Below are 72,089 nucleotides of genomic sequence, written 5' to 3' on the forward strand. Positions count from 1 at the left end.
CCACTTGCCCTTTTCAGTCATCACTTCTTAATAATCAGCATTTAGGCTTATCCATAGGAGTCATACTTTAAAACTCATAGACAGCAGTTATAATATAGGACTTACTGATTTCATCCATTGGCACCTTTCTTTTTTCTATTTACTATTTTAAAGTAGCTTGCACTAGCAGAGAATCCCTTTGAAAACCAGTTTTAACAATAAAGCATGAGCTCCTGCTTTATGAAAAGTTAAAAGGAGGAGGAGCAAGCTTTGCTAGAATAAATTACAGTCTAGAGGGCCACGATGAGGAACAATGAACAAAAAGTCCTTCAGAGTCAAGGCTAAATTTATAGTGACATTATTATTTTTTGTCAGAAGTGAATTCCTATCTATCCTCACTTACCCACATCTATGCCTAGTTTTTTGTCTTTGTCTCCATTCTTAGAGGGAAAAGAAACTATCTTCTTCCTTTAAGCGCAGATGCTAACTTTAGACAAGTGGAGAAGTCATTATTAGCCAAGATAGTATCCCTAACTTAAGCATAGATGCTACCTTGAATAATTCATTGAGTGCTTCAAAGCAGACTATGGGCAGATAGATTAGCACATGCAACAACAACCAAATTCAACAGTAACACATATTCAATAAACATGTATTAAAATCATAGAATCATAATGGGAGCAGAATTTTGTAACCTGAGGTCTTTAAAATCCTTTTTTAAAACTATATTTTGATAGCTATGTAGAATCCTTTGTTACATTATGTATTTTGTTTTGTGCACTTAAAAACTTTATGCAAATATTTTTCCTTATTAAATGTTTCCCTCTTCATCTTAGCTTTACTAGATTTCTTTATGTAAAAAATATAATTTTACTTAATAAAAATCATATATTGTGATTCTTTTAATTCTTTGCTCATGAGCTTTTCCCCTATCCATAGGTGATAGGTGATTTTTTTCTATATTTCTCTAAATTATTTATAATATGCCTTTTATATTTCGGTCACATACGCATTTGATGCTTATCGTTACATAAGGTGTCAGTCATTGGTCTAAATCTAATTTTTTTCCATATTATTATCCAATTTTCCCAGAAGTTTTTGTCAAATATTGAGTTCTTGCTAGTAATTAGAGCAGATGAGTAGTACAATGTAGATAGGTCGCCAGATATGGAGTCAGGAGAACCTGAATTCAAATCTAGCCTCAGACAATTACTAATTGTGTTACCCTGAGTAAGAAACTTGACTCTTGTTTGTCTCAGTTTTCTCATCTATCAAGTGAACTGGAAAAGAAAAGGGAAACTATTCTAATATTTTTGCAAAGAAAACCCCAAATGGTGTCACAAAGAGTCGAAGTCAACAGGAAAACAGTAACTTTGATCTTTGTGTTTATCAAATATGAAGTATTAGATACAATTACTTCTATATATTATGTATCCAATCTGTTTTACTAATCATTCTATTTCCCACATTGTTTTTTTTTTTTAATAAATGTTTTGTAGTAAAGTTGGAGGTCTGGCACTACAAGACCCATTTCATTCCTAATTCTTTTCATTATTTCTCTTGAGATTCTTGACTTCTTTTCCCCTTCAAATGAATGTTGTTGTTGTTTTATAGAACTAGAAATAAAAAGGCTTATAATCCCCTAATATAAACAAGATCTCTGGAAAATATGGACTCAGATTTAGAGAATATAAGTAGCAAAGGAGTAAGTTCATAGATCCTGGTTACTAGAAATTCTTAACATTTGGTAATTTGATTGGCATGTCATTGAATATGAAAATTAATTTAGACAGAATTGTCATTTTTGTTTTATTGACTTGTCCTACCCATGAACAGTTAATATTTTTCCAATTATTTAATTGTCTTTATTTCTGTAAACAGTTATTTATAGTTAGATTTTTTTTTTTAGTTTTTGGGTGTATCTTGGAAAGTAGAAACACAAGTATATTATAGTAATTTTAAATGGAATTTCTCTGTGTCTTCTAACTAAGTTGAATTGGTATTATGTAGAAATGCTGATGATTCTGTGGATTTATTTTATATTCTGCAAGTTTGCTAAAGTTATTGTTTTAATTAAATTTTACTTGAATTTTTTGGGTTCTTTAGGTATATTATCTTTATTTATAAAAAGTGATCACTTTATTTCCTCTTAACCTAGGCTCATTACCCCCCACCAGCACCCTGATTTTTGTTCTTGTCTTATTACTATAGCCAATATTTCTAGTACTGTCAAGTCAAATGACAATAGACATTTGTTTCACCTCTGAGTTTGTTGCAAAAAATTCTAATTTGTCTCCATTACAAATAATAGAAGTTAATAATAAAAAAGCAAACAATAGTAGTTATTGGTTTTAAATATATAATATTTGCCATATTAAAGTAAGGTTTATTTATTCCTTTATTTTCTAATGTTTATAATAGAAATATGTTCTGTATTTTGTTAAAAGCTTTTTCTACATCTATTGATAATCATGATTGTTTTGTTGATTTTGTCATTAATATCATGTAATGATATTTGTAGTTTTTCTAATATTAAACCTGCCCTAAATATCTGGTATAAATACAGCTTGGAAATAGTATTTAATCCTTGTGACATGTTTTTCTATTTTCTTTGATAATATTTTCTTTTAATTACACTAGTTTTTTTTTTCTTATTTGATTCTTTCTGCTTTATATATGAAGACCATATCTGTGGCATAGAAAGAATTTGGTAGGATTCCTTCTTTTGTTAGTTTTGCAAACAATTTACATAATATTGAAATTGATTGTTCTTTGAATGTTTGCTAGAATTCATTTATTAATCTATATTGTCTTGGAATTTTTGAACTTGGGAGTTCTCTTCTGGTTTCTTCAATTTCCTTCCTATAGATGTGGGCTGTTTATTTGAGAAAGAGTCAATGAGCTTCATCTGCCTGCAAAAGAGGTTCATGACAAAAAAAAAAAAATATAGAACTTCTGCTCTGGAATCAGAGAAGATCTCAAAGGCCATAAAATTTAACTTCCTCATTTTATAGAAAAACAAACTGATGCCAACAAAGTTAAATAATTCACACCAGTAGTAAGAACCAGAGGTAGGATTTGAACTCTGTTCTGGTTGCAAGCCAAGTGCTCTCTCTTCTATATTGCTCTTTGTTCCAGACACTTGTGATGTAAAGACAAGAACAATCCCTTCTTCCAAGAAGAATGCTTTTAATTATTCATAATTTTATATACATGGAGTCTATTTTAACATCTAAATCATGATGAATGTAGTAAATAGTAAATAATTATAAAAATATAAGCTACTTTTTATATTCCACTTATTATACAAGATTGAGAGGTAGGTACATGTAGAATATTCTTATTTGATTTTCCCTGCTTTATATATGAAGACCATATCTGTGGCATAGAAATAATTTTCTTTCAGAAATATAGAATATTTCTATAGAAGTTAGAATATATAGTCAGTTAGGGGTTCTTTCCCTATTTCCTTGCTATTGAACAAATAATTCTGTGGACTACTGTCTATAGAGAATAACATAAAATAGACAATCTTCCTTCCATGTTATGCCTGAAGTACCAGTTCTGAGGCTTTTTCTCTAATTCCCATTAACATTGATTGCCTAGTTGCCAGAGAACAGCTGCAACTCTTACTTTTCAGGCTTGTAGAGTTAATCCTGAGGGTTTGGGAAGGTTTTATAGAGATGCTCATGAGACACCCCCATTTTGCTCCCCATTGATTATCAGCTTGACTTAGCTTTGAGAAGGACAATTTACTAAACAAGGATATAGAAAGGTACGGCAAGGACAGTTGTCATGGAAATATCTTTCCCAAACTGAAAATATACTCTCCCCTTGCCAAAACAGGATCCTCAGGAAAAGTGGGCTTTAATTTAAAGAACATGAGTACCCAGATTCTGACTACTGGAAGTCCTTTTCTCCCTTTTTCAGTAAATCAATAAATAATCATTTACTAAATGATTACTATATGCCAAACCTTATGCTAAATTCTGAATATACAAAGAAAGGCAAAAAAACAATTACTGCCCTAAAGAAGCTCACAATCTAATGGGGGAGAAAACAAGCAAATCATTGAGTACAAACTACATATAGGAGAAATAGGAAATAATTAAAAGAAGGAATGATTGGAATTAAGAGGAGTTGAAAAAGGCTTCCTATAGAAGGTACTATTTTAAATGGGATTTGAAGAAAATATGGAAAACCAAGAGGGGGGAATGGTGGGGGGGGGATATTCTAGGCATATTAGGACAGAGAAAATGTCCAGAGCAAAGAGACTAAGAGTCTCATTCATAAAATAGCCAAAACACCATGCTACTGGATTGAAGAGGATGTAGGAAAAAGGGGACATAAAGTGTAAAAAATTTAGAAAGATTGGAGGTGGGAAAAGAAGGAAACATTTTAAATGTCCTTAAACACAAAACAGAGGATTTTATATTGAATCCTAAAGATGAGAGGGGCTGTGGAGTTTATTAAGTATGGGAGCAATATGGTAGGATCTTTGTGGAATCCTCTTAAAGCTCCCCTTAGATATAGACCCCTACTGGATTCCAAGAGTTAATATCCTTAGGGATATTAACTTAACTTTCTCTATGTCTAACTTGTCCTCAGTATTCATCTCTCATCTCTTGATGGAGACGGCGCTGTCAGGCACTGTCAGGCTGCTCTGGGAAAAAATGCAACCGATGCTAATGGGAATTACAGATCTTCCAACCTTTTGAAAAAATAAAATTATCTTCCCCTTACCCCAAGAGCAAGTCCTTCTTAGGAGTCTTTCACTGCTAAATTCTACTGCTTCAACCAACTAGCTGCTGTAATAGTTGGACCTCAGGATAGCCTGTTGTGTTATCAATAACCTCATAAAGCATGACTAATTGTCTTCAATCAATCATAACAAATAATAATAATTAAAATTTGTATGGGCTTTCTATGTTCTAGGCATTGTGCTAAATGTTTTATAAATAGTATCTCATTTGATCCTTACAATAATCTGGGAAGTAGATCATTACCATTCCCATTTTATAGTGTAGGAAACAGAGCCATGCAGAGGTGACTTGCTTAAGATCATAGAACTAGAAAGTGTCTGAGACTGGATTCAAACTCAGTTTTTTCTGACTCCAGGCCTAGTCCTCTATTCACAGTACCACCTAGTTATCTCATATTTCCTATGCGGCATCATGTTTTCACCCAATGACCCAAAGCCCATATGGTCTTTTCAAATTCATTAAGGACTTATTTATACCTAATTTACTTTTGATTGATTTATTCTGAGATCATATTAATTACATGCTTATGATAGAAATATTGGTTGGAAAATACACTCCAGCAGAATGTTAGCTTCTTGAAGGAAAGGATGATTATATTTTTGTTCTTCTGTTCCTAGCAATTAGCACAGTGCCTTTCATATAGTTGATACTTAATAAATGATTATTGAATTGAATTTGACATACCACCAGCCCAGGCAATATTCATGATTGTGACAAAGAAAAATATGAATGTTACAGGTAGACCAGACAGTCAAATAGGAAAAGAGGGGAAAGCAAGAAGAGATAGTCATTAAAAAGTTAGTGAAAAGTAGAACATTGTGTTCATAAGCACCCAACTGTATCAAGGTTCTCAAAGTCTGGAAGAGAGTTAGAACAGGATGGGAAGGTGGGGGAGTAGTGATGTTTAACGACTAAGGTGTCCTGGTTGTTTGTTTTTAAAAGTAGAAGGTGTGTGTCAGCTGTGTGACTCATGAAACACTAATTAATTTTCTTTTACTCTTTTTATCCCGGTAAAACAAACAAAATACTTTTAGCAATGTCGAGCTTTCTTGGAGACCCAAGAAAATAATTGCCTAAGTCTAATGTTAATTGCTAAAGGAAAAAAAAGTAAATTTTTGCAAGATGTTAGCTGAGTGTTTAGGCCAAATCATCAGGCACTTGTAATCTGGGAAGAAGCAAAGCATAGCCAAGTAAAATAATTCCAGCTATTTTCACAGAGCAGGAAGTTAAAATCTCCATCTCTTTGAAATTGTCTGTATAGCACACTTTGTTTGGAGTTGAAAGAGCTCAAGGTTAGGATTTTACTTCCTGATCTAATCCTTGACTTTCTTAGGGCCTTGGGTTTAGATTATATCTCACTGTTTTTCTTCAGTTCTGACATAATGGTGTTTCCAAATGGATATTGAAAATTTGAAGGACATTACTGGTTTTCCACATCCCTGAACCCTGGATTTCTCCCATCCATCCAGATAAGAGTAGATAACCACACTTCATAGATGTTACAGAGAGCATCCAGTCTTCGTGTATCAGTTATCCAGGAGTTCTTAATATAGGATCTGTGATTTTTTTTAATATCCTGATAACTATTTCATTGTAATTGGTTTTCTTTGTAGTTACATGTATTTTATTTTATAGATTTAAGAACATCATTCTCATAGGCTTCCCCAGACCACCAAATGGGTCCATTACACCAAAAAGGTTAAAAGCCTCTGGCTAGTCTGTGAGAAGCAATTCAGCACAGAGGAATAATGGAGAACGCTTGCCTCTGAAACACACTACCTGTATGTATTCAGGCAAATCACCTCACTTTTCTGGTCTCCATTTCATCATCTACAAAATGAATTGGTTGGATTGAATGGACAATAATGTCCCTTCTAGCTCTTGATTTATGATCCTATAATCATTTTCATATTCTCAAACTCTACATTACAGATAAAATACATCACTGAGAGAAGTTCCTAATAAATTCACTGGAGTTCAAATAAAGTCATTATTTTACTATACTGGCAACCACATTTGGTTTGTGGGCCACTAAACAGTTCCTAAAAATTCTTACATGGTGCATATTGACTTAGAACACTACACATGTATACAGAATATGTTTGATTGTATTTTTATTTATTTTGCTAAATATTTCCTAATTACATTTTAATCTGGTTTTATGGAACTGAGGAGTGTTCTGGAATGGATGTTGGTACCTCTGGGCCAAATGATCTCTAAGTGTGATCTTAGTACTAACATTTCTCTGTGTTCTCCCCTCGTTCTAACATTTTATGGTTCTACAGCCTGGTGCAAGGATTAAAGCCTATTTAGTCTTTTTCCTCCCTAATGGGCCCAGATGTGTCCAGCCTCCCTACATGTTCACTAGGGGGCTTTTGACCCTAGATGAGACAGCATTAGGTTTTTCTGGAAGTGACATCTTGCTCACTTTATTCAAAGGCTTCATTGCTACAATAGCCAAGAAGACTTTTCAGTGGCTGCCAGTCACCAGGGACAAAACCTGATTGCCAGCAATTACACATCATGCTGACCTGAGTGAATAAAGGAAGTCCCCAGACTATAGGTTGCCTGTGCTCCCCAGTCACATAATGAAGGAGCTGACAGCTGGTTTTACCTCCCTTGCCATGAGAGACCAGAGCTTAGGACTCTTCCCAGCATGGTGAGTGTACAAAGATGTGCTTGGTCCTGGTTCATGATTATGAGGACCATGAAATTTCCAATCACCAATGGCAATGTAATAAATAGAAATTTAAATATTGTAGCAGAACTGTGAATCAATGGTGCTTGGAAAGATAGGAAGGGTGGGTAGAATTATAACATGCTCTGGAAGAAGAGGCATTATATTGCAATAGGAAAAATTGGGAATCAGAGGACCCAAATTCAAATATTTGCTCTTCCATTTCTTATCTGTGTGGGCAAGTCTTACTTGATCTCAGTTTTCTCCAATGTAAACTTCAAGGGTTAGGCTAGTTGGACTTTTTGATCTTTTAAAGCTAAAATAGAGATTATCTATTTTTTATAATGAAAAACCTAAAGTAATCATCTCTAGATGAAAAACTCTTGGTGTATATTTCTGAGGTTGAATACAAGGAAAACATTAAATCATTTTCTCCTATATCCTTCTTTTTGTTTTCAGGTAACAGAAAAAGCTGTGAAATTCCTTAGGAGCTTTCAAGATTTATAATTGAGAAGGTCTCTCACAATCACCCTTGTACCTAAAATGCTATTTCTCCACACTCTACATATGAATTCTCACTCTCTGAGCACAGCAAAACTGAAGTGAGAATAAGAAGAGAGACTATTTGTTACTTTAAAATATCCTTTGCATTTGAGAAATGTTACTTGAGTCCAAAATAGGGAATAGTCACAGAAAGAGTCACTGAAATGGGATGGCCATTCTCTAATAAGTAAAAGGTCAAAGGATATGGACAGCCATATGAATTGACAATGTTCCAAATTGAAAAAACGTTCCGAATCACTAATAATTAGAGAAATGGATATTAAAATAGCTCTGAGGTTTGAAAGATGATGGTTGGTGGAGGAGCTGCAGGAAAGTTGGATTATTAATGCACTGTTGTCAGAGAAGTGAAATGGTCCAGTCATTCTGAAAAGCAATTAAAACTGTCTAACAAAAGTCACTAAATTGGACATGCCCTTTGACCTAAGAGTTTGAAGAAAGAAAAGGACCTATATGTATAAAAAATCTTCTAGCAGCACTTTTTGTCTTTGTAAATAAGTTTTCTCATTTATTGGCGAAAGGTTAAATCACATTATGGTATATGAATTAATGAAACATTATTGCACCATAAGAAATGACAAAATGGGCAGGTTCAGAAAAAATCTGGAAGACTTACATGAATTGATACAGAATGAACCAAGAGAACAATTTATATAGTAACATTATTTAAAAAAAAAAACTGAAAAAGAATTATGAAATCTTATCAACAACTTGATAAATCATGATTCCAGAGGACCAAAACTGAAACATGCTCCTAACCTTATGAAAAAAGAGGTGTTGGGCTCAAGATGAAGAGTGAGACATAATTTTGGACACGGTTGATATGGAATTTACTTTGCTTGATTATGCATATTTGCTATGACAGTTTTGTTGTTGTTGCTAATTGGGAAAGGGGAAATGAAAATTAACATTTATAAAATTAAGTTTAAAAAGAAGATGGATGTCTCCACCATCGGGCAGATGGAGACTGTTAAACATCTGGACTAAACTCTCCTCTCTACTCTGCCAACACACACACACACACACACACACACACACACACACACACACACACACACACACTGCCTAGCTGTCATCCTTGCTGAGATTCTAAGTCTGTCTAGAACCTACTACTGTTGTTGTCAGTAAAGGAAATATAACCATATACTTATAAAAATGGCAACTTATTCTTCTCTATCCCTGCCCTGGAAAGATGGTCAGGAATAATTGATTGAGTGCTGGATTTTAAGTAAGAAAGCCCTGGAGTCATCTCTGATGTTCACTAGCTATGAGCAAGTAAGTTTACCTTTCTGAATTTCAGTTTCCTTATTGGTGAATAGGGATAATAATACTTATAGGTAAGATCTTACTATCTACCTAAAAGGTTGTTATTAGACTCAAATGAGATAACCTGTGTAAGGTGCTTCACAAATTTGAAAGTACTATATGTCAGTTATTATTATTTCTTTCTCCCCTTTGCTCAATCTAAGGGAGAACTGTTTCAAAATTGTATGAAAACTCTGATTTCTGGCTTAGATAAGGACAGATAGAGCTGAATCTGCCATGAAAGGCAGGAGCCCTTAGATGGAAACAATGGCTTTGTGCCTAAAAATCACCAGCTAAATCATAAGTAACCTTGTCTACTACTCCTCCATGCTCTGAAGTCTCATCCACACGTAGAATTGCTATATTTATGATTTAGCAAAGGGCTATGTGGATACATCCAAAACACTCCTGAATGATGAAGCTCCTCCTTTGCATAAGAGGCAATATGGCTAAAGGCTGTCTTGGAGTACAGAAGATTTGGGGTCATGTCCTGCATCTGATACATTGCTGTATTACTATGAGCAAGTCACTCTCTCAATGGCCTACATAAAAATCCAAAACAAAATTATATTCAGGAGTATGTTGGAGCCAGCTCAAACTAGACCATGAGAACTAATTATTAAATTTTCAGTATGATTATTTACACCTCAAAGATTGGCAAATGTTATAAATTGATGCTTAATTCATTGTTTTGGGGGGATTTGTATTATCTAGAATTAAGAAAGTGATGGGGGTGATGTTAATAATGCAGATAGTACTTAAAAGAGTGTCTTATATACAGTTTTTTTCCTCCATACTCACATGCTCGTACTTATAGTCAAGTTGCTGATCTCTAGGGAAAAAAAAGTCTTCACATCCCTATAGTAGAAGTTCCACAAATTAATTATATCACAATTCCCTGATAAAAGTTTTAATAATATAATAATAAATCTTTCTCCTGAACTATTTCCCTTTACTTTAAAAATTCACTCAGCCTTCATCTTATTATCATTTTCATTGTCCTAAAGTCCCAATCTTTGTCATTTTCCTTTGCCAACAATCAAAACCAGCTGGGTGATGATGAGACAGAATGATATTAAATACTTTACATTTATGCTTACCTCTATCCTTATGCTACAACTATTTTTTTCCTCTAAAATCTTAGCACCTTTCCCTCTCCACCTCCCCATCTTCACATAATTTTGATAAACCACATATGAGTGTTCAATCCTTCCTGGAGATCTCTAGAACTGAGCAGGACATGAATCAATATGCTAGAAATGCTATATAAACCGAACACGATGGTGTCCACCTACTGGTGAGAAGCTGAAAAATGCAGGTTGCAAAAATTAGGCAAGGGAAAGCAGTGCTTTTGCAAGAATTAAAAAAAAAAAATATTGTAGCTACGGAAATTTGAGGCTTTAGTCATGGGCAGAGGAGGGAGAAGGAATCAGACAAATAAAGATCCTGTTTAAAGGGAGATACAATGCTCAAGTGGAATTTGCTATAAACTCTCATCATAAATGAACAGTTAGACTAGGTTTGTTGTCAGAGACACTCAAGATAAGGCTTCAAATTCTAGGGCTACTCAACTTCAGTATAGAGAGGAATGTCTGCAAGCCAAGTGTCATAAACCAATGTTGGAAGTTGGTGAAACTGGTTTTGTTTTCTCCCTTAGGCTCTGAATCCGACAAAGGAAGGCTATTTCAGTCCACAATAAAAACTGGATAGAAATAATGTTTACAACTTAACCTAAAAGCCCCGTGCATTGTTTCACACATGTTTAATAGTATATAGTCATATATCGCCAACATTTAAAGAAAACTAACTAAACTCTTAAGAGGGAAAGGATACTGTTTTCCTTTCATGAATGTCCTCCATGAAAAGGAGCACAGGACCACAGTCCTGCAGTAGTCAAAGAGAGCTGTCCCAAGTCTGCTTTCTTGACAGTCTTCCCCCTACTCTTTTTATTGTTTCAGTCTTGTTTTAATATTTTGCCACAGCATTTTTACAGAGCAAACATCAGGAAAGAGATTGAAATTAATACAGTCAGATGCTTCTAAAAGTGCTGGCTTGGCGACATTGCAGAACCACTTTCAAATGCCATTTTGGGATTAAAATATGCCAGTTATGGCCCATTGTTTGTCAGAAGAATCAGCAACAAGAATTGTGTCTTAGGTTGGTCCAAAACAATACGCTGTTACTTCAGGTTTAAAAAAATTGATATATTAAAGATGAAATGGGGAAAAATGAACTTAGGATCTTCCAACTTTGTGTCATTATATAGTCAGATATTTGTGCCTCATCTTGACTAATATTATCTGAGGGAGATTTCTGAAATCTACTTCTGATATCAGAGGGGGAAACAGTGGTATGAACAGTGGAAGAGCATTTGTGAGAGCCAATGAGGGCATTTAGAACTATTGAAGAAACTCCTGTGGACCCCTATTGTTCCTAGGATGACATACTAATTCCTCTAGTTGCCATTTAAAGAACAACATCCCAGCTTTTGAGACAGATTTCGTACTCTTTGTTCCAAGTACTCTTGAACTAGATGTATATGCCCATATACAACATTGCATCCTGGATCCTCAGCTTTGCAAAGGTTCTGTCCCTTATCTGAAATGCTCCTTCTCCTTACCTTCATCATATAATCTCTAGCTTCCTCCAAAGCATGGCTCAACTGCTGCTCTTTCTGAGACCTAGGTTCCTATAAATTCTTCCTCTCATTCTTGATTTTTCTGGTCAGTAATGCTTCACTCAACTACTTTGTATTTACTCTGTATACACATTTCGTATATTCTTACCTATGAACTTATCTATTATGATTTCTGTCTGTATCATCAGTCTCTGGGCACACAATAGTCACTCAATAAATGCTTGTTGAAGTAAATTAAATTAAAATTTTAATTCAATTGTTTATCTCTAGAGTCATATTGCCTAAATATATAGTCCTGAGCTAGGAGGCAGTAGAACCAAATTCTCATTCTGTCTCTGTCCTTGCATTTCACTAGGATTTTAGTTGTTACTTCTTTTGTTCTCAATTTCTCCCTCTGTAAAACAGAGACAAAGAAGCCTGCCCTTCTCTGCCTCATAAAGAAGGGATGTTGGATTTGTGAGTGCAATGACTCACAGGAATATGCTTTAAGTTATTCAGAATAAAAGTGCAACATGAATCTAGGGCACTGTCCTTATTGCTGTTATTATCACAGGCCCCTTCAATTACCTGGAATTTAGCAAGACCAAGGTCATCCACTGCATTCCAGGCCATCACCAATTGTCTTGACTTCTGCCCTGCCCCTGGAGTTTGATGACTCTGAAGGAGAGCATGAGGCTGACAACTTTGTACAGCTCTGTCTCACTTATATTCAAGTCATGTGTTAAGCGTGATGTCATTGGTCTTTTTCAAGAATGAAGGACTAGCAATAATAACAATGGCATTCTCCCAGTAAGAGATTATAACAAGTTAGGAACTAAAGCAGGCAAGGTGCTTGAACTATAAATGAATGAATAAATGAAAAATCCCATTTCCTCCATGGTTTGACCATGAGGCTCATGCAGCTCTACCCAGTCTCTCCTAACTAGCTTTCCATATTCTGTATCCATGCCCAGTATAAATTTTCCCTGTGCTCCCTCATTGGGAACCCCATATACACTCCAGAAGGAGAAAGGCTGGGCAGAGTTATGAACTGGTTTTTGCAAGCGTTCTTCCCAAGGGAGTTTGCAAGAGAACTCTGAGCAATGGTGTCTATATCTTCACCAAGACTAATCACTTTCTTCCTTTTATACATTTTGTTCATTCTCACAATAGCACTTAGACAGGCAGCTCACTCAGTGATTTACTCTATGCTTCTGTCACCCACAATTGTTCTTCTTGTCAAGTCTTTTTGCTTATTGGGGGGATAGAGGGAGTGGATATGTCAAAGACATAATTCTAATTGGGACTTTGGTTACATAAAGCCTTTCAGAGCCTTCTCTGGCAGTACATGCAATGCAATAGAAAGAAGGCTAAATTTGGAGTTATGAGATCAGGGTTCAAATCCCAGCTCTGTCCCTTAGTGCATCTGTGGCTTCTCACACATTACATAAACTCTCTGGTCCTCTGCTTCTCCATCTGCAAAATTATCAGTATATTAACCTTTAAAGTCCTTTTCAGCTCACTATCCCCCATTCTCCCATGATCCTTTGCTGAACGACTAGAATTCATTATGAGGCACTTGAATTGAAAGGCTACAGAGGATCATAGATTTAGAATCAAAAGGAACCTTTAAGGTTGTCTAGTTCAATACCTCCATTTTACATATGAAGAAGGGAGGCTCAGGGAGAACCCTAGTGCTCTGATACTAAATCTAGGACTCTTTATCATGCTACTTCTACCAACTTTTTAATCATATTTTCATTCTTGGAAAATCGAAGAGGATCTGTGATTCATGTTCCCACTTGTCACAATACCACCATTCTTGGCCCTCCTTTTCCCTTCCCTTCATCAGACAGTTCAGCATTAACCTTTCTGACCAGCATTGTGCTTCGCTAAGAAGTCCAAGGTTAAATAGGTAAAACAGGATCTGAGGTATCAATAGAAGGGAGAGAGGACAGCCATGGTAGAGTGCTCTGACTTCTGTCCTGCTCAGATAGGAGGAGGAAGAGGAGGAGGAGGAGGAGGAGGAGGAGGAGGAGGAGGAGGAGGAGGAGGAGGAGGAGGAGGAAAAGGAGGAGGAGGAGGAGGAGGAGGAGGAGGAGGAGGAGGAGGAGGAGGAGGAGGAGGAGGAGGAGGAGGAGGAGGAGGAGGAGGAGGAGGAGGAGGAGGAAAAGGAGGAGGAGGAGGAAAAGGAGGAGGAGGAGGAGGAGGAAAAGGAGGAGGAGGAGGAGGAGGAGGAGGAAGAGGAAGAGGAAGAGGAAGAGGAGGAGAAGGAGAAGGAGGAAGAGGAGGAGGAGAAGAGGAGAAGAGAAGGAGGAGAAGAGAAGGAGAAGGAGAAGAGAAGGAGAAGGAGAAGAGAAGGAGAAGGAGAAGAAGGAGAAGGAGAAGGAGAAGGAGAAGGAGAAGGAGAAGGAGAAGAACTCATTGATCCCCTAAGAGCCTCATGAGCTTCATCTCTTAAACAGGGATGAATATTAAAAACCTTACAGAATCATCATGAGGATCAAATGAGATAACATATATAAGGTGTTAAATAAATGTCACTTATTATTACAAGTTGTGTATCCATCAAATGAAAATTAACTAACATTTCAAGATTCCTTAATTTAATCAATATGAACAGGCCCTCTGACAATATGGATCAGTGTCTCCCTCACAATTTGGATCATCCTCATGAGTTACTCTGGCAGAAAAATTTTAACCCTAAATTCAGCTTCCATGGTAATCAGCCTCTCTAAACTTTGTTTTTCCTCAGACAAGAAATGTTCTGTATATCCATGGGCTGGCATTCAATGATTTCTGGATTGATGAGATGAACCAGAACTTGTACTGCTTGAGCATAACTACTTCCACAGTACAAAGAGGCATCTCAGGAGAATTCAGATCGAGAAAAAAATGGAATGGACAAAAGAAAATTTAAAGTCAAAGATTATCTTAGGTGGTACAGGGAATAAAGCATTGAGCCTAAAGTCAAGAGGACTCAACTTCCTGAATTCAAATCTGGCTTCTGACACTTATTAGCTGTGTCATCCAGGACAAGTCCCTTAACTCTGTTGCCTGAGCTTCCTAATCTATAAAATGAGTTGGAGAAGGAAATGGCAAATCACTCTGGTATCTTTGCCAAGAAAACTCCAAATTGTCAGAGTTGAACACAGCTGAAAAAGGACTCAACGACAATCCATTCCACATAGCCAAGTTCAAGCTCCATTTCTTTAATGCTCCCCCACATACACACTGAACCCCTTTTCTTCCAAATACCCAAATCATTCAGTGTCTGTCTGCACCACCCTTAAGCACTTGGCTTACTTTGCTATATGTTGTCAATTATCTACTTAAGCATATATATTTTGTCTCTCTCCAGATAAAAATTCTAAGTTGCTTGAAGACAGATGCTCTCTGATAACTACATACCCCAAAGCTATTGTGCAATGCTTTATATATTGAATGTATTAAATCCATGTGGATTGATTAATTTTCTCCCATTTTTACCAGTATCAAAAATAAATTAAAGTAAAAAACCCAATCACAACAGAAATATTTTATACCACCTCACTGAAAGGCAAAAGAGGCATAATTTTTACAAATGGGTTAGTTAAGCCTCAGAAAGATACAGGGATTTCATCTAGTCACACAATTGAGATTTCTGTCATTTCTAGAGAAGCAGATTTCAGTTGGGTATGGGAGAACTTCCAAACAATTAGCATTGTTTGGCAACAGAATTTTTGATGTTGTTATTTGTTCTTTTGTTCCTGAAGACCAATGATATCACAGGTTATGTCTTGACTAGGCTATCTCCGAAGGCAGGGTCTACCCATCACTGGATGTTTTCAAGCAGAAACTGGACAATGATTTGGTAATATCACTGAGGGAATTTTTGGTGAGGTATGCCTGAACAAGGTAAACCTTGAGGTTCCTCACAATTATGAGATTCAGTGACCTCAAGTAGCATCTTGGTACCCCACCTGGCTAATGGCTCATCGTCACACTATTTTACCTTTTCCTTTAGTGGAAACATAAAGAAGCAATAGGGAGCCAATCTCTGGGTGATCACTGAATCTCAGGTAGTTAAAGGGAAAAGTGGCATTCTCATAATTAGTTAGCAATGAAACTGCCTTATAATTACATTCTGTCTCCCCAAACTCCCTTAGCTGTTTCACCTGGGTTTGCAGGTTCCCCTTCACTTCTTGTCCTACACCCTAATGTAAAAGTCGCTTAGCTAGCATTTATGCTAGAGAAAACTTCACTGGAACAAAGAAGGGAGGGGGCCCCAGATTGATTCTCTCTCAGTGACTTATCACATGGCTGCTATTACATAGCATGTCGTACTGCAAACCATTTTACACATGACAGAGAATCACTGGGATAGAAAGGACCTTAAGAGGTCATTTAGTTCATGTATCTGTGCAGTATTTATCTGAAAGATATTTTATAAGCTCTCTTGGTAATCTATTCCAATGTCTTTCTATCTTTACTATAGGGCATTCTTTGTTTCTAAAAGAAATGTGCCCTGCTATGCTCTAATCCCACGTCCTGATGGTCTGTACTTGAGGAAAGAACACATTCCAAACAGAATAATTTTTATTCATCTCTAGCATCCTTAAATGTGGGCATCTCTCCCAGAGTTCTTGATTCACCCCTCTTTTTTTCCTCTGTACTGTCTCCCTTGGTGATCTCATCTACTACTATACTTTTTTTTGCATCTCCATGGAGAAGACTCCCAAAACTCTATCCTATAGTTAATCCACCAGCTTTACTCCACCCCAATATCTTTCCTGGATTCCAGTTTCTGATTTCCAAGTACTTTTGCCATCTGAGTATTCTACAACTATTTCAAGCTCAGATATCCAGAACTTAACATTGCAAAAATGTTCCTCCAAAAAAAGCAAAAAAAAAAAAAAATCTGGCCCTTCCCTTCCCTATAGCACAGTGGATAAAAGCATTAAACTGGAGTCAAGAAGACCAGAGTTGACATCCCACCTCAAATATTTACTAGCTTTATAAACCTGAGCAAGTTACTAAACCTGTCTCAGTTTCTTCAACTACAAAAGGATGATAATAACAATAGGATCTATGTCACAGGGTTGTTGTCTCAAAGAAGAAAACATATGTACTTTGCAAGTCTTAAAAGCACTATAAAAATGCTAGCTAGTTACCTGGTAGCAGTAACAATAATGGTAGTCATGATAAATGATAGTATTAATAATGGTGGTGGTGAGATGGTGATGGTTAAGTGGTCGTGATAGTGGTAGTAATAATAATGGTAATGGTGGTGGTAGAAGTTGTAGTAGTGACAGTAGTAATACTACTGAAGGTATCATTATTTATTCAATCACTCAAGCTTATTCAAAATCATCCCTAACTCTTTTCTTCCTCACTCTGCCAGTTTCAAGCAATTGTCAACCTTCTATTACCTACTAATTCCAGGTACTTCTCTCCTGGAGATGCTCTCATCCTTCAAGGTCTTTCCCAGTCAATCAGTGAGTCAGTCAATAATCATTTAATAAGTGCCTCCTCTGTGCCTGGTACTTTACTAAATGCTGGGTTTCAAAAAAAAAAAAGGCAAAAATCACTTTTTGCCCTCAAGGATCTCACAATCTATTCAAGTATAATCTCTGACATCTTCCTAGCATCCTATAGGAAAATGATTTCTCTGCCTTCATAATGCTCATATCCCTTTTCTCATCTCTTTTTCACCTTTATCTCATCCCTTTTTGTATCATAATTATTTGTGTAGATATATTAACCATCCCTCCATTAGGTAAATTGTGACGTTCTTATGAGCTAGGGAAGGTGCTGAGTCTATTTTTGCCTCCCCATAGTCTAGCACAGTACCTTGTACATAATAATAAGTACTTTAAAATGATAATTGAACTCAATTGGATTGATGCATTTTCCTTCTTCTAAAGTGGAACACAGTTCTCAACTGACAACCAGAGAGCAAAATTCCTAAATTTAAAAGGAAGCAGAAGCAGATCACCTCAGGTAGAAAGTGGCAAGGGAAAATCAGTAAATCTGAAGCATCACTTTTTTTCTTGGACCACCACACTAGCTCCCCTTCTCTAGAATGGCGGTGTCAGAGGAATCAGTGATGACAGCAAGAAACGCAGTTTTGCATTCCATCCAAAAGATAGATATACTGGGCTCCTCATGATCCAGGCGGGTGAGCTGAATTAGTGTGGAATTTGTCTGCCCTGGCTGAAAACTCCAGTTGGGCAATGAATTATTCCAAGTAAATTAAGTTTATTGATCCCCTCCCCTCCTTGACACTTTGCAGATATTGCTATCAAATCACGTTCCATGCAAGTGTCAGTTGTTGCTACAAGTTGTCTGGAGAGGGGAGCAAATATTCCCTTGAGCTTCTGGGAGATTCCCACAGTTACTCATGGGAGAGAAGCAGGCCTGGATGGGATCCCACAGACATTTCTATAATATGAGCCTGGCTGAGTGATCTAGTTGGTTGGGGCATAATGTAGCTGAAGCCAAGGTCATGGGCTGGGTGCCCAGTACAGGAGTTAACTTTACTTTTATCTGTCACCAAAGTCCAGAAAGCCTTTACCCTCTTGACTGCAAGTCCATGCTCTGGGTCAGAAGAAGAACTAGAAACAAGATTTTGTATCATGTCTTCAGACCTATCGCAACTGTTAAGATCTGACCATGGGACAGCAGCAGCATTTTTGTCTATTCTTTACAAAATTCACCCTCTTTAGAGGAAAAAAAAATACTTAATCTATTCAAAATAGAAAAAGGAGATTGGGTTTCTTGGAACCATTTTTTAAACAGTACAGTAAAAATAATGCTGAATTTGGAAACGGAGGATCTGAATTTAAATCATGACTCTGATACTTACTATCTGTGAGACCTTAAGCATCAGATCACTTCCATTTTTTAGGTCTCTGCTTCTATCTAGAAATGATGAAGTGAACTAGAGAGACACAAAACTCTACATCATCATCTTTTCTAAATGGAGAACTACAAATGCATAAAGGATTCCCCCCCACTCTAACTGTCCTTATCTCAACCAGGCTGGAAGTACAGTAGCTACTGAGAGGTCCAAACCCAATGCTGATCAGCATGGGAATTTTGACCCATGTAGTTTCTGACCTGGCTTTTGTAGGCAGCCTCTGATGGTCTCCTCCTAGCCTTGACTCTACACTCCTGGGGGCTCACCATATTGGTCCTGGACTAACCCTAGCGCAGTTCAGAATTCCCCAACTCACCAGTCACATCCTCCCCAGAAGCAGGAAGGAGCCGCCATACCCAGCTACAGAATCTTTTTTTGCTCTTTATTTTCATATATGGTTCTTAATTATAACTAGGCTCCCTTTTGTGCCTTCAGACTTCCAAATCTGAATGGTTAGACATGTTCTAAGGATGATTTCCCTGACTTAAACAACTAATAATCATGGCCTAGGAATTTTCTTCTATTCATTAAAAGTTCCAAGTGGTGCCACATTGGATTTTTATGGATTTGATAATACAGAGAGCTTCTGCCTTCTGTAGCTCACAGTCTCAGAAGGGAAAACATGATGAAACTCTCTCTTCTATGATATATACTACTTATCAAACATCAAAAAATAATCCTAATATTCTACCAATGCTTGGAATTGGATACTTTATTAGTTGGGTGATGTCCCTCACTGGGGAATCAGGATCCTCTAGCAAAGCAATCTCAATAATTAGAACCTCAAGACTTTTCTTCAAGAGCTAAGATTTGGGCTTCAATAATCTAATTTAGTAGCAATATCCCCCACTTTGGCTTATTGTAGGCATCTTAGGTTCAGATTGATTTCCAGTTTTAAAACAAATAACTAGATTTATCTGGTACATTAAGATTTGCAAAGTCCTTTAGATGTAATTTTTTTTGTATTTGGTCCTCAAAATAATCATTTGAGTTAAATATTTAGAGATAATATCCCCCATTTTGCAGATTAAAAAAAGCCTGAATCTCAAAAAGATGAACTTGTCTGAGGTAGAACTTGAACTCTAATCCCTGATAGTCAGTCTAGAATTTTCACTTAGATGCCACAATGTCTCTCAAAGGAAGGATCACATAGGTCAAATGGGACTGAATAGAGCTTGGGCTAGAAATTTAGATTCTATGTCCAACTATGTACAAAATATATCCCCACTGTCTTTTAGTTCTCCATAGTTCAGAGAAAATTATGAGAAATACCCTAAATGGGGACAGCTAGATGGCAAAGTGGATAGAGCACCTCAGGAGGGCTTGAGTTGAAATCCTGCCTCTGACACTTAACAAATTCACTAGCTGTGTGACTCTGAACAAGTCACTTAATCCCAATTGATTTGCCAAAAAAAAAAAAAAAGAAAGAAAGAAAAAGGAAAGAGAGAAAGAAAGAAAGAAAGAAAGAAAGAAAGAAAGAAAGAAAGAAAGAAAGAAAGAAAGAAAGAAAGAAAGAAAGAAAGAAAGAAAGAAAGAAAGAAAGAAAGGAAGGAAGAAAGGAAGGAAGGAAGGAAGGAAGGAAGGAAGGAAGGAAGGAAGGAAGGAAGGAAGGAAGGAAGGAAGGAAGGAAGGAAGGAAGGAAGGAAGGAAGGAAGGAAGGAAGGAAGGAAGGAAGGAAGGAAGGAAGGAAGGAAGGAAGGAAGGAAGGAAGGAAGGAAGGAAGGAAGGAAGGAAGGAAGGAAGGAAGGAGGGAAGGAAGGAAGGAAGGAAGGAAGGAAGGAAGGAAGGAAGGAAGGAAGGAAGGAAGGAAGGAAGGAAAGAAGGGAGGGAGGGAAGAGAAGGAAGGAAGGAAGGAAAGAAGGAAGGAAGGAAGGAAGGAAGGAAGGAAGGAAGGAAGGAAGGAAGGAAGGAAGGAAGGAAGGAAGGAAGGAAGGAAAAGAGGGAGGGAGGGAGGGAGGGAGGAAGGAAGGAAGAAAGGAAGGAAGGAAGGAAGGAAGGAAGGAAGAGAGGGAGGGAGGGAGGAAGGAAGGAAGGGAGGAAGGGAAGAAGGAAGGGAGGGAGGGAGGGAGGAAGGAAGGAAGGAGAGGAAAAGAGAGGAAAGGAAAGGAAAAGAGAGGAAAGGAAAGGAAAGGAAAGAAATCTCCTGAACCTGAGTCTGAGTAGAGGAGGAAAGCAGGGGAGGGAAAATTTCCAGACAGAGTTGGAATGGTCCTAAAATCATAAGATTTAGAGTTGAAAAAATAAATAAATAAAGTTGAAAGAGTCTTTATGGATCATCTAGTTCTGAGATATCAAATGTGCCTCATTTGGGACATTAGAAGGCTACAAAAATCCTGTGCAACCCAATCAGATTAAATTGGTAAATATTTAACAAAATAAATGAATATCATGCAACATAGATAATGTTAATTTGTGGTTTTAGAAATCAATATGCAGTTTATAGGGATCTGTTTTTAGTCAAATTTGGTATCACTGATCTAATCCATTCCCCTTATTTCACAATTAAAGAAACTGAGAGGCAAAAAGGTAAATAGGTCTCCTTTTCCAATTTCTCTCCTTACCACTATATCTTCCACACAGCCATCAAATTGATATAACAAAAGCATGCTTTTGGACTATGTCATATCATCCTATTGCCAGTAAGATAAAATAAAAGCTTCTTCCTTTGACATTAAAAGTCCTTCACAACCTATTTTTCTATATTGGTTTCATACCTCTCCCATGACCTCCACAGCTACACATACTCTATATTCCAGGTACTTTATCCATTGCATTCCATCTTTATCTCCATGCTTTTGCACAATGTGCTCCATATTCTTGGGGCACAGTCCCCCATTTCTTCCCCTTGGAATCTCTAGTTCCATTTCTTAATTCACCACCCCCTTTTTAGTGCTTTTTAGTATAGCCAACTATACTTTCTGTGAATATGTTTTATTTTAACTTATTTGTGTACACACTACTTTCCCTTTTTAGAATGCTTTTTCAGGTCAGAGAGTTTCATCTTTGTCTCTATACACATAACACCCAGGAGTACCTGGTACCTGGAAAGTACTTCATAGACATTTGTTGCGGTAAGTAGCAGAGTCAAAATTTGAACTCAGGCCTAATTCCAAGTCCAGGGATCTTTCTATAGAATCTGGCGAATCTGAAACTTTGGGACAATTTTCTATGCCAAATAGTTTGTCAGGAAGCTCTTTACTACTGTGTAAGTAGAAAGTGTTATTAATCCAAATGTCTCATCTCCTCCAGGAAAAAGACCTCTGGAGAAAAAAGAAAAAAAAAGTTTATGTAAACCCAAGGGAACAAAAGGAAGTAACACTGCCCATCTTGGGAGAAAATCTGAAGGATTTTCATGAAATGAAATGCAGATGTTCTCACAGATGTTGCTTGAGTTGTCATTAGCTTCCAAACTAGGGAGAGGGTAAATAAACTTTTAAAAAATAGGAGTGAAAAAGAGCAGACCAGATGTGAGCTATAGGACTCTGACTCCCTTGCATGGGGAGCTATGCAATTAGAATTCTGATTTCCACTTTCACTGTTATCACTTCTTCTAGGGACCCCCCCCCCATTCAGTTATATAGAAAAGTCACAAAGTATATGCCCACATGATAAAATTTTCCAAGTTAGTAAAAGTTCAGGGAAATTCTACTGGTCATAACATGAGGAATGGCTGGTTTATGCCATTTGCCATAATCCGGGATGGCACGGGGCATTACCAGCTCTTTTTTATAATGTTCCTTCCTCACAAATTACATCCTTTCTGAGCCTTTGCTGGAGAAAGAGTAATACAGCTCACATATGAATTGAATACCCAGTGCCCTGCATGCCAGAGTAAGTCAGGGCTAAACAGGTCTATTGTTCTTAAATGGCTCTGCCAGGGAATTGGACCCTTCTGTGGAATGATGCTGAGAAGATAAAAATATCTTTCATTTCTATAGTGCTGTGCATCTTAAAGTGTGCTCCACATTTTGCAAACTATATATAGTCTGGATTCATTACCCGTCCCTATAAAATACAGTCAGAGTTGTGGCGGGCATGTGCCAGATGTTTGACAATGGCTTAATACCAGAGTGAAGGATAAGTTAAATTGGATACAAAGAAACAAGAAATTGGATGTGAGGCCCTAGGTTAGACTTGAGTGATTCATGTGCCTTACTACCTTCAAAACTCAGTTCAACACAAGCTCCTAAAAGCAGTCTTCCCCGATTATCCCCACTCTGCTTCTATCATGCCTTTTCTGTTACAGACAGGATGCGTCTTGCTGCCTTGTATGCATAGAGTGCAAGATTTCCCTGCATATTCTGGGCAGAATCTTAGGAAAAAAGAAGAAAGAGTATAATCTAAAGAGGAAAGGATCAGAACTATGAAAGCTAGAGATAGGTGAAAGTAGAACAATTTGAATTGTCTTCAAAATGATACAAGTAGGAAGGGCAGGATTTCCCATTGACAACGATCTGGAATTTTCAGTGGACAGCGAGGTGAAAATGAATTAACATTACAAAATGGAAGCTTGCAGAGCTAATGCAATTGTAAACTATATTAGGAGAGGAACAGTAGCCAGAAATAAGGAAGTGATAATCCCTCCAAGCTCTGTATTCAATTATGGTTATCTCATGAAAGGAAGAACGTTGTTAAGCTATCCAAAAGAAAACCATCCAAAAGAAAATGATGAATGATTCAGAGAATTTACTTCATAGAAGGATTGATGAAAGGAAAAGGGAATGTTTGGAAGATGTAGAAAGAAATGTGAAAGCAACCTTCAAATATCTGAAGAATTGTGATTTGGAAGAGGGATTATACTTGTATTACTTGGCCTCTAAAAGCAGAACTAGATGCAGTAGGTGAAAATGGCTAAGAGGAAAATTTATGTTGGTGTCAGAAAACTCTTACAAACAAAATTGTTGTTTGGTCATTTCAGTCATATCTGGATCTTAATGATCCCATAAGGTGTTTTATTGGCAGAGAATTGCATGTTTGTCATTCCCTTCTCTAGCTCATTTTACAGATGAGGAAACTGAGGCAAGCAGGGTTAAGTGACTTGCCTGAAGTCACACAGCTAATAATTTTCCAAAACTGGATTTGAATGCATAAAGATGAGTTTTCGTTACTTCAGGCCCCAGCACTCTATCCATTGCACCATTTAGCTGACCCTCCAGTCTTGGATGGGCTTGGAAGATAATGGGTTTCTCCTTCCTTAAGACCTTTAAAGTAAAGTTGATATGATCCTGTGTCGTTTATGTTAGAGATGAGGATTCTTTTTATAGTCAGGACTAGATGGATTTCAAGGTCCCTTTAACTCAGAAATTCTGTCCTTTACAGAATAACTGTCATTGGAGCAGAGAACTAAAGCTAGATGGGAATTCATGCACCATTTAATCCAATCTCCAGATTTTACAAATGAGGAAACTGAGATACAAGTGATAAGCATCAGAGGCAAGATCTGAATCATGGTCCTCAGAGTCAGTGCTTTTCCCCCTATACTCAGTCATGCTTCAGCAAGGTCTCAAGGTCCTTTGAAACAGGCAGGCTCTATCTCTGATCTCAAAAACAATTGTTTAAAAGTACAACATGATGGGAGAAAAGATGCCAATCACCCTCCCTGACCACAAAAGCCCTATTGGTACAGGACACAAACCATCTTGATTTTCTTATATTATAGCTCTTGACCTTGTGAAATGACTAAGATAATAGCTTTTCATTATTTTCTACCCTCCTCCAACTTTGGGGAAGGGAAACAAAAATTGAGAATCCCAAAATTAAAACTGATAAAATAAAAATATCTGTCCTCCTGGGATGATTTTTAGAAAACAATAAATGCCTTGGGAATTTTTTTAAGAAAAATTTTAAAATACAAAGGAGGAGGGAAATTAATGAAAGATTTTGGGATTTTCCATTCTTAATATAATGCTTTGGTAATTTACCCTAATGTGGCCTACTCTCTATTTGTGGAGAGAGAACAAAAATAAAAGGTAAATTCTAGATAATCCCTAAACTTTATTTTACTCAGCAATTTCACCTTCTCTTCTTTTCTCCACTAAAGCCTTTTTATTCAGAGTTGCTAACAAAGAGAATCAAGGTTCAATTCAATTCAGCAAGACTGGATTGGGTTACAGCTCTTAAAGCTAGAAGTGATAAAGGCCTAGCGATAATCCCCAAATGGGGTAATATGCCCTCTGAATAATCAGTAGTTAACTGAACATTTTAGGCAGTTTTGTTAATGGCAGGATTATATTTATAGAGCACAGTAGAATTTACAGCAGGATCATCTAGTTCAATGCCATCATTTTTACAGATGAGGAAAATAAGTCAGAGAAAGATTTAAGTGATTTTTCTAACAAATACAGTATTTTCTTCCCGCCTCTCCACTCATTAAGAAACCATTAATTTAATAAACATTTTTGAAATTTTTACTATGTATAGGTCTCAACAATCTCCAAACCAAGATCACCATCTTATTCTTAGCCTATTTCTCCTTCTATTCTTGAAGGCTCTATTAATGGTATCACTCTTTTCTAGGTCACCTAGGATGGGAAATCTTAGCATCATTTTATATTTTTCCTGTTCCCTCACTATCCACATCTAGTTGTCTACCTCTGTAATACTTGCACCCATCCTTAATAGCTTTCATGTTTTCTCCCAGTTGCAGAGCAATATCTCAGTCAGCATTATTATACCAGAGGTAATTCAAATTGGGGGTGGGAGTGGGGAGAAAAGAGATAGTAGTAGTGCAAAGAATGGTCTCACCACAGTTTTGTAAGGAGAATGGTTCAGATAACATGGCTTTCCCCTACAAAACATTTGACAGAAAATATTCTTCCTGAAAAAAGAATTCCCCTTGAAAGAATCATGGCAGGATTGGAGGGTAATTGTACAATTTGACATGACAGACTGGTAGAGATCTATGAAGTGAGATACAAGGATAGAGGTCACCAAAAGGAAAACATCCATCTTTCTAGACATTTGCACTCTGGGGCCAAGGCAGTCTGCCCCTCCCTGGTAACAGCTTAAAAACATTGAAGAGGTCCCTATTGATGAAAGAAATAAAATTCTAACATTTTAGATCACCATTAAGATCCTCTATGTTCTGCCCCAAACTTATATGAAACTATTAATCCCTTTCAGAGATCTTAAACCCATAATTAATGTGAACCTCTAGTTGCCCCCCACACAAAAGCTGTGTTTTTGCTCATTCCATTCCTGTTCTTGCAACTGTCTCTTTCTATTGTCCAATTTTTAAGACCCAACTCAAGGTCTGGATCTTCCAGGAAGCTTGATGATCTCTCCAGCTGAACTGTCTCTCAAAGTCATAGAATAATAACATATTACAGCTAAAAGGTGCCTTATACTAAGAAAATCTAATTCAACTGTTCTCTTTTTTGTATTTCTTCTTCCTCTGTGCACAGTTTATTCTTTTCCTGTAGAATGTGCAAGTTCCTTAAAGTTAAGGACTGAGTGTTCATGTCTGTATCCTCAAAAGTAACTAATGTATATTTGTAGGCTGCTATGAAGTGAGTAATAATAATAATAATAATAATAGAAATGCGTGATATACTTTGAAGTTTGTTAATCATTTTAAATATACTATCTCATGTGGATCTCACAACTATGTGAGGTAAGTGCTGTTGGTATCATCATTCCTTTCAGATGAGGAAACTGAGGCTCAAAGAGATTAAGGCTCAACCTCAGTCACAAAGAAAATAAATGTGTGATGAACTTGGATTTGAATCTAGGACTTCCTTAACTGATCTAGAATTCTAAAGTGTGATGAGTGAGTGGCCTTAACTTTGCATTGCTTTGAATTTCCGAATTGATCTGCAGCCAAAGAATGGACTTTTGAAATCTCTTGGAAATTTATGGTGTGGAAATTACAGTATAAAAAGCTAGGAGCTATGTGAATTATGGGCATAAGTCTAACTGGAGATTAACCAAATCAGACATGTAAATGGTCACCCAGGTTAAGTACTGAAAAACATTTGGTCCTCATTGTTATTTCTCTTTCTCTCATTTTATCACTCAGGGTACAAATGGACACATTGCTTACTGATGCTCTAGAGCCTGATGCTAGGTAATTCTGAGTTGGCAGCAAGGAAAACAATACAAGGATATTCTAATGTCTTTACATAGAGGTCTTTTGGAATTGTTGTTGAATATAACACACATTACACACACACACACACACACACACACACACACACACACACACACACTCTTTTAAGGATGATTTTCCAATGTGCTTTTATAACAAAAATTGTTTAAAGACATAGTTAATTCTGTGCTTTTAGTAGCTCCTCCCATTTCATACACAAATCTGTTCTTCTCCAAGATGGTCCATCTGCTTCTCCTTCCATGACTCATGATGATTCATTCCCGAAACTGTGTGCATGGGTGTTCTGCAGAAAGGTAAGGAGAGGCAATGCAGAAGAAACATGCACAGTTTAATCAGAAGGATTGCTTCCAAGCCTGAGTTCAATGACTAACAAGCTATGTGATCTTGGGTCAATTTTTTTTTCATTTCTCCAGCCCTTACTTTCCACATCTACAAAATGCAGGGAGTAGCCTAGATGACTTTCAAGACTATTTCCAATGGGAAAGATAAGTGGAGCATTTTAATGAGTGACTAAGAATTTGGGGATTTTAGGTATGATAGTAGCAGTCTGAACTCCAGCCCAGAAATCCAGGCTGTTCCATCTCATTCTTCTTTGTTATCCCTCAACATACCCCTAAATCAATTTTGCTGGGAGTGAGGGAAGGTAGGAGAAGGGGCCATTATAGGAAGTGTACATCACAACTTGCCTCACAGTCAACAAGCTGGGTGCTGGTGGAGTGAGCCTTATTCCTTGAAGAAACTTTGCACTGGGCACAAGAGCTGCCAGCTTCCAGACTTTTTCTACCTTCTCCACACTTTTAAACTTCTTTCAATGTATTGTCTTCTCCCATTAAAGTCTCATCTCCTTCAAGAATAGCACTGCTTGGATTTGTATTCCCAAAGCCTAGTGCAGTACCTGGCACATGTTCTTGTTCATGATCCTATTTGGAGTTTTCTTGGCAAATTGCTTTGCCATTTCCTACTCTAGCACATTTTTCAGAAACCTAGGCAAATAGTAACATGACTTGCCCAGGGTGACATGGCTACTAAATATCTGAGGCCTGGCACATAGTGAGTGCTTAGTAAATTAATGATTTGTTGACATGGTTCAACTTGAGGAGGAGGAGATATACACTAGTGGAGTGAAGGGAAAGAATCACTATTTTACCAGATTGAAGCATTTTGAGGACAGGCCTTTGTCTGATTTATCTTTACATTTCTCTCAAAAGCTAGCATCCTGGTATGGTAGCATACATAGCTGTCATTAATAATAGGTATTCACATATGTACCTCTACTGTCTCCAAGGAGTTTATCTCAGAATTCTGTGGATCAGGATTTACTACTTTTGTCTAGAAAACAAGCATTTTCTATATTAGGTACTTCTGGACTAGGCACTGTGGTAAAGTGCCAGGGATAGAGAGAAAAGAAAACCTTTGATCTTTGGCAAGTTTCCTTATGTGTAAAATGAAGGGATTAGATTAAATGACCTCTAAGATACCTTCCAGGCCTAGATATGTGGGCCTAAAACCAATAAGAAAATAGGTTCAAAGACATTAAGTGATTTTCCAACGATCATACACTCCACTCACCCCAACTCCTCCCTCTTCCCATATCCATCTCACTTGACTGGTGGGTTTTTTGCTTTGGATTTTAGTTTGTTTATTTTTTGCTATAACCAATCGAAGTGTAATAAAGAAATGCTTTTTGAGTCAGCTAAGGAGGAAGTGCTGTTCAATGGCGAGAGCACTGCGTTTGAAGTCTGAGCATCTGAGGCAGAATTCCTTCTCTGTCAGCGGGCATTGCCTCTGATTCCTTCTTTAAGTTTATGACTCTCGCCCACCCCTCCCCCCATTAGAGGTGTAGACTAAACGCTCTCTAAGGTCCTTCCAGCTCCGTATGAATGATCCTCCGCGTGCATCTCCAAGCCAGGAGGGAGCGGGCCCTCCGCCCAGCGCTGCTTAGTCTAAGACTTGTGGTTTCTCTCCAGCGCTGGTCCTCTGCCCGGAGGGGCTGGGACCAGTTATCTCCGCACTGTAGCCTGTGCCCCGCTCACTCCTCCATCAGGTGGAGCAGCTCTACACTCTACTTCACCGCTCGGCTCCGCTCTCCTTCCTCCCTTCTCGCGTTCGGTCCGAAGCAGGGAGACGAGCGCGGACACATGGAAGAGCCAGAGGTTTAACCCGAAGCGTGCAGAAGGTGAGTCTATTGAGGACCCCGGCTGCCCTGGGCCCGGGCTGGCGTGGCCGCTGTCGGGGCTGGCGCCGAGCCGCGCTGCCTCCCAGTCCTTCAGGTACCACGCTCTCCTTCTTTCCCAGGTGCTGTCAGTCGAAAATTGCAGTGGTTTTTCCGGCACTCAAGGTTGAAATGCCTCCTGGCCCTTTTAGAGGCAAGCAGCTTATCACTTAAATTCGGTTTATTGGGTTTCTGCCGGAGCCCGGAGGCATCGAGGTTGAAAGGAGACTGAGGGGACCGGAGCTGGCGGGGGTACATCCGAGCCCATCCGGAAGCCAACGAGAGAGAGTGGAGTAGGTCGGCGCTCTCCCCCTCTTCTAGCTTCCCCCATCCCCACCCCATGGGACTGGGAGAGAAACACTTGGGCGAGTGAGGAATCAGTGAGTGAATCTCCGAGGATTGCAATTTGTAAATTTTTTTTTTTTTTAATGCTGTATCTCCTCTCCATGAGTGTCTCTCACCGAGAAGTCTCTCCCCCCCCATACTCACCTCCTTCTTCCCCTCTCCCCCCTTGCCCCCCAATCTTCCTCCAAAGCAATTCTGGGCCCTATTCCAATGAAGAATTTCTATAGAGATTACAAAATTATAAGTAAAATTTCTAAGTGATAAACCATGAATCAAAAAGTAATATCTGGTGGTCATAGACCAGTCTGGAGTTATAAGAGACTTTAGAGTTTTCTAGTCTAACCCCTGTAGTTTATAGATGAGAAAACTGAGGCCCAAAAAGGTGCCCCCAACCGCACAGGCATTTCTAAGTGACAGAATAGTGTTTCAAACTCAGGTACTGTGATGCCAAGTTCAAGTTCGCTTCTTTCTCTATTGTCCCACTGCCTCTTTACGGTGCAATTCACATGTAATAGGATTAAAAACTAATTGTCCAGGATTTAGTTATAGATCCCCCTCCTTGAAATTAGAGCCAGAGCCCAATCCCACCATCTTCCATAATATGGGCTGGATCTGACAACTCTTGCCACAGGTGGCTGGAAAGTTAGTGAACTGGATTTGCAGCCAAAGATATGGGTTCTAGTTTAGGTTTTGATACCATAGTTGAAAGCCTGAGAACAAGTTATTTATCCTTTCTGAATTTCAATTTCCTCCACTATAAAAGTCGAGTGAGGTGGTGGTGGTAGTGATGATGATGATGATGATGATGATGATGATGATGATGATGATGATGATGATACTTGTGCCTAAGATCTTCATGAAGGTCAAATGAGAAAAATGAAGGTAAATGAACAAAATACTATTATCAGTGTGTAATTATGCACAAATATACATATATGTACCCAAATAGGTACTCAGCCTATGGCTAAACATATTTACATATGTTGACATTTTTAAATTATTCATAAAAGCCATCTCTTGCATGTGTTACCTCCTAAATAAAATTATAATGTATCCAGCTAATTCCCAAAATTTGATTTAATATTTATTTGCCCCTTCAAACCAGTACCTTAAGGCTGAGCTGATGATTACTTTCTTGGCCCAGTTTATTTAAGTGATGAAAGACACTTTTGTCTTAGGCTCCAGAGGACCACCTCACTATTATCTTTTGCTCTTAGTTTACTCTTTTATACCCAAAGCTAATGTTTGTTTTAACTCTCTCTTTGACACGCTAACACCCTCTTCAGAACTGAGTCAAGCAAACAAACCATTATGTTGAGAAAAGAAGAATTGACCTTAGCACACTGTTTTACTAATTTGCTAACCTTTGATGAAGAGCAGCCAATTGTCTTTTACTTTGAGGATTAGAGTTCTCCTAGCTTGGCTCAGGTATTTTGGAAAGTGCTTTGTGGTCCAGCCTCAAGAGTTCCTAGCAACAGAATTTATGCTTCCAATTAATACAGTTTATGCTGTCTTTTGAATAATTCTGGGGCTAAGTGTATAATGCTAATGTGGGACTATTGAGGAGAGACCTAAAAGCCCTACCCAGGCACTTGGATCTGAGGGGATTAATGGTCTGAATTTCGAATGGGATAGGACAAATCAAGATACATAACTCCCCTGGTCCCCATAGAACTTTCCAGTCCTACCCTACTTTTCAGTATGTTTTGCTTTGCAATTAAGATTCTTAAGAATTACTTCATGTTTGCAATTTTGCTAACTTACCTAAAGATAAGTGCTTTCAAAGAATGACTCTGTGTGTTCTATTTTTTTTTAAATTCCCAAACCTCACCTGGGATGATGCTCCAAACATGAAAAACACTTACAAATGCTTCTAAACCACATAGACTTAGGAATTTTCCTAATCTGGTACCACAAAGGAAGAGGAGATATTTGGTCAATGATAAAAGGTCAAAGGGTTTTTACTAGAGTAGAATTGTGCTACGACCTTGATCCGCCCTTGGCTCTGGGAACTCAAAACACCTTTGCAAAGAATAAGCTCAGAGAAGTAATGGAACCTAGCTCTCTTTCTGAGAGAAACTCCAAATCAAAAGACTGGCTGCTCCCCTCCAGGTCTTTGCTAGGAAATGCACAAAAAAAAAAAAAAAAAAAAAAAAAAAAAAAAAAAAAGGGGGGGTGGTGAAGAGAATGAGGTAAAGAAACAAATCTGGATGTTTTTCCTTTCCCTCTTTTGCATTTTCTTTTGTAGCTGAAAACCCAATAAAGTCCCTCATCTTGCTCATACAATCTTTTTTTAAAAACTTTACAAAGACAAAGTGGTACAATTGGCAAGTATGCTGAATTTGCAGTTATTTGCAGGACCTAACTTCAAATCCTGACTCTGCCAGGCATGAGCACTATGATTTTGGCAAGTCACTTTATTGCTCTGCATCTCAGTTTGCTCATCTGTAAAATTGGATTAAATGTCCTCTAAGCCCATTTCCAGCTCTAGAATCTGTGATCTTCTGTATGATTCTTCCCAAGAAAGAAGAATCTTGAATGCTTCTTATCTCTTAAACCACTCTGCCTCTAATGCTGCACATATTTTCAAAGTCCTATCTAAAGATGTGCCCCTCTCCCACACACAGATCTCTGCATACTTTCTCTCTCTGCCTTCAGTACACACATAGTGCCACAATTCCACACTACTCTGCTTCCCCTCTTTCTTGCCGAGGCAGAACACTTATGTGTACATAGCTATCATCTATTTCATTCCTATTAAACAACATTGTGTTGTATTACAGAAAGTCAGAGGCACATTCCCAGCCTGAGATTTTTTAAAAAATGTGTGAGTGTGTGTGTGTGTGTGTGCCCACTGCAAGAGCAAAAGCCAAATCTTTTCCTCCTTGGGGGGAAAAAGAAAAGAAAACATTTGTTTTCCCTTACCCTCACAATGTTTAGCTCCTTTCCCCCCTCCCCACCAAACCAGTATTTCCTCTTTAATTATGACCTGTTTCTCTCCCACCTCCTTCTCCTACCCCTCCAGCCCCAGTGAAAGGAGCTGCTGTCACTCAGTCACTCACACCCTCTCTCTCCCTCACTCACTGCTGTGGGAGGAGCCCTGCTGGAGGAAGCTGTATGACTGGGATGCTGAGAGGCTGAGAATGGATCTGCAAGGAGTGTGTACGTTACTGAGGATCCAGGTTTCCAGAGGCGGCTGAAAAAGGCGACTCGACTTCAGCTGGCTGCAAGAGCACAGAGACAGACTAAGACAGACGGACGGGGGAACAGATGATCTCGGAGCTCGGAAGAGGACAAGCGACAGAGACAGAAGACGAGAGAGCCCGGGAAGAAGAGAAACTAACTGAAACCTAAGTTCCTCTTCCTGCTTTCATCTCGGTTCGCTCTAAGGAATGAAACCTTTCCAGCTTGATCTGCTCTTCGTCTGCTTCTTCCTTTTCAGCCAAGGTAGGACGGATGCATTACTGAGTTGCAAAGAAAGTCGGCGGCGGGGTTGTCACCGAGGCAGTGGGCAGGGATGTGGGAAGGCATTGGCCACTCAAACTGATGGATGCGCCGCTCACTGCCAGGCAGGCAGAGATTCAAACAGGGCACTGCTTCTTTTCCCTTTAAAATGCAACAACATGCTACTGTTTCTTCCCTTTGAAAGTGAGGGAGAGAGAAGGCGGGAGAGGGGGGAGGGGGACGTTCTTCTCTCTTTTGTCAATGCCCAAGAGGAAAAAAGAAAGAAAAAAAATGATCAAAACCACCAAAACCCACCCTTTTCCCATGCAAAAGAAATCGCTAGTCCTTTAGGTCCCGGAGATGCTAACTGAGGTGTGTAGGCGTACGTTTCCCCTCTGAACTTCTCTTCACCTCCTTCCCCTAAGATCGCAGCCAGGGGGTTTTGTGTGGATGGCTATTTCAGCTGGCCCTGGAGCTCCAGGGGAAGAGTGAGTGTGAGGGAGAGCGCGCGGGGTGGTTGTAGAGGAGCCGGAAGGCGCTGCGATTCCTGCACGAGCCAGCGTGCGGTGGAGTCATTTGCAGTGGTTACCAAAAAGATTTGTGTAAAAGAGTTTGCCCTGGTTTGCCCTGGATTTAATAGTGCTTCCAGGGTGGTGCCGGGCTCTGAGCCCGAGGGCCACGTTTTTCCTGTCTTAAACGCAATCGAGCCCCCTGGAGCGAGCATTCTCTCTCGGCGGCCCAGCCTAGCCGGATCCTGGAAGCTCGCTCCGAGGGTCTGGAGAGAACTTTGGGGGGCTGGGGGATGGCAGGAAGGGGAGGCTTGGCCACAGGCAGCCGCGGTAGCTCCCTTCCCAGGAGGCATGAGAAGTCACCTGGAGAATCGTGTTTGAAGGGAGCAGATCAAGCAGTCCCTTCCAAGAGCCGTGGAATGTCAAAGCCGTCAGTGCCATCTGTGGCACCGCAAGGCCAGCGCCAGTGCCAGCTCAGATCTTAGAAGGACAGGACTCCCATTCGGGGGAAAATATACAACCGAGCAAGTCCATCTGTTGATTAAATGAAGGGTAAAAGTTTTTGAGAAAGCAGAGCCTGCCATGCATGACTTCGGCTCTGCAAACATAACAGCATGCCTCCCTTCCTTCTCCTGACAAGGAGAAACCAAATGTAAGCAAAACCGAGCTTACCTCCTGCTCCCTTTCCGTTGTTATTCATAGTGCGATATTTCCTGTTATCTGCGTCTTAGCTCACGCTCCACTTAGATCTAATAAGTTCTAATGAGAGCTCTGTGTGTGTGTGTGCTACACAGTGCATGTGTGTGCAAATACATACACATTCAAATGGTCCTCTACTCATCACAAAGGCTCCTACAGCCACAGGAAGAGAAATTGTCTTGCCTGGAGTTTTCAGGCTGAATGAGTAAGAACTATCTCTGAACAACGGCACAGAAGCAGCTTCTGGGATATTACCATTTTAGAAGATTATTTCTTTCCTGAGTGAATGAGTGAGTGAGTGAGGGTGTAACTGTGGATATATGTACATATATACACAATCTGGCCCCTTTACTGGTTTACTCTGAAAGTTGCCTAGCAAACGCTCTGAGAACAAGCCAGTACTCTCCTCCAGTTACCTTATGTGGGGCAAATGCTTCTTTCTTATTGTCTTCTGTGTCTTGGGAGCTTGAATCTAGGCTCGAGAATGGCACGAGGAGCCCGTTCTGCCCGCTTGCCTGAATCACTAGAGAGTGTGTGACTGCTACTTTGCTTATTCATTTCTTGACAGGGAGCTCCTCGGCCGCTGCCTCGTATGGATGTTTAGAATGTTTACCTCAGAAGGTTAAATGCACTCAGCCGCTGTTTCATCTCTCCTCAGCCGTGAGTGCAGCAGGAAGGAATCATGGCATTATGTAATTCATAGCTCCTTGTTTATTTCTAAGTGCTCTGGGCTTTGTGTGCCCACCCTGCCCAGTGGGTCCTTAGCCAAGAGAACCTAGAACCAAGTGCTGAATGAAGGCTTCCAGACAAGAGAGGCCAGAGAATAAGAGTTCCTTCAGTTTCTCCTCTTAACTGAGCTTCGTAGCCCTAAGAACTAGAATTGTAATGAGGTAGCTACTTCAAGCCAGTGCTCCAATTGGTTATCTCAGAAGCCTCTTGGGACACATGGCTTCCATGCACTGGAATAAGGAGTTTGTTGATCATATCTTATGTATTTCCTTACTGACTATTTAAAGGGGCATCTATTTGTATTGATCTATAGATATTTTTCATATCATGGATACTCTTTTGGTAATATGAATCCCACAATGCTACCCAGCACCCCTCTAACTACCACTGGATTTTATCTTTTTTTTTCCATTTCCTATTCTGTGTTCCATAACTCCATAGCATCGCTACACATAGTCTCCTTTTATGAAGTAGTTATCCCCAGATTCCAAAAGGGCTCAAGAGGATTAGTCTACGTGGCTTCAAATCTCTTCCATGGGACAATGAACAGGAGTTTTCCTTCCTATGATCAATCACCCACTCAAAAATAGAGCCTATTCTTCTGTGGCATTCTTCCTGACATGTCATGCTAGAAAAGTGCACTGAGGTTGAGTAATGGTGAGTACAATGTCCCCAAAATGCTTTTTTGTGGGCTTCTTTTCCCAGGCTGTGACAGGCAACCAGGTAGACAGATCTGTTTGCTGTTCTGCAAAAGTTCACATTGGACACCTGTGTGTGACCACAGGCCCCTGAGGGTATAAACCCCTTCCATTTCCTGTTCAATGATTTCATTCCTAGTCTTCATTTGGTGGAATATGGCTGCAAAACATAATTCTCTTCAATAGCTTTCTAAAGCTTCTCAGGTAGTACTGTAAACAGATTGGCTCTTCAAAGATTTCAATCACACCTCCAATCTTAAATTGTCTGTTGTCTATCCACTTTCCCTACAACCATTTACAGAGGAGAAATTAAAACATAATTAAAGGCAATGATCTAATGTGGCAACATGCCTTGAAAGTTTTAAGGTTGCTTGGGATCCATGGTTTATTTATTTTTCTTAAGGTAACAGTAGAAAGAATAAATGGCATTCCTTCACTTTTGGTTGCTGCCAACAGCCCTGGGACTAGCTCCCAACAAGGATATGGAGAGCTGCCAATGTATGTCTGTGTTTGTGGATTTCTTTCTTGCTGGGGCTGCCTCTTCCCTCAGCTGTCAGGGCCACGATGCTTTGTAGAGAGCCTGATAATGTCACGGCACAATTTGCCTCCTGCAGAGAAGAGGCATGTTCTGCCCTGGGTGAAAAAAAATTGATTCTCGTCAACCTTAAATTTAGAACTTCTTGTTTAGCCCTTTTATCATTTCCCTTCTTGCACAACTCTCCCCTCCTTGATCTTTCTTATTGGCCCATCTTACTCATATGCCCATTCCTGAATGTCCAAGGCCAGGAGGAGGGAAGGGGAGAATATAGAACTGAAACTTTCCTACCTTCCATCATTTGCAACTTGTAAGAAAGCTCAGGGAGCCTTACAGAGTTAAGAACTTGGCATGATCTACATAAGATGTTCTTAAGGAAAGGTTTTTCTTTACCCTCTCTCTCCCACCTCCCACCTCTATCACTTGGATTCTAGTATTCTCTGTAACAATTTTTCCCTCACTCCTTCCCATGCTCCTCACCCCCATCCTGATTGTAAGCTTTAAGGGTAAGAACTGTCTTTCTCTGTCTTGTTTGTATCCCCAGAGCCTAGCATAATACCTGGCATATAGTAGATGCTTAATAAATATTTATTGAATTGAACTAATAGCAGAAAATGTCACAATATATTTAATTTTTGCAAAGGCTGTAGCCCCTTTGGGGTCACAGGCCCTCAAGTTGGATTAATTAAACTTGTATTATGTTTTCATTTGGAAAGTAAAAAATCTGTACTTTATCTATTAATAGTCCTTGCTTTGGATGAGCAATCTGAACGACTTTTCTGTGGTTTCATCTCTACTTATTTTAGAAAGAGTCTAAGAAATTAAAAAACATTTCAGGTGATAACTATCCTTACTAATCTAGTGGGTGTAGTGACTTCTCAAAGAAGTTGTTAGATGGTCATAAATCTCATGTGGAAATTTAGATGTGGAGTCAGTCTCAGTGAGAATAAAGAAAAATGGTCCCAGATAGTGCTGGAATTAAAAACAAGGGTGGGAGGAAGAAGAAAGCCTGAGATAGGAGAGCTGGCTGGAGAAGGGAGTGGAGAGAGCTTTGACTAAGACTAGAGCCAGAAAAAAGAGGGGTTATAGGTATGGAATTAAACCTGATGACTTCTGATCTTAAGATTATGGGATCATGGATTCAGAACCACAAAGGATTTCTGATGTTATCTTAGTCCCATTCCCTCATTTTTAAGATTTTACAGAATTGAAGCCAGAGAGGATCAAAGGATTTGGAATTGGAAAGAATCTTACTGATCATATAGTCCAATTCCACCTCATTTAACAGATAGGGAGATTGAGGTCCAGGGTGGGAAGTGACTTGACTAACTTTATATAATTAGTAAGTGAGGGAGCCAAGATTTGAATTGAGAGCTCCATATTCAAGATATTTTTTATTGTCCTCTATCTTTTAGAAGTCCTTCTGTAACTAAGAGGAGCACATAGAATTAGGTTAGAGAGCTTCCTTTGAGTGCCTCCAAAAGTATAGTGTGGATGCCACAGGTGTCAAGAAAAATGAAGAAAGATAAAATAAGTTGTAGAGTCTTTGATGGAAGAGCTTTAGAGAAAGGATTTGGGAGAGGGCAAAAACTTTGAAAACACTGGCTATTATTCAGAAATGTCATATTGAAAAGATAAAACAAGTATAATTTCTTGTTTTTATATCTCCGATTATGATTTGTCCTTCCCTGCTGCGTGATGGCTTTTCCAGGAAAGGGAGAGTCATTTTCTTTATAAAAGGAGTTTAAGGTCACTGCATAGTTACCAAGGGCACATGGACTTCAAAAGAAGGGTGCCTGATAAGGGAGCCTGGGGGAAGGGCTGGGTGGGTTGGGTAGGAGAGTAGCCTTGCCAGCTCCCTTCTCTGTGTGTGGGGGTATGGAGTGCCACTTTGCCTGCGGTGATTCTCCCCCCTTACAAAAGCCTAGTACTGGCTGAAGAGGAGAATCCCTGGAGGGAGAGGGGGATGTGGGGTGGGACTCACTCCTCCACATTTGCTTGGAGGATGCCCAGCCAGCCTCCTCCTGGGCAAGAAAGGGAGGATCGTATTCATTGATATGCTGTAGCTAGCTAGGCATGGTACCAAACAACTGCTCTGCATGGTGTGTGCCTGTGTTCTGGGAGCGAGAGGGCCAGCAGGAGATAGGGTGAAGCAGGAGATTAGGCCTGAAGATACAATTTATTCTTTTTTGTTCAGCCTGGTAGGGGTGACTTAGGCAGTATTGTATTGCAGGTCCAAAAAAAGCACATGAATAATCTTGAGATAATTCAAAGGATTTCAATAGCTAAATAATAACAACAACAATAATAATGATACTTTGAATTTATAGAACAGTTTTTTTCCAAGGAGATAAAAAGATAAACTGTTTTGAAAAATGAACCAGAAAAAAAGCAATTGTCCCAAGACTGATAGACAGAAAGGGAAGGAACCAAGAGTGGGCCAGATTAAGATGGGAATATAAAGGACAAGAGATGGATTTGGGGGGGGGGTCATTTTCCAATTGTTAGTAGGCGTATAATGAGTTGTAGTTAACTAGAAATGAAAGCATATGAAGTTTAGCTAAAAGAACAGAAACAGCACTGGTAATTCTGAAGTTAGCCAGAAAATGAAGAGATGCTGCATTCATCCCAGACTTTGAAGGAGAAATGGGATTTTATCACGGCTTTGGAGAAACATGGTCAGCTTAATTCAAATTTTCAATAGAGTAGTCCCTGAGTTTAATGGGAAGATTTTATAAAGGGTGACCTCATCATATACATGAGCTCATAATAGTAGGCTATAGGGCTCATGGAACAGTCCTATGCCTGTAACTCTTTCTTGGGGGTGTATATTCACTTTATCTAAAGTGAAAACTAGTTGCCATTCCCAGGGATGTCAGTGAGGTCACCAGTGTTTATCTCAGTATCCCCTTGTAAGCATTCGTTCAAGAAGGAATAGAGCCAGGGATAGCAGAGTCTCAGCCTGTCACCACTGTCTCAGAACTTGAGATATCACAACAAAGAAAGGGTTACAAGATCAGGAACCTTTCCTGGACAGTCCCATTATTGTGGAAATGCTTCCTTTCCTTAATTCACTTTAATTCATGAAAAGAGAGGAGTACACAATTTCATTTTTTGTCCTCTTCCTTTTTATTCTCTGTTCACCCTGACATAAATGAGTATTCTGGCTGTATACATCTAGAAGTCAGTAAATGTCAATATTAGATAAGTGTTTTCTTTATATCTAGCTACAATTTAGCATAAGCTGCTTGGAAATAAGTCTTTTGGAGGTGTGCATTGTTTTAGTAACAGCCAACACAGCTCTGAGATTTAAAGAAATGTTAGCCATCAAGTGGGCCTGCTTGGTAACATGAAAAGACCTGAATCACTTGTCAGTGAAGGTATCTTTGTTTCCCACATAGTTATCGGCTAGTATTCTGGAGTGAGGGGATGTAAACAGGGCCAGAATCCTCTTGGGAACAGTCAAAAGAGGGTGGCCTAAAATATATTCTTAGGAGAATCATTTCAAGAACTTGATCTTTTGGGGGCATTTATCAGGTTTTTTTCTCAAAGAAGTTTCTAGAGAATCAAGAAAGATTCTTTTCTGGGAGGTATCAACTTTAATCCCACTTACACACACACACACACACACACACACACACACACACTGTTATAAATAATAGAATAGTGCTTAGTATCTGAATCAAAACTACTCAATATCTATTGTCTTTCAAAGGTCTGAATTGAGGGGGAGGAGATACTTTTGCTGTCCTCAGAACTTGAGTCTACATACAAGGCAAAGTCAAATCTATTTATTTGAGACACTTTTCCAAATAATTTAGCCCCCTAATTTGCTATCATTTTATTTTTAAAAATGTGTTTATTGAGCCTGAATTTAGCTGAGGCATTCTCTATACAAGTCAAACTCACCAACGAGTCTCTTCATACTGTACTTTAGTTTATCACATAGACAACACGATTTGTATCACCTGGTGAAAAGTTAAGATCACTGAACCAGTGTTAATGTGGATATATGTTATTTCCTTTAGTCTGATTCTACGGCATTTCTTAGGAAATTGTGACTGTTGTTGAATTCAGGATCCTGCTTTAGAAGGTCTTTGTCCTTAAGTACTATGAAATTGTTTAGTGATTCCAGGGGGTCGATCTTCCTGGTGAAACTGAGATCCTGTTTGTCATTGATCATGATGGACATAGCACTGGTTTCTTTATGGTGTATGTCATGGGCTGGGGGAAAGATTTGGTTGGTCTGTGGTTTATCTGCAAGTAGAATTTCACTTAAATTTAGGACTGTCCATTCCAAAGCTTCAGGTCAAGGACAATAAAAGACATGAGAATCAGCAGCACAGACAACTATAATTTCCACTATTTCTGTTCTTTACTTTTTTTACCTTGTGGTGTCACTTCTCTGAGAAGAACTTGACTTTGCCTAGATCTTTCTACACCTCCTTGAAAAAGGCCCATTGTGCAGATGTCCTACTGAATTCCCAACTTTTTATTTGAGTGTGAAAAATCCTGGATGAGTACTTAAAATGTATAAGTGTATGAAAATAACCCCTTGTCGGGTTATTATTGAGCCATGATGGGGGTGGAAGGCCATAAAAAAAGCAGAAGGAAGGTTTATATTTGGGAGAATAAAGATCAGAAGTCAGGAACACAGAATTCTTGTGTTACGTGGGGAGCAGTGGAATCTGGCAGATTTCTTGTGCCACTTGAGGAAGATGGTCAGAGAAGAGAGCTGCCTAAAATAGGGAGCCAACAGGAAAAAAAGGAGGGGTTAGGTCATCTCAATGACCTTTACACATTGCTATTTATGTCCCAAAGGAAGCTGAGATAATAACCTTATGATCCAGGCTGTTAGGGAATTGAAGGTTATGTGGCCCAGTGGCCAAATTAGAAACTGTTGAAGAGACTGGGTAAGTCTACAGCATCAGCTAAACCCCTTGTGAATATGTGGAGCATTATCTTAATTAAATTTTTGCTTTGGTTTCAGTTACCATCTTGTTTTCTCAGTGTGCTTGCCTTCAAGGCAAGCTGGATTGGTGACATTTTGTTATTGTCGTTGTTGCTTTTAAAAGAAAATGGGAAGTTGAATTTTCCATAGCTGTTTATGGCTGAATCCAGTTTCATTGTTGTCCTGTTCCCATCTATATGTCCTATGCATGTATGCTGCTATTAATTTTCATGCCTTCAATTGTAAGTGCTTAAAGAGAAGATTTAGAGAAGGTAGAAACCTTAGGGACTTAATAGAAATTATATTATTTGTTTATCATATTTTCATGCATAAATAGATGCTAGGAAAATGCTTGATGGTGATGATGATGATGATGATTTAGCCCCCTTTAAGGCTAGATAAAATTCAAGACCAGTGAAAAGTCTAGACCAGTGGCACAAAGTCAGTGTGATGAGTTTACAGGTACAAACAATTCTCTGGAAGGTTGAAAAAGCACAGTATTCAAGGCACTGGAAAGCAAAATTGGCTTCTCCATCCCGGGAATCCATCTATGGTCTCTTCCTGCTTTGCCCTGTGATTCTCAGGCAGTTCTTGTTGTCTCCATCACCCAACTCAGTCATTGGCACAGCAGGGTTAATTGAATAGAGAGGTTTGGGCTCTGGCCACTCTGGAAGGATTGGCTTATGGGCTTGCCAGTGTGGTCTGTCCAGACAATTAGACTACAGGAAGGGGATACTCCCTTTTCCAATAAAAGGAAGGAAGAATAAGGAAATAAGTCCTAAAACACCTTTAAAAAAAAACACAAGCACCTAAAGAAAGCAATTAGGAGAGAGTTCTAGTTGTCCAAGGCATTGAGTGGAACCATGAAGGTATGGGCATGTAGCTGTGACTAAGGCTTTTGGCACAGCCCATGTACCACCACCACCATCTCTTGTCAATCTCAGCAAAAACCTATTTCTCTTTTTTTTGTTCTCTGCTACACTCGGATTTCCATCTCTACCTGTCATCTGCATGTGTGTGTCACTGGTGACTCTGGCACTGTGTGACAGTCCACCTGTCACCTTTGGCAATGCTGGGAGCTATGACAGCTTCAGAATACACTCCAGCCAGGTTGACTTATTACATGGGACGTGCAGAACTAAAACCCTAAATCTCTTCCCTAGGTACCTAGCAGGATGCAGCTACAAATGGAACTAACCGTCATCCTTCCCTACCTATTTCATGAATACCAAAGCAACTCGGGGGCAAGAAAGAAATAACCACTAAGTCAGTTATGAATTCTATAGTCTTGTTGTTCCCTTACTATGTCCCCAACCTACATCTCAAAGGGCCAGGGTTTTGTCCAGTCCTGGATTCATGGCTCCAGACTCTGGCTTTCCCTTTCACAGTCAATTTCATTTCAACAGTGGGCTGGCTAGAAAACTCTCCTTGCAAAGGGTCTCTCTGCATCTAAGCTTATGAAACAACATTCTGGGGGGATGCAAAGTGGGGCGTGGCGGAGGGGAAGGGGTTTGTTTAGTCATTTGTACCACACAGAAGGCAGGCTAAGTATTTTGGAATATTAAAACTGGACCAGATCTTCAGTTTAAAGCTTAGCCTGATGGTGGCAGTAGCAGCGCTTGCAAAGAAGGATAGAGGGAGGGTAATCCAGGGAAGCAGAAAACTGGAGCTGTCCAGCCTTCACTGTCTCCCTTCCTCCTCTGGGTAGGCAGTATTGTAGACTGGAGCCCATAACCCGGAGCAGTGAACTGCTGTTTGCAAAGCCCATAGGTGCCTATTGAGAAAGGAAGATGTATTCAAAGAGGGGGAAGAAAATCACTGACATTATAAGCTACAACTAAGCGGTAACTTGCTATATCAGGGCTTCTTACCCTTCTTTATGTCCTATATACCTTTTGCATTTTGGTGAAGCCTGTGAACCCGTTTTCAGAACAGTTTATTTAAATGTGTAACATAAATAACATTACCAAAAATAAACCATTTTTTTTGAAATACTGTTATCAAAATATTTTGGAAGAAAAAATACAAAACTCTTAAAATCTATCTGCAGACCTCCAAGAGGTCCCTAGGTTAGAAGTCCCTGCCCTAGACAGTCAATATCATTTGATGGAGCTCAAGGGCTGAGTATTAAAGGGATCCCCTGGGGATAGGTGTGGGATGGGTAAAATGATAGAGGTCAAAGAGGCTTGAGAAAGCTGAGATAGAGAAAGAGAGTAGACAGTCTCTTCTCACTGTGTCCTGTTTCTCCACTATGGCAGTCTTTTTAGGCATTGATGTTTCCCCAGATACTCATTGAAGAATGTGATGGTTCCTGGAGTGGGGTCAGGAGGGGGGTAGAAGAAGTAGGTTGTTAGGTTTCCTTCCCTCTCCAGTGAACTGTACCTTGTACCAGAACTCACTCTTCTTTTCTCCTGGTCTCTCCCCCTTTAATAATCTGGAAGTCAATATCCCTGCTAATGTTCCCTGGCATGCTGAAAAAGCAAAACAAACAGGCACTAAAATTAGTCTTCATTATCCCTGGCTTCTTGCTCCCCCAAGTCCCAGAGTGACTATTGAGGTGCTAACCTGCATTCACCTCTAGACTGGGGGAAAAATAAAGACTGTCATTGTCTGAGGCTGTTTATTTGAAAGCATCTCTTTGCAAGAAAGATTTTATCCTCATGGTTGGACAGCTCCTTGCCTCCTCCAGGATAGAAGGGAGTTTGCAAAAAAATTTCCGAGATTAAACAAAACTCACCTTTTATCTCAAGAAGGGAAGCTATCCAGATTTTCTGTCTCTTAAAGTACTGCAGGGAAAACTAGTTTAGACACCTTCAGATTAGAATGGGAGGGGGTCACAAATGAGATTGGGCTATAGCAGGTGGGAGCTTTTATGGGGAACTCAACCTACACTCATTGATATTGTCTAAGTGACTGGACTGACATCTGGCATCATGAAAATAGTGTTAGGTTTGGAATCATGGTCTTGTTACTTATTAGTTGTATAACACTGAGCAGGTCACTTCTTTTTTCATCAGTAAAATAAGAGATTTGGAGGAGATAACTCTATGATCCCACCCATTGTTAAGTTTTTTTATAATATACCCTATCCAAAAACATCATATAATTTGTTTTCACTTTGTTTTGATAGGATGTCATATAAGGTTTCTCCAAGCCAAGAGAGCCATCCTTGATTCTCCAATCATCCTCAAGCATCACAATACAGGGACAAAAGAAAGAGTAGGCATGTGTTCTTATGCTTATTTTGCAGAGGTATATCCAAGACCAGACAACTTCTTCAGATTCTCAGAGGACATCTTTTGGTTCTGTATCATTAACACCTGGTTGTACTTCTTGGAGCACAGCAAGTTTCTTGAATTAAATGTCAGAAGGAAAAGAAAAGCCCAGAGAAAATGTGCCACCTTGCAAGATCCAGATTATATACTGTACTGACACAAATGGGCAAATGTGCTTGTTTCCCCTTCATTCATAGGCTGTAACCTGATGGAGTTTAGACACTTTGGGATCATTCATGCAGAGAACATGGGAAAACGAAAGAGATTTGGAATAGCTGGTGCTCTGACAATACTAGCCAGTCATATGTAGAATTCATTTTGTTTCATAGTTAAATGACAAAGTAGACCAGCAATCCTATTAATGTTTTAAACTCCTCAAACTAGTTGTATGATCTCATAAATGCTTTTATTTTCCCAGGCTACGGTTTCATTTCTCCTTCCTCCCTTTCTCCCACTCCTTCATTCGCATTAAGATTGTTGGGAGGAAGAGCTAATAAAAAGGCAGTGCTTGGTTCTCCTAATATAAAAAGCTAAATGATCGTTTAGGAAATTCTTTTAGATGACTAATAGCTGTGCTTACTACCTATCCTAGTTTCATCTTAGTTTAATGTTTTGAATACTGAGCCCCAATTTCTTAACAAGAATTCATTACCAGTTCTACCTTCAATGGATTAAAAAAAAATTTTAAATTAAACTCTTTTCTGCCTATGGAAAGGTTACCCTCAGTGTTAGTAATAGTGCAATAGGAAAGGAGCAACTCTACATAAAAAGGCATTCTAGGACATCAAAAACCTCCTTTTCGTCAAGTCTATAATAGTAAAAATGTCAGGAGACTACACATTTCTGAAATGATTAATAAGAGTTGTTAAGAATGAAGAGGAAAGAAAAAAAATATATTCTTGGAATGTATGTAAGCCTGAATGCTGCTCAACTCTCTGTTTTCCCAGGCTTTGGCTCTGCCAGGTATATCTTGCCTTGTGCCAGAAATCATTTTAGAAGATTTCAGCAGCTACCTTGGTCATGCTTTAAATCATAATATTGGTTTAAGATATACACCCAAGATAAACACACAAACATGAAATTCTTTGAAGTCTCCCAAGCTTATTTAGATGAAATCAGAGGGCTAAGGAGGAAAAGTGAAGGGCAGAGAGATTTTTATGTTGAAGACATCACATTCCCTCCTTTTAAATTCATGTTCCAACTAGAAGACCTTGATTGTATCACTAGCATAGTAACTCCTATGTGCTAGTTGGGCATCAAATATATTTTACCTTTGCACTCAGATTTCCTTAACTGTCAAAAAAGGCAGAGGAATTCATAGAACAATATGTCTTAAAATTTAAAAAAAATGAACCATTGATAAAAGAGATCTCAAAATGTCATCCAGAGTAAGTAAATTAAATGAATAGCTGTGGTATCAAGGCAGCCAGGTGACACACTGAAGAGAGTTTTGGACCTGGAGTCAGAAAAACCTGAGTTCAAATACAATTTCGGACATTTACTAGCTATATGACCCTGGGCAGGGAAGATCCTGTTTTCCTTAGTTTCCTCACAGGTAAAATGAACTGAAAAAGGAAATGGTAAATCACTCCATTCTCTCTGTCAAGAAAACCTGAAATAAATTGATCAAGAGTTGTAGACAACTAAAAATGACTTAAAAACAAATTATAATATTATGGAAAGAATCCTAGGTTGGAAGTAAAAAGAACTATGTTTGAAGGTTATATCTATTACTAACTAGTTATATGATATTGGATGGGTTTTTTTACCACCCTGATCCTCATTTGCTCATCTGTAAACTGGATATAATAATGCTTTCCTTCTATTTCCTAGAGCTATTATTATAAGACTCAAAGTATACAAAGTATTTTCACTGCTAAGTGCTATAATTATTCTGTAGGGTATTCTGATTGAGCTTTGCCTATTATCAATGTACATTATAAATAAAATTCAGTTCATAGATAAGTACTATCACATTTTAAAATTAAGTCAATTTAGTCCATTTTTGGGCAGCTAAGTGGCACAGTAGATTGAGTGTCAGACCTGGTGTCAGGAAAACTCTTGTATGACTTTCAAAGACATTTCATGCTCAATCTAAGATCTTTTTTGATAGGTTATCTAGTTAAGATGGAAGAGTTTGGGTGATCTTAGACCTACTAATATGTTATTTAGTTGTTTTTCAATCATGTCTGAGAATTTGTGACTCCATTTATAGTTTTTGTGGCAAAGATATGGAGTCATTTTACTATGTTCTTCTCCAGCTCATTTTACAGATGAGAAAACTGAGACAAGCAGGATTAAGTGGCTTGCCTGGGATCACACAGCTATTAAGTGTCTACCTGTTAGGAAAAGATTCTCCCTTTGTCCAATCGGTAATTAGTCTTAAGTACTCAGTGCATCAACTGAGTTTCAACCCTTTACATCTACCCTTTACACATATCAATCTGTGAATCATCTGCATTCATGGCAGCTGCAGAAATCACGTAGTAAAATAATGTGAAGAGAAAATAAGAGGACCTAGGACCAAGCCTTAGAAAACCTCAAATTTAGTGGGCATGACTTGGATGAAGATCCAGAAAAGAACGGTTTTTGATGCTTTTTGTGGCAACTTTCCCTAGATTCAATTATGCATTTGTATATATTTAGTTCAAACCCCAGTGTCACATCCTTCTTTAAATATTCTCATTATCCCTTAGGTAATAATGACCTTCTATCCCATCAATGCCCTTAGCACTTAGCTGGCAATATTTACTGATAGGTTTTAGATCACAGCTGAAATTAGTGATAAAAGTGAACAATTCAGTCATTTTTCGGTTGTTTCTGACTCTTCATAACATCATTTGGGGTTTTCTTAGCAAAGATGCTAGAGTGGTTTGCCATCTCTTTTTCCTACTCATTTTACAAGTAAGGAAACTGAGACAAAAAGGGTGAAATGGTTGCTCAGAGTCACACAGCTAGCAAGTTTCAAGGCAAGATTTGAATACAGGAAAATAACAGCAATAGGTGGGGCAGGGCCTGGAGTCAGAAATATTCATCTTCCAAATCTGATTTGAGCTACAGCCTAAAGCTACCAATATTTTTTATACATACACATGTATGTACTTAACTATTTATATATGCATGGATGTATATGACCATTCTATGTACCAACATATGAAGTGATTCATACCCATAATCTGCCCACCTCTATTACATAGCAGAAGCAGATAGAAGAGTCTTCTCATTATCTCTTCTTCTTTGGGACTAAATTTCATTACTATCATTCTATAATTTTCATCTTTGATTGTTTAGTTCTTGTTCTTTTTACTTATATTATCATAGTCTATGTATACTGTTTTCATACTTCTTCATTTTGCATCAATTCATATAGGTCTTTTCATGCTTCTTGGTATTCATCATAGAAAACACAGTTATGTTTGATGTTATAGAATATTGTAATATTCTATTACATTTATTCACCATAATTTGTTTGGCTATTACCTAATCAATGGACCTTACTTCATTTCCAGTTCTTTGCTACTACAAAAAATGCTGCCATACATGCTTTGGAGTATATGGAACCTTTCTGTTGTTGATCTCCTTGGCAGTGGAATCTGTTTTTCAGGAAAAACTTTAAAGAGACATGAATATTAGAGGTCATCTAATAACAGTTTCCTTCCATGGCTATACTACAGTGTCCCAGAAAAATAATTGTTTCATAAACCTGTGATGTCCTTTGTATTTTCCTCAGGTTATTTTGGAATGTTTGCTGCCAAATAATATAGCAGAAAGAATTCCAAAATGAAGTCAAAAGACCTAAATTGGAATACTGGCTTCTTTTTACTTACTCTGAGTTTTTTCATCACTTTCTCATCGTTTTTGTTATCTCATCTGAAAAAGTGATGCCATTAAAATAAATGATCCCCTATAGGTTCATTCCAACTCCAAATCTTTGATCATCTAGACATAATTCTTACTTTCTCTTTTTCACAAGTGTGACTTTGGCTTGCCCACTTCACTTTTCTAAGACTCAGTTTCCTCATCTGTTAACTTAAGGGACTAACAGACTCAAGACTGAACTCTCTTTCTATCCTGCATCTGATCCTACGAATTAGACATCCTGTGCAGCTCTTTTTAATTTAGCATGATCTAAGGTCTCAAACTTTCCTTCTCCCTTGATTGGACCTTGAATTCCTTCTTCCCTGCAGTTTCTTCACTTATAAAAGATAGGGGCCAGATTCAATGCCCTCCACAGTTCTATCCATGCTCCATAACCTACTTACACTCTATCCATTTCCATAGTGAGATTACATTGAGTTACATATAAGAACTAATTTAGTGCCCTAGACATCTAGCTGACCTATACAACCTGCCTCTAGTAGTTAACATATTCTCCTCCACCCCAGATGTGATAAACATGAGAAACAAGATATATTTGTTGACATCCATGGATAGAAAAGCATAGATATACAAACAATGAATCTTTCTGGATGATCATAGGGCTAGAACTGAGACCTCAGAAGCCATACAGTCCAAACCCCTCAGATTACAAATGAAGAAACTGAGACGTAAAAAATTCATTGATTTGTATAATATTGTGAGTGTCAGAAGAAGATTTGAACCTGCATCCTCTGACTTGAGAAGCAGTCCTTTTTTTCTGCTGGAAAAGTTCCCCAAAGTTTCATAATGATTTAGAGATCTTATATCTCAGATTATTGTATTCCTTAAGATTAAGACAGAAATTTAAAATTGAGAACTATTCTTTAGTTTATATGACTTTTCACTGTTCCTTGCAGGAGATCCCAGCTATGCAATCCAGTGCTCCTTGATGAGTCAGGGACAATGTCATTCTTCTTCACACAGCTGAGAACAGCTATAGATTTTCTTCCAGCACAATGTTTCACCTGCATTTTAGAATGTTTGTTTTAAAGGAAACCCTATACACTAGAGATGCTCATGTCCATAATGGATTGATTTTCTGCTTTATACAGTGAAGACATTCAGAATATATGTAATAATGTGCCCCGAGAATTCTTGTTCTGCCTTTTAAAACTTCAAGGTCAATACATCCACCGACATTGATATTCACTTCATTGTGAACTGGGATCTGCTGGCTGCTTACTGTCATTTTATTTTTCAATTCATAGAAAAAGATGTTCCTATCACTAGGCCTCTGGGCCTATTTCTTCAACTTAAATCACCAGTGGGAAGCCAAATACAGGAGCCAATGAATTCAGAAATCTAGGGAGGAGAGATGGGGTCAGTGCCAGAATTAAAGACACTCCAACCCCCTACCCCCACCAACCCTCATCTTCATGGCTACTGATCTATGGATTGCTAACATCCCCAGCTGATATCACCTCATTAAGAGAGTGCTGAGATAACTTGCCAGAGGCAGCACACTGTACTGAATGGGCTTGCAATCAGAAAGGCTTGGTTTCAGCTTCTACTTGTAACACTTAGAAGCACTAGGACCTCACCTCTCTTAGTCTCAGCTTCCCATCTGTAAAATGGGAATAATACAATCCATATTACCTACCTGATGTTTATTATTTGATTGATTGGTTAGAACACCAAGAGATAAAGAGAGGCAGACTCCTTTTTTTTTTAGGCCTTCCTTAGATTATGGAGACTAACATCAATAGTAATATGATCTTCCAATGCATCATGAACTACTGGGAGAAAGATTATCAATCCACCGGCAAGCATTTTTTAAGCCCTTACTATGTTTTGAATATTAGACCAAGCTCTCAGGATTCAAAGAAAGGTAAAATCAGTCCATGACTTCAAAAAGTTAACATTCTATTGGATGTAATTACATAATAATTGTCGTCATTTTCCAAAGAGCAAAAATTTCCATGTATCATTCAAGTACTTTTTATTTATCTCATAGAATCGGCAAGGACTGTTGAAAATATCTAAAGCAACTCTTTCCTTTTGTAAATAAAGAAACTGAGACCCAAAGCAGCTTTTCTCAAGGTCATAAAGCTACTTAGGGTATAAGTAGGACTAGCACCCATTTCAGTCTAGTGCTTTTTCTATAACCTGGGCCAAGGTGCCAGAGAGAGCCTCATGGGCCATGGGGACGATGGCTGACCACCAAGACCATGGTATTATTCATTCATTGGTTCCAAGTAAGACATTTATTTAGATTTCTTCTTCTTCTGGGCTCTGTATTACTCATATCCATGAATGCTTTGTCAGACTCGATCTATTTTTCCTCAAGCAGTTTCCTATGTTTAGAGGAATCTTCCTTATACCTCTTTACCTACTGAATTTCTGCCCTATCTTTAAAATCCAACTCTAATGTCACTTTTTTTGGACATCCTTCTCTGATCCCTGATCTCAAGCCTTGGCAATGACCTTAATAATAACTTTTCTATTCTGACCTCATATAGAAATTTTTAAAGAACTCTTTGATTCATTTATCTTATATTATCATGTATCATGATTATTTGTGTTGATATCACCCCTGACCGAGACCTTATGCTCCACAAAGGAAAACATAGTGCAGGCTGACCACTGTCTTTTTTGAGGTCCTCTCAAGTTATCTTAGGAGGACAACTGCTTTACCTCTTTTTTTGCTACTCTACATTTATTTCATGGTGATTTTTTTGTCTGTTTATAGAAGAAACCTAGAGAACCTGGATACTTATGACCTACTGTGTCATCTTTTCAGATTGTATTTCACTACAGATTGCATTTTTGAGAAACTTTGCTATGTGTCAAGCACAACTTAAAGGTATACTTTTTAAATAAAGCTTTTTATTTTCAAAACATATGCATGGATAATTTGACAAAATTGCATAGCCTTGTGTTTTAAAAGTATACTTTTATTTACAATAGACTTCAACCATATGAAGACAAAAGCAAAACATTCCTTGCCCTCAAAGAAATTATAATCTATTAAGAGGAAATAGCATATGCACATGAGAAAACTCAAACTATCTACACAATAATTTGGTGGGAGGAAAGCAGCACTAGTTTTGGAGACAAACTGAGCAAACAATTGGGGCCTGCAATTCTTGCATCCAAGGAGTTCTAGTTAAAGAAATTTCAGCTGTACTTTGGAAATGGAGAAAGTCCGGAGAATATTTACTGGGTCATCATTCTCTGAGCAAGGAAATTAATATCCATGGAGCAGTATCCCTGATTGAAGGGCAGTATTTCTGCTACAGTAATGATGGCAGAGACTACGGCACTCTGGCCTCTGTGCACAGGCTTCGTCACATAATGAGGCCATGCAATAAAAATGAGTCATAATGAGCAGAGCTTAATAGTACTATGAAGTTAGGACTTCAGAGTGCTGGCTGGTAGTAAGGGAGCATAATATAGAATGATTCCACATAGAAAAATCCTTCCCTGGCCTGTGGCATTTTTCCACAGCTATCTGTTAACATTTGTCTATTTCTGGTTAACTTGTGCCAGGTTTCTAGCTGACCACAGGTTGCAGAGTACCTTAAGCATTGGTGCTTAGGGAGGCAATGGGAAGAAAAAGTATTGGAAACCAGGGCTCTTGTCCTGGCTCCATCACTAACTTGCTATAAAGGTAATAAGGTCTGCTTGCCCCACCTACCTCAGAGATGGTTCTACGATCAAAGCTGGATCCTTACAAAGTGTCTGGTTTTTTTAATAAGCTAGTTTTCAAAAGTATGGAATTTAACATTACCATATCACTACTTAAGTTTTAGGGAAGAGTGGATCAATCAATTAAAAAGAATACATTAAGCTTCTACTGTTACGAGGTACAATATTAGGCATTGGAGCTGAAAAAACAAAAATGATAATTCTTGCCTTCAGGAAGCTTACATTCAGCAAGAGCAAGTTGTTCAGCAATGACAATACACAGAATAGCAAGACATGAGTTCAAGTTATAGCTTTGGCATATTGATAATGCTCTCACCTGATTAATCTCTTAATCACTCTCAGTGTTCTAGATAGCTGCCTAAGACTATAAATTACAGAGTATGTATCAGAATTCATTAGTAGAGGGTTTTTTCTCACTTAGATACTCCTTGAACCAATTAAAACCAAATGTAGTACCTATCTCTATACAAAATATATATATATATATATATTTTAAAAACATAACTATATTAAAAATATTTAAAATATCACTAAGATCTGGAGTTCTGAAGAAAAGCTTTATGCAAAAGGAAATAATTGAGCTGACTGGAAGGAAACAAGAAAATGCATTCTTAGTATTACTGATATATCTAGGTATTGTGCTAGGCATGAAGATTAAAAAATAAAAATAAAATAGTCTCATATGGAAGCCCAATATCACTCAGCCTCTGCCCTGAAACATAGGCCAGTTGTCAAGTCAAGTCATTGCATGACTTCTGGAGGTAGAGCTTAAGGGTAATTGTGAGTTCAGAATCACAGACTTCTGAGCCTAACCATCCTTTACAATTTTTACAGGCTAGGCTGAAATCAGAGGTGGGGAGCCAGTCACTATTATATAATTTTTTTCTTTCTCAGGAAATATTAGTGTAACCTTTCTTGTCCTGAATTCTCTATAAGCATTGGCAATTCATACCAACCCTCTTTCTTTTTCTCCATTTCTTCTTAGTTTTTTTAATCAGTCAGCAAGCATTTATCAAATATTTATTATATCCCAGGTACTGTGCTAAGTAGTGGGGCTACAAAGAAAGAGAGAAAAAAAAATCCTGCTCTCTGCTTACAGTTTAATTAAGAAGGCAACATGAAAACAACTTTGTACAAAGAATATGTAGACAGATAAACAGGAGATAACCAACAGAGGAAGGGCATTGGTTTTAAGGGAGAAGGGAGAGTAGTAGTTTGGAAGATTGCTACTTATAGAAGGCAGTATTTTAGCTGAAACTAGAAGGAAGCTAGGAGATGAAGATGAGGAGAGATAATTCTAACAATGGAAGAAAGCCAGTGAAAACACATGGGATCAGGAAAGGGCATGTTTTGTGCAAGGAATAGCAAAAATTCACATGTCATTGGATCTCAGAGTATGTGGAGGAGAGCAACGTAGAAGAATACTGGATATGTAGAAGGAAATCAGGTTATGAGGGACTGGAATAGTATTTGACATTTGATCCTCAAGGTAATAGGGAGCCATTGAAATCTATTGAATAGTGGAGGGGAAAGGTAGTGACACAGTCAAACTTGTGCTTTAGCAAGATTAATTTGACTCTGAAAGGAAGATGGACTTGAATGAGGAAAGACTTGAGGCTGGGAGATCACTATTTCAGTAATCCAGGAATGAAATGGCAAAGGTTTATACCAAGATGGTGTCAGTGTGGGGTACATATATGAAAAATGTTATGAAGGCAGAGACAGGATTTGTCAATGGATTGGAGATGAGTGGTGAGAGAGAGCAAAGAGTAGAGCATAACTCTTGGGTTGCAAGCTTAATTTGTAAATTAGTCTGATTTATATGTGTAGGGTGCTTTGAGATTCCTGGAGAAAGAAATTGTTATTCAAATGTTATTCCATTACTTAGTATAGTTTATGCTCAGATTAAAAGATAGCACTACTACCAGCTAAATCTCATGGAGAAGACATTAAAGGGAATATCTATCAGATTCTGTAATTAAACCTCTGCAAATTGGCCTTAATAGTAATTTACTTTTATTTCATTAGAATGGAGTATGGGAACCCTCTTTTAAATGTCACATACCCCGACCCCCTCCTGAGGTGTGGATTAATTGGAATGAGACAGCTATAAAAATATCAGTATAAGACAACAAACATTAAAGAAAGGGAATTTTCTACATTTAGTTTGCTATTGTCCATTCTTCATTATTTGAAAATTGATCATCCATACTTTCCTTTCACAATCCACACTCTGTTGACTGCTGAGTTGAGTCACTGGGCCCAAAGGGAATGGATATTCCGATTTTGTAGAGGAATAAGTAAAGAGATGGGTAGGACAGACTGTTCATGTGAGTCTTACAAATAGACATGTGTGACTAGCACTATTGCAAATCAAATATACTATGTGTCCTTTTTGTTTCATCCACCATTTTGAATTATTTATAACTTGAAATTTAATTGAAATGCTAGAACATTTTAAGGGATTTAGAGACCTTCCCAAAAGGATGCAGAAAAATAGCAACCTAAGGCTTTCCAATAGAGAAGAAACTTGTTAAGGAGGCTTGGAGGTGAACTGCTAACAAGCAGTTGATCCAATCTGGGAATTCTCTAACCTATAATATGCATAGCACTGGTAGTAGGTGGTCTAATGATCTTTGAAAATTCCATCCCCATAGCTTTTCAGATTTGGTACCACTACTACTAATGGAATTTAGATTATACTTTGTCTTTTACCTACCTCCCCAACCATCTTAATAACAGGAAAAAAAGAGAAAACTATTTCATGAAAGATCTTTGAATACCCACCCATACTGTTAGGGCTAAAAGAGACCTTAGTGATCATTCAGTCCAAGGATTTCTTAATCTTTTTTTTTTTTTTTTTTTTTTTTTTTTTTTTTTTTTGCCTTATGGATCCTTTTGGCAGCCTAATGAAACCACTAGACTACCTCCAAGAATAATGTTTTTACATGCATACAATAAACTACAATTGATCTTTTAAAAGAAAACCAATTACATTGAAATATTGTTAAAATAGTTATTTAAAAAAAAAAAGTTTGGAGACCTCAAGTTCAGAGACTTGTTTCTGAAGCAGTTCTCTAATTTTACAAATGAGAAAACTGAAACTTAGAGCAGGAAAGGGCTTACTCAAGTTCACATAATGAATTAGTGGCAGAAATTGGACAAGAACCCCATTCTCTGGACCTCTCCAATTCCCTATACATTTTTAGAAAGAAAGTTAACCCTAGAGTCAAAAATCTGGGTTCAGATCCCACCACTCTGATATATATTCGTTGTGTGATCCTGGCCAAGTCACTTAAACTCTCAATGCTCCAGGAAACTCACTAAGACTCTAAGCTACAGAAAAGCTATTAACCTACTTTGGTAGATGAAGGTTTTTTGGTTTTGTTTTGTTTTCCTAGGGAGTTCTCTATATTAAAGAAATCACAGAGCCAGTGCTATGTCTTTCAAAGTTCAGCCTCTACAGAACCTACATCTAACCCATTATCACTGGTCTAAACAATCCCAGATACTAACATCCCAGCCCATTCTTAGAAAAAGAAAAAGAAAAAAAAGAAAGGAAAAAGAGATGCCTGTGGAATGATTATAATCCCATTATGCAGAGCTTCCCCTATTTATTTCTTCATATGGATGAATTTGTATATATTTGCATTTTGTTCTATCTGATAATATGCATAGAATTCAAATTGAAATGACTTGAATAGATTTGAATATTAATGAAGCGTTTAAAGGCTGCTGTCCCTGGCAGAATAAGGCAGCTAGGGAGTGGGCTATGCAGAAGTTCTGTTATCTATGTTGGATACCCCAACCAGAGAAACCAAAATGGGCTGCAGGTCAGAGTGATGGAGGCCAGGGAAGGAGAAGATGCCTCTGGGATAGAGATAAAGGTTTCCCTCCACTTTTCCACAGTCCCTGGGAGAAAGAAGTTATTCCATGAAGATAGGGGTTGAGTAGGTAAGGTCCAATTGAAGGTTGTATGGCCTGAGGTCTCTTCCAACACCCAGACAAATGGATTAACATTTTAATAACACCACTGTAGTGCAGGAGAAAACTCCCAATAAGAAAGTCCATTGCTTGTTGCCTAATCCTTTGGAGCTGGGTAGTAATAACAGCCTTTGAAGTTTGGGGAAGGAATAGCAAATGTGTTCAGTAACCTCCCCCTTACCCTGGACCTAGACAAAGTCATCTACTGTAATAGTTTATGCTTCTGTCCTCTGGGATTAATGTAATAGGACTTGTCAATCTATAATAACTGGTAGTTATTTACACATGGGATAGTAATATCAATGTGTTTCTACTATGTGGGAAAATAGATAGGCTTCTAGTCCTGGGATCAGTACTACTGATATTCAAATTCATCCTAGGACACTTATTAAAGATGTGACCCTGATGCACAAAATTTGAGAGCCCTCCCCAAATGTTCATAGGGACTTCTTGTATCTGGCCTGTGGCAGAGCATTGCAAGCTCTTATTGGTTTGATCATCCACAGTCGGACACACTGTAACTTGACATGTAAAATGACCTAATGATGTCATTTTGTCCTCTGAGAATAAATGACAACAACCAACCAAATGTGTGACCCTGGACAAGTTACCTATACTGCCTGCCTTAGTTATTTCATCAGTAAAATGAGGAAAATAATTGGACCTAAGTCCCAGGATTGTTATGGTGATCAAATTTCACAAAAATACTTGTGAAATGCTCTACAAACCTTTAAGTGAAACATAAATGCTAACTTTTATCTTATTAACCAATGGAAATCAATTGGCTTTCTCTAAGAAATAAATTGATTCTGGTTATTGCAGCACATGGAAATTCACATTAGTATACTAATCAGCTTGTGGGCAAAAAATTATGCAGCAAGATAGAAAGCTTTGAACTTTACCTATGCCCAATTCTCTAACTTATATTCCTCCCTATTCACATCACCCCAAACCTGGATCTAAACAAACAAGAAATCAACAACAAGCATTTATTAAACACCTATTATTATTTTGGGTTTTTTTGAAATAATAGTTTTTAAATTTTTCAAAAAATATGCAAAGAAAGTTTCAACACTCACCCTTGCCAAACCTTGTGTTCTAATTTTTTCTCCCTTCCTTCCCCCCACCCACTCCCCCAGAGAACAAGTAATCTAATATATGTTAAACATGTACAATTCTTCTATTTCCACTATTCTCATGCTGCACAAAAAGAAAAAAAAAAAAATCAGATCCAAAAGGGGAAAAATGAATAAGCAAACAAAATGCAATCAAAAAATAACAAAAAAGTTAAAAATATTATGTTATGATACACACTTAGTTCCCACAGCCCTCTTTCTGGATGCCGAAGGCTCCCTCTATCACAAGCCTATTAGAACTGGCCAGAATCACCTCATTTTTTAAAAGAGCCACATCCATCACTATTGATCATCATATAATCTTCTTGTTGCCATGCACAATGATCTCCTAGTCCTACTCATTTCACTTAGCATCAGTTCATATAAGTCTCTCCAGGCCTTTCTGAAATTATCCTGCTGGTCATTTCTTACAAAACAATAATATTTCATTATATTCATATACCATAACTTTCAGCCATTCAACTAATGGTCATTCATTCAGTTTCCAGTTCTTTGCCATTACAAAAAGGGCTGCTACAGTTTTGCACATGTGGGTCCCTTTTTTATGATCTCTATTAAGCATCTATTGTGTACCAGATACAACCATCACCAGAACCCCCCAAAAAGAAGCAGGTCCTCTGCACAAAGAGTTTATATTCTAGGGGGGATGACAACAATGTAAGTACTTATATAAAAATATTTATAGAGTAAACACAAGGCAGTTAAATGTTTTTTTATTTGTTTGTTTTTGCTTTTGTTTTTTTTCTGAGGCTGGGGTTAAGTGACTTGCCCAGGGTCACACAGCTAGCAAGTGTTAAGTGTCTGAGACCAAATTTGAACTCGAGTCCTCCTGAATTCAGGGCTGGTGCTCTATCCAGTGCGTCACCTAGCTGCCCCCAAGGCAGTTAGATGTAAAGAAATTAGGGAAGGAGGATACTTGGAAATGGGAGATTAAAGAATAGGTTTGTTTAGAGTGTTTGGATCAAGTCTTGTAGGAATTGAGGAAGACTGTGATGTGGAGATGAAGAAGAAGTAGTTCCAGGAAGCAGGAATGGTCAATACAAAAGCAGATAGAGTGTGGCAGATAGAATGTCATGTTTGAGGGACAGCCGCAGAGTCCATTTGACAGGACCATAGAATGCAGGAAGAGGAGGAGGAGGAGTAGAGGGAGAGAATAGAATTCTAAGTCTGGGGAAAATGGGGAGTTTCTTAATTCCCAAGAACTATCAATAAACTATGTAAGCTTTTTGTTTTGGTAGGGTCTATATGACAGTAAGGGCAGCTAGATGGCATGGTGGATAGAGTACTAGACCTACAATCAAGGAGACCCAAATTTAAATGTGGCCTTAGACACTTAGTAGCTGTCTGACCTCAAACAAGTCACTTAACCCTGTGTTTAGTTCCTTATCTGTAAAATGAGCCAGAGAGGGAAACAGCAACCCTTCCAAGACCTTTTTCCAAAAAACCCAAAATGGAGTCACAGAATTGAACTGACTAAACAGATAGAGCAGCAGCAAACATAACATGACAATATTGTTTTATAGGCACTTAATAAATGTTTATTGATTAATTAACAATTTCCCATTTTATTTTATTTTTTCCCATTAATCATTTCAGATAGTATAAGACATCCTGACCTTATTAAGACTGGCTCTCAAAATCTCTTCTTCTGCCTTTCCTGGTACTTGGGTTCTTGCTGGGTATTGATTCCTAGAATTCATCTCCTTTGGCTGATTCTGTAAACCAGTAATGAGAGTCACCCCTGAGACTGTGAAGAACAATAAAAAATCAAGTTAGTTGGCGCCTGCCCAATGACCAAGTTGAAGAACATTGATTCATCCATAAAGTCAGCAAACATTCATTAAGAGCAATGCACTGCTTTGTGTGATGTGCTGTGCTAAACATTAGAGAGAGATACAGATATTAATTAGACACTGTCCCTGTCCTCAAGGAACTTGTAATTTAGTTGGAATGCAAATTCCATCTATAATGAAATACATGTCATGTTTACACACTTTTTAGATTGAGAGAGAAAGTATTATCATCTCTTCTGTTCCCTCCAGCATCCCCCTATGTCTCTGAGTTTGTCATTGCTGCAGGAAGAGAACAGCCAAACCCTCAGCTTTCTGCGCCAGTATGTCAGGCTTCAGTGCTCTGGGAGAATGAGCTTCCCTCAAATCAATCCTGGATGCGGTTATTATTTTATAGGGATGTTGTAAGTTGATAAGGTAGCTGTTATATGTTAATAGCTATTGTAATGTTGTTCTTAAGGCCTATTACTTGAGCTGGTTTGTATTTTAATGTGTGCAAAGGTGATTACAACTTTAATATGAATGTTAAAGAGATTAGCTGATTTATATGTAAAATAAATAAATAAAGCAACTCACTCTCTCATTTTTTATTTGTTTCTTTCTGTCTCTTCTCTTCTGTCCAAAAGCAGATGTGGTCTGTGGAGCACTGACAATGGAACAAAAAGGGAGTGTTTTCTTGGTGATAAACAATGGTGGCAGACGGGCCTTTTGTTCTGGATAAATTTGGGCTCCATGTCATTAAATAGTAGCTTCTCTGAAAGTCTGTGCTTTTGTATATGTGTTTTTAGAGCTGAGCTTTGTCTGAAAGTAGCACAATTCAGAAAAGTTCCCTCTTGAAATCATATTTTCTATCTCTGGTACCCTCTGCTGCTGTCATAGAATACTCTCAAAATTGGAGAAACTCTCAGAAATTTGTTTGCATAAATATTCATCCATAGTAGCACCCATTTTTGACTGCCAATAGTATAAGGACCAGTAGACAAAAATGGGTCCAACATCAGATTTTTTCTGCACAGTAAATTTTAAATCTAAATAACTCAAAAGAAAAATGTATGGCAGAGATTTAGAACATGTTGGTCTTGGAGAAGAGGGTGTTTTAGTATTTGGAAAACTAAAAGTTTGAGTGGATGCCCATCAATTGGGGAATGGCTGAATAAGTTACAATATCTGAATGTAGTGGAATATTATATTTCTATAAGAAATGATTAGCAAGCTCATTTCACAAAATTTTGGAGCAACTCATGGGAACTGATGCTAAGTGAAGTGATTAGAACCAAGAAAACATTGTACACAGCAACAATAACATTATGTGATGATCAGGTGTGATGGACTTGGTTCTTTTCAACAATGGGCAATTCAGGGCAATTCCAATACTCTTTTGTTGGAGAGAGCCATCTGCATCAGAGAGAACTATGGGGACTGAATGTAAATAACAACATAGTATTTTTACCTTTGTTGTTGTTTGCTTGCTTATTTTTTTCTCATTTTTTTTCCTTTTTGATCCCTTTTGATTTCCCTTTGTCTTGTCCAGCATGATGGATGTGGAAATATGTTTAGAAGAATTGGACATGTTTAATCTGTATTGGATTACTTGCTATCTAGGGGAAGGAAGGAGGAGATATGGAGGGAGGAAGAAAAATTTGGAACTCAACCTTTTACAAGAGTGAATGTTGAAAACTCTCTTTACATGTATTTTGAAAAAATAAAAAGCTATTATTATTAAAAAAACAATTTGTAGGTTGAATAAGAGAGGTGCTAGTCATAAAAGGAAATATAGAATGTATTGAGTATGGGCAAAGACAAATGGCATGGAGGTGATTTTAAACTGAAATTTGAAAGGGAACATTAGCTGGGTAAAGTCATAAAACTGGATTAAAAAAGCAATAAAATAAGAAATCTATTACTCCTCAAAATAAAATAACAGGTGGGGGATAGTCATGAACAATTCACGTGGTTTCAGATGATTGATACTCAAATACAGAAATATAGTTAATAAAGTAGGATTTAAATAGATATACACAATGGGGTAATTATTCTCTTACAAGTATCACCAAGAAGTCATGAGATAGAATTCATTATTATCAAGTGGCAAAGAAAATTATACCTTCTTTTAAAAGAAAGAAAATACTCTAATAGAAAGAGTAAGAAAATATCATTACATGTCAAAAAAAAAAAAAGCGCATACCTTGAAACAAATTCATGAACCTGAGAATAAAGGCACAGGATAAAGTATTAGAGGCAGGGAGAGAAAATAAAAAGCAAGAGAAGGGCAAATGTTACCAGGTTAGAAGTATGCAACTGACCACTTGGTTAGATGGATGATATAGATGTTGCTTTTCTAATGTAGATAATGAAACTGAAAAGGAGGGAAGATAGAGCTATGATAAAACATTTCATCTCTCGAGATTACTATTAGAAATTCTGTGCTTAAAGTTTCTGATAAGTTCTTGATTTATCTGCCTGGCATTTTTTGCTCTTAAAAGGTTAAAAGGTTTCATGCTTCACCCAAACAAATGAGTCATAACAGGTTGGTGGAAAAGTAACATCAGAAGCCTTGATACTAATCTATTTTCAAACTTTAACTGGAGACCTAAGCTATGGAATGTTGAATATAAACATACGTCTACCTTACCAAGTGATACCATGGAATGAAGAGCTGGGTTCAAGTGTCCAATCCTCAACTCATTGGCTATGTGACTTTGGGAAGACTGTTTTAACCTCATTTCTCTGGGTCTCATTTCCTCATCCATTAGATAAAGGCATTTGGACCAGGAAATCTCTGGGGTCCTTTCCAGATGTAAATCTGGATCCATAATTTTTTTTAGGAATTAGATTTCAACAAATATAGAGAAAATGTAGGTGCAATTTCATGGCCAGAGATTCTTTTAAAAGCAAAGGTGGCTTGAGTAACGAAAGACTCTAAAAATAAAATTCAGACAATATAATGATAAATGATTCTAGCAAGAAAGAAAAAAGGCTATGGGGAGCATTTATAGAAACCAATGTGACTACATGGAAACTCATCCCACAAAAACAGGAAAAAGAGACACATAACCAAGAACAAACATAATGTAGTATGGTTCTGTCAGAATGATGATGAAATGAATGAGAAAGTCCTGAACGAATGGTCTGAGCCTTGCATGTACAAGCACACACACACACACACACACACATACACACACACACACACACACACAAGCTCACTAAAGATTTAAAAAAAAAAAAAGGGTCTCTATATTTGAAGCAAGAACAAGGACACTATTTGGAACAGATGGTGTTATTTTAACAGATGACAGAGAGAAACCAGAAATACCTTACCCATCTTTCTCTGCAGTCTTCTCTTTCCAGGAGGATCATCTTCAAAGATAGTTAAGAGAGAATTCAAGCCCAGTATAGGTAAAAAGTTAAGATGTGAACACCTAGCTGCTTTAAATTAATTGAAGTCTCCAGGCTTAGATAAATTACATCCCAGGGCACTAAAGGATTTTATAGATGTGATAGTAGTATAACCGAATTTGTGAAATCATGGAAAAGGAAAGAGATATCAGATGACAAGATGGGGAGAAAAATTATCCCGGTTTTCAAAATAGGGAAAAGAGGTGCATCTTGAAAACTGTACATAGATTAGCTTCACAATGAAGCCTCAATCAAAGTGCTGAAATGGTTTAGTCATTGAATTTTAGAACTGAAACAATTATTGGAGCTCTTCTAGACATCTCATTTTGCAGATAAATTGAGGCATGGAGAAGTGAAAAGCACATCAACTAGTTAGTGATAATCATTGGAATTTTTGTTGCCTGACTGGTCATTTAGTACTTTTGACATTTACTTTGCATCTTTGAAGGATTCTGAGTTTTATTAGGCAGATTGTAACGCCATATTATTTTGTGATTCTTCTCTAGATCTGCTATTCCATAAATTTCTGTCCAATCTGTCTAAGACTCACTAGGGTCTTCCTCTTAATCTTTTAATATTTGCATTATTAAGTCAATTAACCCTCATTTATTTAAGGGCATACTTTGTGCTGTGTATACAAAGACAAAAATAAAAGTTCCTGGCCTCAGAGAGTTTATATTCTGTCCCACATTTCTTGGAGTCAAGAAGACATGCATTCAAATTTAGCCTCAAACACTAATTGACTGTGTAACACTGTGCAAGACCCTTAAATCTCTATCTGCCTCAGTTTCCTCATATGTGAAATGAAATAATAATACAGCAACCATGTTGCAATTACTTAAATCACCCATCTAATCCCCTCTTTGTCTCTCATTCTCTTATTACCACACTATGATTTTAAACAGATGGTAATAATCCTTTAGGGGAGAAATAGTATATTCCTAAGAAAAAGACATTCCAAACTAACTTCATTTCCCTTTTTGGTTTATTAGGTTAATAGGTCATGACAATTCCATTCAAGTCAACCAACATTTATTATGTACCTATTTATTAAAGAAGATCTCTTATGATATCTTTGTGTAAAAGATAAAGAAATATAGACTTAATGACAGCAGAGTTAGGATTCCAGAACTCTTAAAAGGCATTTGAATGGCATAATAGATAGAGTGCTAGATCTGGAATCTAGAAGACATGAACTCAAATCTAGCCTCGAGTACTAATTAGCTGTGCAATCCTGTACAAGTCCCTTAAATTTATATCTACCTCAGTTTCCTCATCTGTAAAATGAAATAATAATATAATTTACCTCCCTGAGTTATTGTGAAGATCAGATGAGATAATCTTCTAAAGTGCTTAGCACACTACATGGAACATAGTAGGTACTTAACAATTGTTTGTTCTGTTCTGTTTCTGTTTGAAGATGTAGAAGGTATGCATTTCATATCTTCAGGAATCCTAAATTTTTAGTGAATATGTGCAATTAAAGTATTAAAGAATTAAAGTAAAAAAAATGGGTCTTGCTAAACTGGAATGAAGGTCTGAAGCTAATAAGATAAAAGAGAATCATATAAAGTATTTCGCTAAGGTTTAAAAAAAAAAACTCAAGGGCACAAGTACAAGATGGGGAAGACCTGGCTTCACAGCAGTTGGTATTAAAAAAAAAAGTCCAAGTAGTTTTTCAAAGTATAACAGAATCTCAGAGTGGGAAGATACCTCATAGTTCAACCTATTCCTGAAGAATTCAGGTCGGTTCAATAAATGCTTTTAAAGAACCTCCTACTTCTAGAAGAGAAATGATGTGGAGTTTAGAGAGCAGCTTCAAAGAAAGCAATATCTGAATTCCAGTCTCATGACTAACATATATGGGCTGCTTGACCTTGGCCAAATCATTTAATTTCTTAATGATCCACTCTTGGTTTCTAAGGTTGTAAATTGCAGCACTACACTGATTGAAGAATTTTCTCAAGAGGAGTTCTCAACACAGTAAAATTATAGTTCCAAATTTAAAAAAAAAAAATTGTAAGGAATGGTGCTAGGTGATGAGTCCACAAAGGAAGAAATGAAAGTACCTGGGCTCAAAGAGTTCACATTCCAACATAGCAGCAGGAGACAAGTAACTAGGCTTGACAGTTTCTAGTGAGGGATAACCCTTTCCCTCCTGAGGTAGTTCATTTAATTCTGAGGTACTTCTAACTGTTGTCTCTGCAAATTCACAGCCACTACTGCTAGTTCTGCCCTCTGGGTCAAACAGAACAAACATCATCATCTCTTGTCTAAATTCCAGCCCTTAAAATACCTGTAGATAGCTATTATGTTCCTCCTAAATCTTCCCTTCACCAGGCTAGATACTTTCAGTTTCAAGACTGATTCCATGTAGTATGTTCTTCAGATCTTTCACATCCTCAGGAAGGTGAGAATATCATCCATTTCAAGATACTGTCATCTTTTTTAAAATAATATTTTATTTTTCCCAATTACATGTAAAAACAATTTTTAATTGAATGATGATTTTTATTTTAATTTTAATGAATCTTTTTTTTTTTTAATTTTGAGTTCCAAATTCTTTTCCTTCCTCCCTTCTCTTTCCTCTTCCTGGGACAATAAGCAAGTTGACATAGGTTATATATGTGCGATCATTCAAAATGTATTTCCATTTTAGTCATGTTGTGAAAGAAACAAAAAAGTGAAAAATAGTATGCTTAGTTCTGCATTCAGACTTTATCCCTTCTTTCTTTCCTTCCTACATTTTGGCACCCAGTACTAAATGTGACACTCCACATGTGCTCTAGATATAACAATAGCTCAATACTGGTAATAATACTAGAAATATATATAAAATGCTTTAATATTTATAAAATATCCTATATTTATCCATTTCATCTTCACAATTATCTTATGTAGTACATATTATACTACACATAGACTGTCATTTCTTTGTCCTAGATATCTTGCCTCCCTTAATACAAACGAAGAATATCTAAAGTTTTATGGGTACGTCATTCCACTGCTGATTCACATTGAATTTATGGTCAACAAACACTTCCAGATCTATTTCAATTGAATCATTTGTTCAAACTAAATATGACTTATCAGTATGGTATGGTCACCCAAAGAAGCTAATGGAGTTCTAGACCTCATTATGCACTAGAAGGATAATGGCCAGAATAAGGAAGTTAAAAATCCCAACTTGCTCTGCATTGGCCAGACCACATATTAAGTGCTTTATATACAGAAAGAACCATAGATCAGAAAGGTATAGATCTATGAAACTCTTAAAGAAATAATAAAGATCTTAAATCTAATAATGAAAAAAAGGGAAGGACCTGAAAAGACTTAAATCAAAAGTCATGAAATCCAAAGCATTTTGAATCCATTTACTCATTCACCAAACATTTATTAAGTGACTACTATAGGCTAGGTGCTGGGGAAATAGGAAGATAAATAGGACATGGTCTCTGCCCTCAAGGAGCCTGATTGTATATATCTCCCAGGAGCTCAGCTTAACGGAATGGCTTATTTAGCTAACTGCTTTCATTAGGAGCTGATGGGACATCAGTGGGTCTTAGAGAACATCACCACATGGCAACTTACCTTGAGAACAAAAGAATAAGTACATATAAAGTCTATTACTTATCTAGACTTGACAATTATCATTCTAATATTCTAACCCCAATGAAGAAAGCTGCTATTAGTGAGCTGTATCTATGATCGAGAACCAATGTCTGCACAGATATAAGCTTTTGATCTAGTAATCATTAATGGGTTAAGCCAAAGTTCACTATAATTAAAATAATAATAATAATAGCTAATACTTAGTGTTTTTCCTTTTTTAAATATATTTTTCCAATTACATGTAAAGATAGTGTTCAACATTCACTTTTATAAGATTTTGAATTCTACATTTTTTTTCTCCTTCCTTGTTTTACCCCTCCCAATGGTTGACATGTAGATGGTGTTTAACAAATCATATAAAACTTTATGTATACAATGTCTTGTGGATTATATTTGTGAAGAAAGTATTACTATCTTCTATTTTTCTTAAGTGGGGAAAGTGAGACAAATAACATCTAAATGATTTGTTCAAGATGACTCAACTAGTAAGTAAAAAACTAAGAATTTGAAATCAAGTCTGGATTCAAAATTCAGTGTCATTTTTACTACATTAAAGCTGCTGTTCTTGTACCATCACCACATAGCTCTTGGCATGAGAGAAATGCTTTTGAAATGGAAGTTAGAATACATGTGGTATTTCCATTGAGATAGGATGGGATGAGGTGGGATGGAGTAAAGCAAGGGGAGTGAAAGTATGTGTGAGAGCCTGCCCCTTGAAAAAGTCATAATCTCAGAACTGATCCCCATCTCATCTAACCACTTCATCTTTACAGGTAAGGAAACTGAGGCCCCCCAAAATTAAGTAAATTGCAAAAAAAAAAAACCAAGACAAAACAAAACCTCTGATACCCAGTATTAGTAGGGTCAAAAGTAGAACTCCTATTTTCTCATTCTTAACCGTTTCTCTCTTTTAAAAATATTACAACTGTAATTACAAATTCCAATATGGAAATAATATAGAAAAGGATCATATACAGAATTATGGTCATTGTGTAACTTGTATTTTATTTATTTTCTTTCAATCAGTATCAGTGCATACTGGTCATAGACAAGTCTCTTTGAATACTTTATATACATCTTCTCTTATGATGTAATCCTGTTCTATTATATTCGTGTATCCTACTTTGTTCGGCTAGTCTGCAAATGATGATCAATCACTTTGTTTCCTCCTGTGTCTTTCAAGACACAGCATACTCCACCCTTCTCCTCCTGTTAGACTGACCAGGACCCCTCAGAAGGCTTCAGTCCCTTGCTGGAATCTAGGAAGCTACATGTACTGAAAGGAGCCGCATTAGAGAGGATTCTTAATGGCAAGGTAAAAGGTGGACTAGTTTTTTTAGAACCAATAGATATGCAGGTGGCATGGTAAATAAACTGCTTATTTTCCTATTGGACTGACTAAGCAGATCTCAGTTGGAATATTGCCTCAAACATTAATTTCATAGCTGTGTGACCCTGAGCAAATCATTTAAATTCTCTCTGCCTCAGTTTTCCCATCTGTAAAATGACAGAGTTGGACTACATGACTACCAAAGTTCATTCCAGCCTAAATATGCTGCGCTATAGGATGCCATAATAGTTTGTTTATACTTTTCTTTGAACCTATAGCCCAAGGTAGATATTAAGTGATCTATGTCTGAACTCCATCCCAACTTAGCTTGAACCTAGTACCATAGCACATGTACATGAACCAAGACTTTGCTTTTTCCATTTAGTTCTCAGTTCTGTCTCTGTCCTACTACCCGACACCCACCTTATCCTGCTGATTTCTTATGCAAGACTTAATGTTAACTGAATATCTCTCCTCCCTATATGAATTGACTTTATCCTGCTTCAGAAATTCCCATTTGTGATCTAGCTTCTTGATCCCTTGACCATATCCATCTAAAACTGACATTTTCCATGACACCAGACAGATTCTGCAACTTAGGTTGGTAACCCTAAAGATCCTGAGACTCTGCAAAATTTTCCAAACTATGACAATGAGCAGATTTCCATGATGGGCGAAATTGGTCTGCCTTTTCAGAAGCTGATGATTGGTGTGCTCATGCAGATTGGCCTCAAAACTCAATTTCTGTTCTTTATTTTTTTCCATAATGAAGAGTTGGCAGAAAAATAACCTGGATTGGTTTCCAGTCTCTGTGGATTCAGCTCTGCCCTTAGTTACACAAATGTAATTCTCATTGACTTTACCCTGCACCCTGCTTGTGTGAGATGAAGGGAAGGATTTATAGCTATCAACTCAAATCAGAGCAGTGTATTGTGCTTATTTCCTTTGCTTTACACAGGAATGGTAGGGTGACAAAGGGCTACTTTTTCCTTTTTTTTTCCTTTCCCCCTTTTCCTGCTTCTACAAAGATTGTAGCTTAGAACTTTTCATCACAGCAATGTGGTATTTTCCATGGTGTGAGAGTAATAGGGAAAAAAGATGGAGACAGAAGTGTGTGTGTGTGTGTGTGTGTGTGTGTGTGTGTGTGTGTGTGTGTACGTACACCCATAACTTATAGAACTTCCACCTTTGTCCTTTGGAGGAAAAACTTAAAGAATGCATATGTGTGCTTCTTTTTATATTGGTTTGCCTGCATAGTCATTGAATCTGAAAAAAATGTGAACAAATAGAATATGCCCTCTGATATTTTTCAATGAAAAAAGATCAAGCATCCTGCCTGCCCTCTAACTCATCTGGAGTTCTCAGCTTCTCAGACAAGGAAGATCAAATGAGCTTATGTGAGATCTCTATAGCACAGGGCTTATAGTCATAAATTGGAAAGAAAGACAGAGATAGAGACAGAGAGAGAGAATCAAAGACAGAGAGAGAGAATCAAAGACAGAGAAAGAGACAGAGACAAAGAGACAGAGAGAGAGACAGAGAGAGAGAAGGAAAAAGAAGGAAGGAAAAAGAGAACTGTGGAAATGTTCTCCCATTCATCTGTCCATCTTGACTGATTGAACTGGAAAAAATATGCCTTTTATTTATTGGATTCGATTGCCAGCCATGTGGTTTGCATGACGCTGTACAGAACTTACCCATAAGAGGCTTATTTGGAGTATCAGGACTTAATAGTCATCAGAGAGCTAAAATACATAATGATATTTTCTCTTCCTTTATGTCCCATGCTTCATGAACAAGACCATAATAAAGATGCAGCAGGACTCATTGAGTGTCTCTTTGACAATTTTTTGAAGACAGGATATGAGAGGGGGATGAGAAATAGAGATAAAAAAAGAGAAGGCTTCCTAGGATCACTAATAATGTGTCCAAAGTCCCCCAGCTGTGGCATAATAGTTCTAATAATAATTGCTAATATTTGTATAGCATCTTAAAGTTTATAGAGCGCTTTGTATGTATTATCTCTCTTGATCCCTAAAAAGACACTGTGCTATTATTATCCCCTTTATACAGATGAGGGAAATGAGGCATGCAAAGCTTGAGTGACTTGACAAGCATCACATAGTGAGTATTGTCTGAAGCAAGATCCCAACTCCAAGTTCGTTATGCTATTTACAGCTAAAAGAGAACAGATCCAGAATCTACCTCAAATAAAGCCTGCAAGTAATGACTCTAAACGTGAGATAGTTTTATTTTCATAGCTGGTCTCAGTTTAGGCTCTCAACATTTTTGTGGTGATTAAAATTTAGATAAATATCATCATTGTCCTGCTTTGAAGGAAACAATGTGGTTCAGTAGGAAGAACCCTAGCTCAGGAGTGATTGGCCCCTAATCTCCAAGGGCCTTAGTTTTTCCACTTGTAAAATGAGTAATAAATTAGAGTAGCTTGCTTCTGAGATTTTTTCATCTCTAAATCTATAATCCTTGGTAGATAATCTAAGGAAAAGAATGATCAAATGGCCTACCTCTATCTACTCATTAGAGAGCCAGAAATAGTCTTTAATGTTTTTACTCCCAGTCAAACATCCAAACATTGTCCCTTTTGGGGTAATATTTTAATTTTCTTGTTGAATCTAGATAGTACATTCTATTTTCATAAATGCTATAGTAAGTGACCTCCTAAACACATATCAGCTTTTTACAGTGGAATGCCAGCAATGCAAGACCAAAGAAGTCACAAGTCCTGACATGGTGCTAAAAAAAAAAAAAAAAAAAGAAAGAAAGAAAGGAAGGAAGAAAGAAAGAAAGAAAGGAAGGAAGGAAGAAAGAAAGAAAGAAAGAAAGAAAGAAAGAAAGAAAGAAAGAAAGAAAGAAAGAAAGAAAGAAAGAAAGGAAGGAAGGAAGGAAGGAAGGAAGGAAGGAAGGAAGGAAGGAAGGAAGGAAGGAAGGAAGGAAGGAAGGAAGGAAGGAAGGAAGGAAGAAAGGAAGGAAGAAAAGGAAAGGAAAAAAATACACATGCAAAAAACCGGAGAAGTGATGACAAAAGCACATTTATTTAACATTTCAGAGTTTAATGAGACAGTATGCCTATTACAATCACTTGCTCTAGGTAATTTCTACCTTACTCCAATACCAACCAGTGAGCCCTGGAGCCATTGACAGTATGAAACAGAGTTCAACAGCTATGGCAAATGGCAATAGCACTGTCATCTTTGTCATGTTTCTCTCTATCTCTACTGGAAGATATAGAGGTTGGAGTAAGGAGACCTTGCTTTTCCTGATTTCCAAATGGATTGTGTTCCAGAAGTTCATTTCTGAGTTTGGGATTCCAAATTTCATTATTCCAATTAAACAATGTATAAGTGATGGTTAGGCCTGTAAAGTAGTTTTCTAATGTCCAATTAATGTGTAATACTATATAGCCAACATTCAAAGCTTTTGAAGAAAACAGAGAAGAAAAAAGTGTTGTGATACTATTAATAAAACAAGACAAAATACAATTGAATAAGTAGTTTATTTTCTAGCATGCTAGCATCTTTTTTTAAAAAGCAAATTAATTAGAAGAATATGGCAGAAAGAACACAGATGATATAGGCAGAAGACCTAGGTTCCATTTTTTAATGGAAATTGTAATATTTTACAAGCTTTCATTTTTTTTTACAATTTTGAGCTTGAAATTTATTCCCACATCTTTCCACTCCCCCATTTTTCCACTCTCCCATCATTGAGAAGACAAGTAATTTGATAAAGATTATATTTGTTCAATTATACAAAATATATTTCCATATTAGTCATGTTGTGAAAGAAAACCCAGTCTCCTTTCCTCCCTCTCTCCCCAAAACAAGAAAAATAAAGTAAAGGGGAAAAAGTATCCTTTGATTTTCATGCGGACTCCATTGTTTCTTTCTCTGGAAATGGATAGCATTTTTCATCCTAAGTCCTTCAGAATTCAACATTGAATTACTGAGAATAGCAAAGCCATTCACAACTGATCATCACACAATATTTCTATTAATGTGTACAATATTCTCTTGGTTCTGCTCATTTTACTTTGAATCAGTTTATGGAAATCTTTCTGAGTTTTTGAGAGCATCCTACTTATCATTTTTTATGGTACAATAATATTCCATCACAAGCATATACTACAACTTGTTCAACTTTTCCCCAATTGATGGACATCCCCTCAATTTCCAGTTCTTTGTCATAACAAAAAAAGAGTTTTTATGAGTATTTTTTTTTACTTACGAGTCCTTTTCCTTTAAAAATAAATATATTTCAGATATAGACTCAGTAATGATTTTGCTGTGTTAAAGAGTATGCACAGTTTTATATCCTTTTGAGGCATAGTTCCAAATTGTTTTCCAAAATGGTTGGATCACTTCACAACTCCACCAACAATGCCTTAGTGTTCTACCAATTCCACTTTTGATTTTAACTACTTATGTGACCTTTTATAAGGTTGTTGGGTCTTCTTAGTTACCTCATCTGCAAAATGATACAAAGGGCAAGGGCAGCACAACTAGGTGGATTTAAGATTTTTTCTATGTTTACATCTATGATGGAAGGTAGAGTTTTCATGGTGATTATGAAAGAGGCATCTCAACACCTTTTTTTTTCTTTTTCTTTTTTTTCCTGGGAGACAATTGGGATTAAGTGAAACACTTTCTAAGGGACTATGGAATGTAAGCATTACTTCTAGTGCTAATTTAACAGAGAGAAAATTTTACCTTTACCTTTCCTTGATAACACTAACACTATTCTTAACTTAGTCATGTTTTGAGGTTTATGAATGGAATGAAAAGGGAGAAAGGGAAAGAAACAGGGAAAATCATTACACTGTCATAGATCTAGAATTAAAAGGGACCTAAGAGATTATCTACTAAAAGTATAGGTGAGAAAAGAGAGTTAGCAAATACCTTGGTTCATATCTTTCCTGATTTGCACATAGTAGTAAATTCCAGAGTCAAT

The 72,089-nt window shown here is 37.7% G+C and overlaps 1 long non-coding RNA gene across 2 annotated transcripts; it reads left to right on the top strand.

Moving 5' to 3' along the window:
* The first annotated feature begins 28,830 nt into the window (after positions 1-28,830).
* LOC141563151 (uncharacterized) lies at positions 28,831-54,701 on the top strand. 2 transcript variants are annotated; one of them, XR_012488348.1, is made up of 3 exons: positions 28,831-29,086; positions 29,206-29,419; positions 32,493-54,701. It is a non-coding gene; the product is annotated as an uncharacterized LOC141563151 (long non-coding RNA). The 2 variants fall into 2 exon arrangements; XR_012488349.1 differs by having other exon boundaries at positions 29,206-29,415.
* The last annotated feature ends 17,388 nt before the right edge of the window (positions 54,702-72,089 follow it).

The sequence above is a fragment of the Sminthopsis crassicaudata genome, chromosome 3 (assembly GCF_048593235.1).
Source record: "Sminthopsis crassicaudata isolate SCR6 chromosome 3, ASM4859323v1, whole genome shotgun sequence".
NCBI classification, from domain to species: Eukaryota; Metazoa; Chordata; class Mammalia; order Dasyuromorphia; family Dasyuridae; genus Sminthopsis; species Sminthopsis crassicaudata.